The following is a 60,948-nucleotide window of genomic DNA, read 5'->3' on the forward strand; positions in this document are numbered from 1 at the left end:
GGTGAAAGACTTAGAAATAATGATCTGATTTAAGAAATGCTTAGAAAGCATTGATTTTCTTTTTCCAAGTATAATATTAGCAACGTCAGCTACATAGGACAAAGAAAGTTCTAACAAAGCAAAGAATGAAACAGCAAGCTGCATTAACAGCTTATTGCATTACTGCATTATTTGGCTGGTGTGAAAATATGCAGCTACTGCAGCTCTCCATTAACAAAGCTCAACACCACTGCTTTGACCTCATCTAGATTTTGCTCAATCTATTCCATGCTTTTTATTAATACCCGCGTTTCGCAGCGGAGAAGTAGTGTGTTAAAGAAGTTATGAAAATGAAAAAGAAACATTTTAAAAATAACATAACATGATTGTTAATGTAATTGTTTTGTCATCGATATGAGTGTTGTTGTCATCCATCCATATCTATATCTATTATCAATATATATATCTATCTGTCTCTATATCTACATATATACACACGTGTACATATATACACACACACATATACTATGGGGTGCCAAACAGGCAAATACATTGATTTTGTGAATATATAAAGTCGGCGTCAGAATATATAAAGTCAAAACTTGAATATATAAAGTCATTCCCGAATATATAAAGTCAAAACTTGAATATATAAAGTCATTCCCGAATATATAAAGTCAAAACTAGAATATATAAAGTCAGCGTTGGAATTTATAAAGTCATTCCTGATTATATAAAGTCAACATCGGAGTATATAAACTCATTCCTGAATATATAAAGTCAAAATCTATTGATTGAAACGACTCTGAACTGAACTAAGTTAACAAAAACGTATTCAGAAAAATAAATTAAAAAAACACTGTTCAGTTAATGTTTTGAAAATGCTGCATGTACCCTGCCCAAGATTGATTCCTGCCTTGCGCCCAATGTTGGCTGGGATTGGCTCCAGCAGACCCCCGTGACCCTGTGGTCGGATTCAACGGGTTGGGAAATGGATGGATATTCTAGCGCTGACTTTGTATATTCCGACGCTGACTTTATATATTCAAGATTTGACTTTATATATTCCACCGGAGTTTATATATTCAGACGCTGACTTTATATATTCCGAAATATTCCAACGCCGTCTTTATATACTCGGGTTTTGACTTTATATATTGAAGTTTTGACTTTATATATTGAGAAACAAGTTTTGACTTTATATATACACCGACACTGACTTTATATATTGAAGTTTTGACTTTATTTATTCCGACAGTGACTTTATATAACCAGGTTTTGAATTTATATATACAAGTTTTGACTTTATATAGTTAAATGTAGTCATCATTGCATAACTTTTTCTTTACCATAGAAATTTAAAGACTAAATTCAACTTCCATCCCTACCAAAGATATTTCTGGTGACTAAATAGAACCTACTTATATCCAAATTTGAGCTATTGAGCTGTCGCCTGCCTGCCTGAATAAGTCACCCTTGCTTCGCTCTTACTTTTTTACTGTTCATTTAATCATGGCTAGTGGCGGAAAATTTATAAAATGGAAGGAGGATTACACTGAGTATGGCTTTACCAAAACAATTATTGATGGCGAATCGATTATTCATAAAGCTTCAACTGGTGATCTGTTTTTCTGTGTTAACCTCATATTTGTTCATACTTCTTCTCAAACCAAGGGGGTGCGAGGGTAAAATGAATCGGGAAGCGCTGATCAATGTAATCGGTGTACCAGGAAATCATGCATTGACAGAAGTTCCCCTTTGTTTGTAAAGCAAAGTGTGATTAAATGCGTGATTTTTTAACGCGTTATGGAGCACATGCATCGAAGCTTCTCAGCTGTGCTTGTGCTAAGAAGAGAACACATTTTAAAAATAACATAACACGATTGTCACCTTTTGTAAGTAGTGCCTGGAGAATTCAGTGTGGAGAAACTCTAAAGACAGCGTGTGTATTAACTTGTGAATTTTTCTGTGAGTATTTGGTAGCAGCGTCACAAAGTCACTTCCGTAACACTGCGTTAGCTGCAGAGCTCAGCTCAGAGCGAAATGAGGTAAATGGGAGGGCAGTTGATGACGTGACTCCCCCACCCGCCTTATCTGTCAATCCCCCACAAACACAGTCTCTCGGAATTTGCATAAGCACAGCCCTTCACCTGCAATTTTAACTTAGTTACAAAGTGATCAAAATTCTCGTTTATATCCTGCGTCCTCTCATTAAACTTGTATCCCGCATTACCCGTGGGCATGACAAACGCCAGCGGCAGCGTGTCTATGAACTTAATTTAAAGTTTAGGTTTACACCGTGCCTTCTCAATTATATAATGCATGTTTTCTTCAGCGCTTTTTGGAGCTCTTCCTGGTTTTCTACGTACTGCGTTGACAGTCAGTTCACGCGATTACGTAAGAGACGTGATGATGTCACACGAAACTCGGGCCACCACGGCTTTCGAGCTCAACTCCATTACAGTATATGGAGAAAAATAGCTTCCAGTTATGACCATTACGCGTAGAATTTCGAAATGAAACCTGCCCAATTTTTGTAAGGAAGCTGTAAGGAATGAGCCTGCCAAATTTCAGCCTTCTACCTACACGGGAAGTTGGAGAATTAGTGATGAGTGAGTGAGTGAGTGAGTGAGTCAGTCAGGGAGGGCTTTGCCTTTTATTAGTATAGATTTACAATATACACTGGAAAAAAAAAATTTCCTGAATGCAGTTTTATGTCCTTAAGATTTTAATGGGCTGTGTACAATTGCACTTTTGCTCAAATTGCTGTTACCCCTGTAAATCATACAAAGTGACTGTGCCATGTACTTATATGCACACCGTTAATGTGTTGATAGGCAGGATTCTTGAACAGTTTGTCTAAAGGCACTCCAGTTGATGACTGGGGCAATGAACCAACCTGTCCAAATAACTGAATAATCATCATGTTGTACTACCATGTTTAGCTATGAAGTGTTTCAAGAGGCTAGTCATAAATTACATATGCCAAAAGAACTAGATCCATTACAGTTTGTATATCACTCCAGTAGATGCACAGAAGATGCCATCAACTTGACTCTACATACAGTAGGGTCCCAAAGGACAACAGAGAGAATTATGTGTGAATGGTACTTATAGATTACGGTTCAGAATTCAACACAATAAGCCCCTGTATGCTCCTCACCAAGCTCAGGGACTGGTGTCTGGGCACTTCATTGTGCAGCTGGCTTTTTAACTTCTTAAGAGGCGCACTCCAGGTGGTTCAACTGGGTAGCCACAATTCATCATCCTTCACTCTAGACACAGTCACTCTACAGGACTGTATTTGGAGTCCTAGGTTATACTCTCTCTCTCTCTCTATGTATGTGTATATTATATATATCTCTAACTATCTATCTGACTGCATGGCTGCACATGATGAACATCATTGTTAGTCCAGGGTAAAAATATCAATATTCCTATTAATCATTATTTTTCATTTAAACAATTTGGTATCAATTCAAGTTTCAAGATTTTGGGAACTTCTATCTACCGTATCTACTCAAGTTTAAGTTCTCCTGCGAATAAGTCGGGGCTTGATTTTACAATATAAAATTTCCGGTATTTCATAATGTCGGTCATATAAGTCAAATGTGGAAAACTCACGCTATTGGTCCAGGAGATTATGATATGCTAATGCACACCTGAGAGTGCAACCACGGAGCACACTGCTTTTTTTTTCCCCTATGTATTGTGCCCACACAGTAATACCCGAACTATTCAGAAGCGATGTTTGCACTGTTTTGTGCTTTTTGTATCTCACACCCTTATAGACCTTTATTATAAGGGCATTCTTTATCTATGATGGAGCGTTCGATCAGAAGAAAATATGAAGCTGGTTTTAAATTAAAAGTTGTTGAAGTGGTGAAAGAAAATCGGTATCTGCACTGCTGCAACAAAATTCGATGTGTCCGAGAAACTGGTGGGAGATTGGAGGGAGCAAGAAGATGAAAAATAAAAAAAAATAAATAAAAAAAAATGTAAGTGTCGTATTCTTGAATGAGCATGTAAGTCGATACACGAGTATACATGGTAGCTCAATTACTATATGTAGATTTTTTGCTTATCTTCATTTTTTGGTGTCCATTCAAATAGATGTCGCTAATGTGCCCGTTGAGGTTTCTACAGAAAAAGCACTTTGCTATTTAATTGGCACCTTCAACACTTACATCAGATGTGTGGCCTTCCTGCAGATTCCAACAGTGCATTGATAAAGAACAACTGAATAAAAACAAGGAAATATGTAAGCTGTGCAACTCAGAAGTTAAGTATTGTTGCAACATAAATTTGAGAAATCATTTATGCCGACATCACTCATAAAAACGTAACCTCTGTCGACATCCAAATGAGTACAGCCTAAACAATCCATACTGGAGACAGCGGGCAGCTCCAAGCTTCCATTTAATTTGCCTCATGCCCAAAAAAAATAAAAATAAAAACTGCTATAGATTCTGTTATCTGTAAAGTTACGAGACCCTACACCATTGTTTAAAATGAGGGCTTTCCACAAATGATACAGGTTATTGAACTGCAGTATCTTATACCAACCAGAAAGCAAATGAATGTTAGTTATCGTACCTAGGCTTTATGTAGATCTTAAGCAAAGCATCACCACATCTCTCATATCATCAAATCTCTCGCCCTAACATACAACAGCGAACATCCAGGGCAGCAGACAATCCCATGTCACTACTTTAAAACTGACAGTGTTGCAGACAAGTGCGCTGCATACCAGTCACAGTTGGTGCAATCTCACTGCCTATACAGTATGCAGAGCTGCTCAGATGACTAGATGTTGTTCCAAAAACCTTTCTAGCATTTCCAAAGAATGTTTGAAGAGCCACTCAGATGACTAAATGTTGTTCCAAAAACCTTTCTAGCATTTCCAAAGAATGTTTCATCGTATGACCACATCAATCACAAGTTTGTGTGTTGGCAAGTGCAATAAATGTTGCTTGTGTTTAAGCATGTGACTAGATGTACTGCTATGGTGGAAAAAGTTTGCAACATGCCTCACCCAGTCAAACAAGTGAGCTATTATTGGAATTTTCAGAGCAGCCTGCGAAACCAAAGTGAGCTTGTGCACAAAGCAGCCAACGTGAATATCTCCATAAGCTGCACCATAAAAATCATTACTGGTGTTGTCAGCCACAATGGCCAATTCTTCTTCTTTTATGTTCCATTCACCCAATGCTGCTGTCAACAAACATCAGCTCTAGATCATCATTTTAAAATGCTTCCTTTTTGTTTAAGGAGGAAGCTTAAAGACACATTTTCAAAAACTGATTAATGCGACTGTTACATGTGAGCAACTGAAGATATGTATAATTTGTAGAATTATAGAAAGACACAAGTCTTCCCACTGTACCCTTAATTTTGACTATTTCAAGATTATTTTAAATGTCCCATAGGGGAATAAATTTGGCTAACAGTTTAGTTGAAGGGTGTCTACATGAACAGGTTACTGAAAAATATACTTATTTAAAAAACAATTTCATTCTCTTTATATTATTTGCAAGATGATATAGAGGTTTTTTTTTTTTTTTTAAAAAAAAGTAGATGCCATTGCATTGTATTAAAATACATTATGTGTGGACCCTGAAGTCACAATACATATGTTAGTTAAGTTATGGTGAATTTTGAGTGCTGTGAAGTTTTTTTTTCTTTTTTATTAATCATATTATGTTCCACATCTTCCAAATACTGATGTTAACTGTACATTACTGATCAAGTATTTCTTCTTAAATGTCAATCCAAGTTTACGCATATGTTATGAAGTCACTATGTAGACACCCTTCAAATAAAGTGTTACTGAAATTTGTCACATTATATTAATGTTCTCTGGTTAAGTAATCTCTTTAAAAAAAAAAAAAGCCACCATATCAATTATATTAGTGCACGCTAATTAAGTCAAGATAAAATCAATATCAAATTGAATCGAGACATCGTGTTTCGAATTGGAACATTAGTGCCAATACCCAGCCCTAATCATTGTCAAACCTGCTGAAGACACAGCCATGGTAGGCCCAATTTCTAACAAGAATGAGCATTCTTATCTGGATGAAGTGGAGAGTCTGTCACACTGGTGTCAGGAAAACAGCCTACCTCTGAAAATCAGCAATACAAGGGAGCTGATTGTGGAGAAAAACGGCAGAAGCACTACCACAACCTTCATATTAACAACACTCAGGTGGACATTTTCAGTTACTTCGGTGTCCATATCACAGAGGACCTGGCCTAAGCACACTGACACTCTGATGAAGAAAACACATCGGCTTACCACCACAGATGTCTCATGGATTTTAGGCTGCCCTTCCAATTATTAAAGAACTTCAACATATCTACCATCAAAAGTATCTTGACATGATATTTTACTTCTTGATTTGGTAACATCACTCAATAAGACTAAGTCTCTGCAGAGAGTGGGGTGGTTAGCTGAACGCATCACAGGGTGTGTACTCTCTGACAACCAGGACATCTCTGCCAAGACCAGGGCAATAAAAACTAAGAGTGATCCTAGTCATCCCAACAAGGCCTCTTCTCTCTGCTGCAGTCAGGAAAATGTTACTGTTGCTTGAAGACCATTTCAGAAACACTGAAGAGGAGCTCCCAACTCCCCCACCCCTTACAAAGAGACTGTAAGAGTCTCTTATATTTATTAATTAATTATTAATCACATTTTATAACTCTACTACAATGCATTCTATTGCATTAATTTAACATACTTCTTAAATTTGCTGTCTTAAATTTTAACTACTAAGCATTTCACTCTGTATGCATATCTTGTATATGACAAATAAAATTTGACACAAAGTGTCTCATTTTACTCATTTTAGCAATAATGAAGCCACACTTACCTAGATCTCGGACAATTTCCTTGACCATGAACTTAAGCATGCCCCGGCTATGCTCTGGATGCAAAAAAGACAGGAACTCTTCCTCATTTAAAAGCTGATCAGCAGGGGGATTATCAGCCTGAAACCATCGGTCTTTCAGATTCTCGAGCACCTCTTGAGCTAAATTTAACAAACATTGAAGTAGTGAAATATTGTCCTGGCTAAATAAATTGAAAACAACAATCATAAATAAGAGGTCTGTATAAACAATACAGGAATGTGGCATAAGTAATAAAAAGCCTAAAAATGTTTTGAGAGCATACTAAAGTTAAACATACTTTCTTCATCAATCTTTAGATCCTCATTGTTTTTCACCTTTTCTGCAATTTCCTTTTCATTGAATCCTTTGCTTGCCAGAAACTTTATTCGATATTCATCCCAAGTAACATGACCTATAAAGTATAAAAAATATGTGAACACAATTAAGAAAAAAAAATTATTTATGAACGCATTCATTATCATAAATCCTGTGTTCATTGACTAGCTGAAGGTCCTTAAGAACAGATATTAAACAACTATAATCATAAAAAGTACGAACAATAAGCAATATTTTAAATTTCTGTAAGAGACTTAAGATACACAATGCCTACAGCAATTTTGCACAGTTGCAATATTTCTGTGGTTTGTTGGGTATCTCAGATTTTTAAATGATAAAACTCCCACCTTACAATATTTTTAATGGATTGTTATTCATGGTGGTAGTTTGAAATGTACAATTAAAAAAAATATATACAACCCAAAGTCCTTTGTAGGTAGGTTGTTAGAATTGAGGAAAAAAGTGAAATGACCTGTAAAGGTCCAAGCAAAGCACTGAGTGGCAGCAGTGTTCAAGTCATCAAACACATTTTCTACTTAATTCTGCTATACTCTTCAGGCCCGTGACCTGGATACTCATGAACATCTATCAACTTGTTCCTTATCTACTCCAGTGCAGCCTGCTGGAGTGCTTCAGGTTACTGTCATGCTGAAGGTGAAATTTCACCCTAGTTTCAACTTTCTCACAGATGAAAGTAGATTTTCCCCTAAGACTTCACAACTCTATACTTTTCCCTTTTATCCTAAAAAAACATTTTTGCCTGGGGTCTGTATTAAAAGTATAAAATAGTCTTTAAATATTTAAAACTTTTTAAAAATAAGACACATAGAAGATTAGTTTGCTGGTCAGAAATGGTTCCTTCGTTTAGATAGTTGGGTGTGTTGTCTTTCTCCTTAGCCTACTGCAGTGTTTCTTAACTTGTGAGTCGCAAAACAAATGTGGGTGCTTGGACACCCGAGATGGGTCATCAGTTTAAGTTAAAAAAAAAAAAAAATAATAAAATTAAATTAAAATCAGCCATTACTTTACGGTTTTATGGGGCTACTGATGGTAGATTTCAATTCTGTATCCGATCACACTGGGAATATGGTGGAAATAATCACTTAAAATTAAAAGGCTAAATATCTAATTTTTTGGTCTCAATGACAACATAATCTCTCTAGCATTATCTGTTTATTACTTCTTGTCATCTGTAGTAACAGCCAAGAAAAATTTGTAATCTCATGTTATTATGGAGATAGGAGAACAGAGACAGTGAAGTTCCGGACACAATAGTTTTCAAGGAGACCAAAGCTGAACAAAAATCAAGCAGTATCAAAATGTTCACTCATTAATGCCAATAAAATACCCCAGAAATACAGCATCATAGTTGAACAACCAACAAACAGAGAAAGAGAGTTTCTCAATTCAAAACATAATTTTTTGGTGCGTACTCCCCAACTCTTTACAAGAGAATTTTCTGAAGTGGTTTATTTATCAACATTTTAACCAAAATCCATGCATTTGGGACGTTGTGGGCATATGACTGGATATCTGATATATGGATTATATGACGAGTAAATTGAGATTTTTGTTTTTCGATTTATATTGGAACATTGGTTCCTGTTTGTTAGCACTGGCAGCTATTGAGGTCTACTGTGTCAGGAAATTCATTGTGTCTGTTGTCCATAAAAACATGAAATCAAACAATTTTCATCTATCACTACAAATGTAGGGTAGGTAGGTTAAAAAAATCACTTTTAGGTGGAGCATTCTTTAGGACTTACCAATGAACAATAGATGGTGGTCCAGATCTAATTATGCAGATCCAGATCATCTGGATGACTTTGATTTATGCTCGGATGATTCCAGTTCGGTGCAAAGACGAATGTCGTCAGTTTGCACACTTCTCAATGGTCCGGCATTTTTCAGGTGATTTTCTATGTAATGAACTTAAGTTATAGTGTAATGAAAACTGCATAATTAGATCCGGACCACCCTAGAGAGGTTTCCAAAGAGTAGTTACACAGTTATACATACATACAAGGCCTTAGTGGTGCAATATACTTCCAACCACATTGATATTACAGGTGGACTACACAATTTTAATAAAAAAAACCAGTATTTTTCTTTAGTAAATAGACACTATTCATCTTCAAAACAATTCTTTAAAGAATGAACAGAGTAGACAGACAGTTTCATGCTGATCAAAATGTGTTATTCTCATTCACTTTGGTATAGTATTTAAAATGTTTAATCAGAATATAAAAATTATTGGTGTACATACTGTATTTCTTTATGAAATTTATGTTCCTAGGGTTTATTAAATGTTTTTTTTTTTGCCATATCAAATCATTTTCATACATTCTCTACATTTACTGATTAACAACAATGTGCTGTTCCACCAATGTGGAAGGTTTTTATTTGCCGTGTCTCATTATACTGTTTATCACATCATATTAGTAAATAGGGCATTATCTTAAACAGTATACCCAAGCTTTGAAATAAAAAAAAAACCACACATACACATACAAGAAGTTCAGTCTTATTATATGAGGGTAAATCAAAAAGTAATAGCAATTTGAAAATTACAAGGCAACTGCAATGGTTAGAAGCCAACTCAAGGCAAAACATTCTCAATGACTTATGGATAGTTTGAACACACACAGTGCAGTGTTCTGCCATTAGTCTGTTTGAAGCCAAGGTCAAATGAACATGAACGCTCTGCTGTGGGTGTAAGAGCCATTTGTATATGTAAATACCTGCAATAAAATGTATTACTTTATTAATCATGCATTTGTGTATAATGAGTAGGTGCTCCAATAGTCTGTCCTGCTTCTATCTTTTAATTCTGTAAAGGGGTTTGGGTCAGATACTTGCTGTTGAGCAGGACATGAAGCTACAATATTTTGACCGTTTTGGTTGGATAGAATTACATAGGTTTCAAGTAAAGGAAATATCATTTTTAGAAATATGTTTGGACAATTTTAATAAGTTTATTATGTTAATTTGTTTTTTTTTTTCTCCTACCTAACTGGAGTTTTTTTTCCCCCCCCTGTACTTCAGGCCATCTGACCTTGCCTTTTTCTGTTACATACTGTATAATATTGTTGGCTAATCTTGTGTGTTTATATTTTATAGATTAACTTTTTTATTTAATCGTGTAAAGCACTTAGAGCTACACTGTTTGTATGAAAATGTGTTATACAAATAAATGTTGCTGTTGTTGCTTAATTTACCTGTGTTTTCTGAACATATTTATTTCAGTGCAGGTTTGTAGGGAGCTAAGAGCCTATCAAGGCGACATTGTGACTATGGTACTGGCCTACTATGGCTGGGGAACCAGTCCAGTGCTGAGCATATATCATGCACCCAGTCACATAAAGCCAATTCACCTAATACATTAAAATAGTCACATAAAAAGCAAGTTTCCAAAGCATGTACAGTGGAACCTCGGTTTACGAGAGTTTTGCGAGACAAGCTAAATTTTTTAATAAATTTTGACTTGATAAACGAGTGATGTCTTGCAATACGAGTAGTATGGATACACTTTGTCTGCTGAGCATCAAGAAATCAAAACTGAGCTGATGGTCCTTCTCTATCAACTTATCGCTCGTGCGCACGTACGTGTGTGTGTGTGTGTGTCTCTCTCTCGTCTCCTATTCTCCGTCTGTGTGCCTCACTCATATAGTCAACATCCGTACGAGCGTATACTGTTTACTACAGCATTGTGACTGTGTGTGTGTGCTGTGAAGTGGGAGTCCCCGTCTTGCGCCCCAAAACACGAAGCTGAGTGTCAGTACTTTAACACCAGCTTTATTCAACTTGAAACAGCAACAGCGCGGTTATTTATTGTAGCGGGATCTTTAATGTTCCTTGTATCACCCATCGACAGCAGGCGTTTATAGCATGTCCACGATCTTTTTGGATACGCTTATACGGCGAACTGCTACAGCAATGGAAGACTGTGATTGCTTTGGGATGCTCTTCCGCGTGTCGTCCCGTTGGGTGGAATCCCACAAGAGTTTAGAAACTCACTCACACCAGCCATGATTCTTTTTAAAAGGTAAAGCGCAGGTTAATTTGTTTTATGAATTTTTACTTAATATTTTGCATTAATCATTTTTATATGAATAGTTTTGGGTTGTGGAATGAATCATCTGAGTTTCCATTATTTCTTATGGGGAAATTCACTTTGATATACGAGTGCTTTGGACTGCGAGCACGTTTCCGGAACAAATTATGCTCGCAAACCGAGGTTCCACTGTATTTGGTGCAATAAAGGGAATTTTAAAGGACAATTATAAACCTTACCATCACCATCAGGATCAACAGCTCTGAAACTCAGCTTGTTCTCTTTAACTGCTTGCTGGAAATGCTCCTCAGTCTTCTCCATAATCCATCGCTGCATCTCTTTTGCACTCACACTTTTATCTCTATTGATGTCCACTCTGCAGACAATAATTAAAAGTTAAAGCTGAATCAGGAACTTTCCAGCACCATCCACTTTAAAATGATCCTGAAAGGATTAGATGTTAAATCAAAATCAGTTGTTTACCTCTGTGAAGGCAAGCTTTAAAACAAATATGGGTATATATATTTAAGAATCCATCTTTAAACCTCATTTTAGGAAACAAAAAGTGCATGTTACTCTCATTGCTTGAGTTTCAGTGTGCTAAATGCTGTTAAATCTAATCTCACCTATCCTCATCTTTTCATGCATCAGCTGAAAAATATGCAATTCAACTTGTTAGCTCCCTCCTGTGCAGATTATAACATTCTGCAATACATGTAAGCATCGACAAACTGTGGCAACTTTTTTTTTTTTTTATTGGTTTTTGTTAGTGTCATTTCTTCCTCACTTTTCTCTTGAACAATGCAATGTTACCTACTACTATTTACTTTCCCTTCATGGCCGTGTTCATTTAAGGTATCACTATAAAATACGAGTTACACTCGAACGCCCCCTTACCATGAACGGCTCACCTAGCAAATACAGCCAATTTATGTTGTGCATTAGGCTTAGTGCAAGACTAGATTTCCATCATGTCAACAACATAAAAAGACTGATACAAAAGTGCTTTGAAAGACAAATACAAAGAATATAATTTAAGAAACTTTCAAGTACAGTTTTAATACTCTGAAAACAATGGCATATGTTTTTATTACCACATATGGAAGCATATACACCAGTGAACATATTTTCTCATGGATGAGATCTAGTCTCTCCGATGATCATCTACATGCTTTCTACGGACTGCAGTGCCCGAATTAATCCCGGACATTAGCCACTTAGCTGCACACATCTCAACTTGTCTGCTCCCCAAAGGCGAGTTGAGTTTTACTATTGGCCCTTGGGGTAAAAAGTTTGCAGACAAGAGGACACATGTGAATAAGAACTGAACAAAATTAGAGCAGCAAAAGACAAAATGTGTCTACTCATTCTAAACATTTTGCTAACATACAAGCTGTAATCAAGTCTAACCATATTATACTTATTGCAGTCGACAATACTTTAAATGGAAAAACAAAATGGATATTTTTATATAAAAAAAAAATCTATACATGAATGGGCAAAACATAATTGAAGTTTAACATGCAGCATATGAAAACACAGAAATACAACTTCTGATTGTGATCTGTTAAAATCTATGACACATCTTCCAACCCTTTTACTCAGATTTAAGGATTTTTTTTTTCTCCCCAAAAAAGAGGCAGGAGCCAAACCTGGAAGTGACGCCAGACTACTGCAGGAAAGCTCAAGACATACATTCACACAATACCAACACTGAGTTGCCAATTAACCTCAAATGCATGAGTCGGAGATAAGAGAAGTAGCAAAAGTGCCTGGTAAAATGTATGTAGACACAGGAAGAATTAACACTTTTTTGGGCTTTGAAATCAGCCCCTGTATCTGGATGTGATGTAAACCACCATGGTACTGTATTTATAACAAAACACAGTGCCTGATAAAATGTGCTGTTTCTAAACAGAAAATCTGAAATCAAAGAAAAGACAACAAACAAGTAGCTTATGGATTCACTGCTACTGTTAATCATTAAACAGCTGCAACAAAACAAGCACAGTAACCAAGACAATGGGACATATTAGGGAAGCATAGTCAAATAAAACATGTGCAACTGAGTGTTCCACTAGTGCTCCTCATTCACTGCATAAATGATGCATTTCCTCTTTAATACCAACAGTATTAGATCAGCTTGAAGTCGAGATTTATTTTTTAGTTAATGTTCAAACCTGGCGAAGTTCAAGTTGTTTGTCTGGAACATATTTCAAGGTTCAAGGTTTTTATTTAGTCATGTTTACACAAAACACATGAAATTTGTCTTCTTAGTTTCATCCAATAAACCGACAGAAATGAAGTAAAAACAAATAGAGACAAGGAAAGTTAAAACTTAAACACAAAAATGTTGACATCATTTGAAAAACAGATTTTTGTTAAAACTACTTCTAGCAGTTTGATAGTACATTTTACCTAAAACAGATACAAGATACAAAAGAAAAAACTCTATATAATTTATTATCTCTGATATTTCTTATTAAAAAGAAGATGTATGGCACCGAGTCGAAAGGAATTTCTGGAGCCATTTGTATGTGTTTTCTGTATTACACAAACATATACGGTAATTTTTATCTAATTTTAGTTAAACTCTTTCAGTCAGTTCTGAAAAGCAAACAATCCACTTCTATGAGAATTAAAATAAGGTGGCATGGTGGCAGCATTGCTGTCTCCCAGCAAAACGATCAGGGTTCACATCCTGGGTGCTACCCGTTAGGAGTTTGCACATTCTACCCATGTCTAGGGCTGCAACTAATGATTATTTTGGTAGTCGACTAATTGTTCAATTTTTTTTGATTAGTCACGATTATTTGATGCCTGTGACCTGTGGTTGCACATACTGTTCTGGGCTCCAGTGCATGATTTTCCTCATCCGCTCACGTCTGCCCACCTGTGAATGTCACCCTGATATTTCTGCATTAACACTATTAAAATTACTAATAATCAAATTAAAATAACCAGTGAAACATATGAATTTGAAAATAATCAGATGTTTTTATATTAGTGTGACCATCACAATAAAAAAGAAAAATATTATGTGCACTTTAGTTTGTATTGTTTAGTCTTTAAACACAAAAAGTACATTTAACTTAACCAAAAATAGCCACAGGTGTGTCTTAAAGTACAAAAGTTTAAATAAAGCTTCAATTCAAATATAATAAAACAATAATGTACAATTTATAAAAGATTCAGGTTATATACTCCCGATTGCAGTTCAGGAATGTAAGCATTTTGACGTGTTCTGATGTGAAGCTGGCTCTCTTCTTTGAGACGATGTTCCCAGCTGCTGAGAAGAGATGCTCAGAGGGAGCAGAGTTAGCATGAATACATAAGAATGATTTTGCAGACAGAGAAAGATGTTTTATTTATCACACTTTGAAAGAAAAGTGTTGTAGTTTATCATATCATGTACTATATTATGCCAAAATAAAAAAATAACAGATTAAAATATGTAACGAGGTAATTACTTCCAGCATACCTGAGCTGAGTATATTTGGAAAAGTACATTGATTGAACACCGCAACCAGCTACAGTCGGTTTCCAGTGCAATTTGGAAGCACGCTGAAACGGAGTATATGTGGTGACATATATTCGTCGACGTACATTCATTGAACTCTGCAACGGGCTAAAGTTGTTACTCAGTGCAATTTGCCAGCACGCCGGAGCTGATCAGTCAGTGCCATATATCTGTTGAGCAGCCAGCTCACGACCACTCTGTATCAGCGCATGCTCCCAACCTAAACTACATGTATTCATTATACTTTCACTGTAAATGAAACACAGTGAAAATTGTTTATGGTGTGAAGCATCTACCATAAAATCAAGTTGAAGACATGGTGCTGGCACTCTGTAAGACACGTGCCATTCAAATTTTACCATCACTCACTGGCAACATATATGAAGGAGCAACTTTTTCTGCTGCCATTGAAGAACATCATTGGACAGAATGCACATCTTTGTGGTGTGAACATAGCTACTTAGACAGTGGAGTGCTTACTGTGTAAATCACGTTAAGAAAGTAGGTGTTTAAGCATACATATTAATCATATTTCTACTGAAAAGCTGAAAAAGATGATTTCTACCAAATCAAATTTAGTCATGTGTTTAACAGCACATAGTCATTGCCTGTAACAAACACTACCAGCAAAAAGGACAACTGAAAAATATTTAATTAGGTCGATCCTGTAAATTCTCACTAATCAAGCCCTAGAAAGACGGCAACATAATGCAAAGCAATATGATGCAATGTGCAAGTAACAATTTCATTGTACTCAGTCAGTACACATGACAATAATGACCCTAAAACCTATTTTTTTCTAAAGCAATACGAAGTAACTTTTCAGTTCTTGATAGGTTACTCAGCACTACTCTGCTGTAGCTCAAGGTATTTAAAATGTTAAATAAATGACAATAAACAATCATAGTAAGGGCTTAAAACACAAACACACACATACACAACACATGGCAGGACTGTATATTAGCCAAAAGTTGAAATAGAATGCTCACATAAAAAAAATATTGTTTTTTTATGTTTCTGCTGCAGTATGCATCAATATTTTCCCCTTGGGATTAATAAAGGTTATCTAATCTAATATCCAAACACTTTAAAAATTCTGGGTCCTGCATACATGTTTGTACTGTGCTGTTTTACATTTATTTAAAATGTTTTCCCAACAGTGCAGCTCTAAAGAATAAAGTGAGTGCAACTTGTATATTATTGCTTAAAAGACACTTGTGAAAACTGCAACTTCAGACTGAAAACAATCTTTCACTGAAGTGGGATTCTAAGTGCATACAGAGTGGCATAATCCAAGGGAAAGTGGAATGGGTCACCCTTCATATGGTCTCTTTCTACATGTAATGCACAGAAGAAACCCAGACCAGAATTGGGTATGATTGCTCAAACACTTTAAACGTAGTCATAAATTGATTTTACTCTTTTTTCCCTAGGTATGCGTTTTTTTTCTCTCCCAAAAGCAGAACTTGTAATGTCCCTCCCCATTTCTCTAGTTATATATATTTAGGCCCTTATAGTTGCAGCTTGCTTTAGAAATAGAACAACTGAATTTACTCTATGTTGCATTGTAAAGAATTTTAACCATCTCCGCCTTATTGTACTTTTTCAGCAGAAATAATTCATGAACATTACATACAACATATGTTGAAATATTGTTTACAGTTTAGATTAAAAAACAAGCTATAGAATATTTATATTTCAGGCATCTCAGAGTAGGAAAATGATCCTAACTGGCTTAAAAAAAAAAAAATGAAAAAATCTTGCAGTGGAGCCAAATGTGGTCGTACTATGACTAGTAAAACCATTTCATCAATTTTTCTAATTTAGGAAGCTACTCCTAACTTCACCAGGATTTAGGAGAACTCATGAGCTGACCTAACTTGCTAGGAGCTGCCAGAAGATGACATTACTATTTCAGGAAGGGCTGAATTTTTTAGAAATACTAGACAACAAGGAACTTGTAAAAAGGTATTGATTTGACAGAGTTGGAATATTTATAACAAATGTTGTACAATATGTAATCCCTCCATCTACCGTATGTGAAGAAGCCATGCACTGTTTGTCAAAAAATGTTACATGTAAAATGCAGCTTTGCAATAACGATGATCTGCATACAGTATGTCACAACCAACAATTTCTCGAATGTGGCACAAAACTTTGAATGCTCTTGCAAGACATGAGGTAACACGCAGATCTACACATTTCTCCACCACTTCATGTGGGGTAATGTTATAGCAAGCTGTATTCATGCAAATTAGCATGCATCAAAAGATCACTGCCCCAAGTGTCGATAAGCATACTTATGTGAATTGTAAGCAGTATCTTAGTATTAATACACAGGTGGCCATGAATGCAAACTATTGTAATGGAGGATTGGCAGCAAAATGCCACACAGGTTCACCTAGCTTGCCATTCTGTGAGTGAACAACTGAAACATTCCATATTACAATTTACAAGCCCAGAAGGGATCAAGAAGGCAAATGCAGACTGCTGGAGCATTGGATATATACAGCCTCTCTGAAGACAATGAGGGAATCTAGAGATAGATAGATAGATTAGATAGATTAGATAGATTAGATAGATATTAATCCCAAGGGGAAATTCACAAGACTAGAGTACACTGGAAGAGTAAACACGACTTACAGCCATGACTACTTTCAGGATATGAGGCACTTTCCAGGGCCATAAGGATGGGCAGGTAATTCTTCTGGAAGTACAACAGGGGATCATTCATTATTAAATAAGCATGCCCGTTATTGGGCTTTAATTCCATTGGGGGGGGGGGTGCGTGTCTGAAGCATTCCATTTTGGTGTTCATTACAGTATTATTTATGATATTGTTGCTAAGTGGCAACAATTAAATGCAGCACAGTGCAATATTCTACCTTACTATCTTTTTCTTTTAATACTTTTAATACCTACATACTTCTCATGTCCTACTCAAAGGCAGGATAAATTCTTATTCTTGTCTAACTTTAGTGAAATTCCTAGGATAAAAATTCTTATCCTAGTTTGACTTTTACTGCAATTCCCAAGAGTAATTATGAGATGCTTGATAAATATTGGCACCGATGTCATCACTATACCGATTTGTATGAAACGAATGAATGTCAAGATACAACTGAGACTTAAGAGACTGTTCAGATAAGGAACGGATGTATTGTAACTTTGGGGTTTATGGATGCTACTGGTCTTGTGTACTCAAACAATGGCAAAAAAATATACTTTAGAAGCATTCCAACTTTTACCAAAAGGAGATAAAAAAAAGACATACTTGGTGAAGATTTCAATTAGTTTATGTCGATTCTTCCTGGGCTCTGAGTCTTCATCAAATTCCTCCATCTCTTTGCCAAGGAATACCTCTTGATGGAAATCTTTATTTAAGTGACCATCCATCTCCATTTTGACACCATTTAAATGATCTGGTGGAAGGATTTCATTTTCCTCTTTGCTGTCTGGTGACTTTTCTTTTAGGGCGGACATGTTGGCTGGCCTTGCATGAACATCCAGCATTACAAAGATAAGGAAAAGCAGCAAATGGGCTGACCCCAGTCTGTGAAGCAGTACCGAAATCATGGTTACTGCTATGAGGTAACAGAGGAATTCAACTCCTGGGGGGAAATAAATAGAATGATAGAAACAATGTCTTATACAAAGCATTTGGCATCTTTACTTACAGGACATCTGGAAACGAATCTTTCTCACCATTCAATTCATAACTCATACTCCTAAATTTGGCAGTTTGAAGAATACCTTTTATGAAGCGCTAAAAATAAAAGAATCAAAAACATCTAATATGGAATTGTAAAATGCGAGTAGATGTGATCAGTCTGTCGTTGATAAGACACAACATGATGCGAACATTATAAGATGTGTAAGGCGCCTGAACTGATCTCACGTCCTACATCAGGAAAGTTTGACAAACCAAGTGCGACTCAAAAATATCTTCCTACTATATGCTAAAGACCTATACATGTCGAGTGTATTCACTTAATCATATTTAACCCATGGATAAACCGTTGATTATTATTTCCCAATGAAAGTTGCGACAGGCTCGGTGTCTTTCGTAAACCAAACTTCTGTGACAGTTATCTACTGATAAAAAAGTCTTCCAAAGGTGAAATAGACGTAGTGTTACTTCAACGTGATGTAATTGTAAACCGTTGTTACACACGGCCTCGGTTATCATGATATTTCTTCTGCTAAGCCCCTTTTTTTTCTTGCCCTGGCAAACGCTCGGAAAAAAATCAATTAGAAAAGCGTACTAACGAAGCTGCGGAACCGCAAGCGTTAGCGTTACCATTACATGTAAAGCGGGCTTGAGGTATCAGCTCCCAGAATGACTAACAAAATCCAGGATAATAATTCCACACCTCTAAGAGATGAACTCTACAGATATACTAGTGGTAACAACATCAATGAAGTCCATATGTCGTCTATACGTATGTCTACTGTACTTTGACAGTTAATAAGAATCACTTGTAGAAGAAGCCCGCATGTCATTTTCTGAAATGATACAATTGGAGGCTTTTTTTGTACAAAAACAAGGCCAAGAAGAAGCCTTTGCCCATAAAGCAATAAACAGCGACGGGTCACTCGTTTGCAGCTTACCTTCAAGTCCGGGTTGCTAAGCCGACACTTCAGCAGAGGCCATTAAGACATCTGATACGATCTGTACACGTGGCTCGGCTTTGAACTCGTTCAGCCCTTCCCTCCCACTCTAATTAAAAACACAACCAGCTTCCTGACAGTTGGATACAATAACACTCAAAGTGGGGAAGTTCAATGAAGAGGAACAAGGGATGAACTGGGGACGTGTAAAAAGCGCGCGACCTCTGCAGGCGTGGCGGTCCGCTGTCAATGACTAATATTGGCCTCAATGGCGACCTGTACAACTAACTTGCTAAACGCATGCGCAAACTCGATAGCTACTGCGGATGGGCATTACAGTATTTGCAAAATACTTCATCCATAAAATGAGAGTAACAAAATTGCAAACTATTATTTGTTTATCGATTACCTTAATTCTTTCACGTACTCTATCACACATATTAAAAATAGTAAGGCAATTAAAGCATTAAATTTGTTATCCAAATATAAATTTAATACTTATACATACAATTTGTCAATGTTATGTATTACAATATTCCCCTGACACTGTCATTCTCTGAATATTTTGTATTATTTATATTTTGTTATATGTATTGTAATGATACAGTGTATACATGGAATATCTGACAATACTGTTTTGAATAATTAGAATGAAAAGTGTCGGCTCTCGAAGCTTCTGAAGTTTCTTTTTTTTAACTGTGCCACAACATTAGATAAAAGAGACCCGAAGCTTCGAAAATAGTGACATCTGGTGGTTTATAGAAATCATTGCAGCTATGAACACAAGGCAGCCTGCGGAGGAAGCAGTTGCTGGTCTCATTGGTTCAATAGGGCAGGTGCACTAAAATCCTAAAACGCTGTGTGTGTTCATTTTGATCTTATGTCATTAAAATACTGCAATAAATGTACATGTTAGTATGGGCGACAATTGTCTGCAATAAAAGAATGTTTAAATATGCTGTCCTAAAGATGTAATTTATTGTCATGTTAAATTAAATTTGATATGCTTTATTAATCCCATGGGGAAATTCACCTTAATAAAAGTATAAGTGTCTGTGTGTCCATCCAGTTGCTATCCCTTTGTCATTCCAGCAGATGGGACACCACAAACATTATAGTAATAAAACGTCATGCACTTGTCATTCCAACAGATGGCGCATCATAAATATTAACACTGGCATAGAATAGACATGTGAAAAGACAATCTCCCCTCTGGGATTAATAAAGTATAAATATAAATATGGATTGCATTTGTAATTCCAACAGATGGTACATCATAAACATTTTAGTAATGCATGTTATTACAAATTCTTGTGATGTGACATTTTGTTGGTTTTTTTTCCTACATGCATTCCAAAATACATTCCAATAGATGGTGCACTGCAAATATTAACGCTGAGGTCTACGCTGATTTCAACCCGTCTTAGACAGGCAGTCCAGCTAGTTTTGAATATTGTTGCACCATGCCGGTGCTCAAATGCACAGAGTGCCAGTGGATTCTCGATGTTCACATCACTCTTTTAGTTAGCTTACTGTCCAATGACAGCTCAGTGTTGCTACAGTAGTTTTAATCAGTATGCGACTTTGGCAGGCATTGACGTTTTTATATGCTCTCCTGCAGCTGACACTAAAGCTGCTTGTGTGTATGATGAGATGCTTATTAGTGCCGGTAACTCTTCCGTAGGCTGATGCGACAATAGTAATGTAAAAAAAAAAGAAAATGCACCGGCAGACAGAGATGGTGTGCATCAACGAGAAACTACCGTACAATATAAGCCACTGGCTGATTCACAACTATGTGACAATTATTTTTTAGGGAGGGAGGTTTGCTGTGAGGCAATGTGAATGATGAGAATTTTTTTCAATTTTGGAGATATACTTGGCACTAAAGGGCAAATAGAATCATAACATGAGTTAAGGAATGAGCTTTTTAAACTGAACACAGATAAGCAGGTTTAAAGACTGCACCAATAATTGGCTAGAGAACTAATGACACATTAGGCCACATTAGGAATCTGACCCGCAATAGGCCCGCAAGTGGTGAAAGCCCAAGTGGACGATTTGTATTCGCTGCAATGTAGCAGGCTTCACATTGGTCTGCAGCATGTCACAGTAACTTGCACTAGCGACTGTAGTACCCCTCGGCATGTAGTGTTCGACAATAACTTGGGTGCATGAGTCGTTGAGAGGACAAGACAAAACCTTTTATTTTGCTGGAATCCTGGCACTTCCAGGCATTGAGAAGAGTGGAGACTACACTGAGAAATGACATGATCAGTTTTGTTAAGGTTCCTTCCATTTTCTAAATTTATCTTGAGTCCCCCTTGCAGTTCCTAGTTTGTGGAATGGGCTGCCCACCTCCATCCATATTGCTGACTCCCTCAATGTGTTTAAGAAGCAATGGAAGACCCTTCTATTCTGTGAATATCTGTTGAATTGATCTTCTTCTTCTTTTGGCTGCTCCCATTAGTGGTTGCCACAGCAGATCATCTTCTTCCATATCTTCCTGTCCTCTGCATCTTACACTGCCACACCCACCACCTGCATGTCCTATCTCACCACATCCATAAACCTTCTCTTAGGTCTTCCTCTTTTCCTCTTGCCTGGCTGTTCTATCCTTAACATCCTTATCCAAATATACCAAGCATCTCTCCTCTGCACACATCTAAACCAACGCAATCTCGCCTCTCTGACTTTGTCTCACAACCGTTCCACTTCAGCTGACCCTCTAATGTCCTCATTTCTAATCCTGTCCATCCTCGTCACACCCAGTGCAAATCTTAGCATCTTTAACTCTGCCACCTCCAGCTCTGTCTCCTGCTTTCTGGTCAGTGCCACCGTCTCCAACCCTTACAATATAACATAGCTTGTCTTACTACCATCCTGTAGACCCTCCCTTTCACTCTTGCTGATACCTGTCTGTCACAAATCACTCCTGACACTCTTCTCCACCCATTCCACCCTGCCTGCACTCTCTTTTTCACCTCTCTTCCACAATCCCCATTACTCTGTATTGTTGATCCCAAATATTTAAACTCATCCACCTTCGCCAGCTATTCTCCCTGCATCCTCACCATTCCACTGACCTCCCTCTCATTTACACACATGTATTCTGTCTTGTCCCTACTGACCTTCATTCCTCTCCTCTCTAAAGCATAAATCTCCACCTCTCCAGGGTCTCCTCCACCTGCTCCCTACTATCGCTACAGTCCACAATGTCATCAGAAAACATCATAGTCCACGGGGACTCCTGTCTAATCTCATCTGTCAACCGGTCCATCACCATTGCAAATGAGAAAGGGCTCAGAGCCGATCCCTGATGTAATTCCACCTCTGTCACTCCTACCGCAGACCTCACCACGGACACACTTCCCTCGTAAATATCCTATACAACTCTTACTTACTTCTCTGCCACTCCCGACTTCCTCATACAATACCACAGCTCCTCTCGAGTCCCCCTGTCATATGCTTTCTCCAGGTCCACAAAGACACAATGCAACTCCTTCTGGCCTTCTCTAAACTTCTCTATCAACATCCTCAGAGCAAACATCACATCTGTGGTGCTCTTTCTTGGCATGAAACCATACTGCTGCTCACTAACCATCACCTCACTTCTTAACTGAGCTTCCACTACTCTTTCCCATAACTCCATGCTGTGGCTCATCAATTTTATGCCCCCTATTCTTAAATATCGGCACCAGTACACATCTTCTCCACTCCTCAGGCATCCTCTCACTTTCCAAGATCCCATTAAACAATCTGGTTAAAAACTCCACTGCCATCTCTCCTAAACACCTCCATGCTTCCACAGGTATGTCATCTGGACCAACGGCCTTTCCATTGTTCATTCTCTTCATAGCTGTCCTTACTTTCTCCTTGCTAATCCATTGCACTTCCTGATTTACTATCTCCACATCTGCCAACCTTATCTCTCTCCCATTCTCTTCATTCATGAGCCTCTCAAAGTACTCTTTCCATCTTCTCAACACACCCTCCTCACTTGTGAGTATGGTTCCATCTTTATCCTTTATCCCCCTTACCTGCTGCACATCTTTCCCAGCATGGTCCCTCTGTCTAGCCAATCGTTACAGGTCCTTTTCTCCCTCATTAGTGTCTAACTTCTCATACAACTCATCATATGCCTTTTCTTTGGCCTTCACCACCTCTCTCTTCAAAATACCTTATCTCCTTGTACTCCTGTCTACTTTCTGCATCTCCCCAACTATCCCAATTCTTCTTCGCCATCCTCTTCCTCTGTGTACTCTCCTGTACTTCCCCACTCCACCACCAGGTTTTCTTTTCCTCCTTCCTCTGTCCAGATGTCACGCCAAGCACCCTTCTTGCTGTCACCCTTACTACATCTGCTGTAGTTGCCTAGCTGTCTGGTAACTCTTCACTGCCACACTGTACTGTTGAATTGATATGAGGGGAAAAAAAAAAAACTTTGCTCTGTGATATTTTATATTGTTGGTTAATTTGTGGCATTGATTATAAATTATTAAGTTATTACATCTGTTCCCTTGTGACAATCAACATTTGTTACTTATCCTATTACACTTGCTGAACAAACAGGCCCACACCTAATGTTACTCGATTATGTTTACCTCTGTTATAAGTTGCTTTGGATAAATTTGGCTGCCAAGCAAATGTAAATGTAAATGTACTCTTTAAATCTACTAAGTAATAAATGGTTTCTCAGTACAAATGCAAATAGAACCTCCCTCTGGGCAATGCATACAAAATAGCATTGTTTTCATTTCAATTGTTTCCATTACAGGTTAAGAGAAGCAAGATCTCATAAGCAGGCACCCACGCTGGCCTACTTAGGGCAGCACAGCATTGCTGGGCACAGTAGCACCCACATGCACACACTCACATATACAGCGCGTCCAGAAAGTATTCACAGCGCATCACTTTTTCCACATTTTGTTATGTTACAGCCTTATTCCAAAATTGATTAAATTAATTTTTTTCCTCAGAATTCTACACACAACACCCCATAATGACATGAAAAAAGTTTACTTGAGGTTTTTGCAAATTTATTAAAAATAAAAAAACTGAGAAATCCCATGTACATAAGTATTCACAGCCTTTGCCATGAAGCTCAAAATTGAGCTCATGTGCATCCTGCTTCCCCTGATCATCCTTGAGATGTTTCTGCTGCTTAATTGGAGTCCACCTGTGGTAAATTCAGTTGATTGGACATGATTTGGAAAGGCACACACCTGTCTATAGAAGGTCCCACAGTTGACAGTTCATGTCAGAGCACAAACCAAGCATGAAGTCAAAGGAATTGTCTGTGGACCTCCGAGACAGGATTGTCTCAAGGCACAAATCTGGGGAAGGTTACAGAAAATTTCTGCTGCTCTGAAGGTCCCAATGAGCACAGTGGCCTCCATCATCTGTAAGTGGAAGAAGTTCGAAACCACCAGGACTCTTCCTAGAGCTGGCCGGCCATCTAAACTGAGCGATCGGGGGAGAAGGGCCTTAGTCAGGGAGGTGACCAAGAACTCGATGGTCACTCTGTCAGATCTCCAGAGGCCCTCTGTGGAGAGAGGAGAACCTTCCACAAGGACAACCATCTCTGCAGCAATCCACCAATCAGGCCTGTATGGTAGAGTGGCCAGACAGAAGCCATTCCTTAGTAAAAGGTACATGACAGCCCACCTGGAGTTTGCCAAAAGGCACTTGAAGGACTCTCAGACCATGAGAAACAAAATTCTCTGGTCTGATGAGACAAAGATTGAACTCTTTGGTGTGAATGCCAGGCGTCACGTTTAGAGGAAACCAGGCACCGCTCATCACCAGGCTAATACCATCCCAACAGTGAAGCATGGTGGTGGCAGCATCATGCTGTGGGGATGTTTTTCAGCGGCAGAAACTGGGAGACTAGTCAGGATAAAGGGAAAGATGACTGTAGCAATGTACAGAGACATCCTGGATGAAAACCTGCTCCAGAGCACTCTTGACCTCAGACTGGGGAGGTGGTTCATCTTTCAGCAGGACAACGACCCTAAGCACACAGCCAAGATATCAAAGGAGTGGCTTCAGGACAACTCAGTGAATGTCCTTGAGTGGCCCAGCCAGAGCCCAGACTTGAGCTTGGGAGGTGCTGCAAAGAGGAATGGGTGAAACTGGCCAAAGATAGGTGTGCCAAGCTTGTGGCATCATATTCAAAAAGACTTGAGGCTGTAATTGCTGCCAAAGGTGCATCAACAAAGTATTGAGCAAAGGCTGTGAATACTTATGTACATGGGATTTCTCAGTTTTTTTATTTTTAATAAATTTGCAAAAACCTCAAGTAAACTTTTTTCACATTGTCATTATGGGGTATTGTGTGTAGAATTCTGAGGAAAAAAAATAAATTTAATCAATTTTGGAATAAGGCTGTAACATAACAAAATGTGGAAAAGGTGATGGGCTGTGAATACTTTCCAGATGCACTGTATCAATTCATTTAACATTTTGGAAAACCAATCAACCAAAACACCCACACCCACATTTATCATTTCATTTAGCATTTACTGAACCAACCAGCCTAACAAGAACACTTGAGGGGTGTGTGAAGAATCCAGAGTATCTGTCATATTCCATCATGGACCAGTTATTCGTGATCCGTCTTCAAATAAGAGATTGATAGTTGTAAAACTGGCACCCAATAGGGCTTCCCAAGACTATTTTGCGGGTAATAATATCAGAGCTTACTTAAAACTAACAGAGAACTTCCTGAAGGTGTTAAACTTCAAATTTTACTTGATGATGCCATAAACACATGTATTTAACGTTAAATCTAAGTGCTACCTCACTTAATGAGCTGATCCATGCATTAAGCCTTATATTCGTATCTAATAAAACCACCTGTGAAATAATGTAAACCTTCCTTGAATATTCAATATAGAGTGTCTCCAAGCTCAATGCAGTGGCTGCAGGTTTTTACTCCAACCAAACTCCACATTGCAAGCAAACTCCTATTGTTATTTAATTATTTACATTGCTGACCTTTCATCCTTCTTCATTAGACAGTTCTGATATCAGAGGTGCTGCTTCTCTGCTGTCTTTAAGAGAGGAGTCATTAGCCTTGATCCTGGAGAGCTGCAGAGCCTGCTGGTTTTCATTCCTGCCAAATTCTTCTTTCAAAGTCAAATACTGCTGTGAATTCAGAATTGCTTTGGGCTTAGTTTACTTTACAAGATTCACAACCCTTTATTATTTCTAACTTGTAAAACACAGATTGAATTGTTTCCTCTTTGCGCAAAGGAATACTCCACCCAAAAATGATATCTTTATATGTTAATTAAACCCTATAGTTTGTAGTGAGGGCCAAAAGAAAGCATCTTTTCATGCAGAATGGAGAGAGAAAAGTTTGATATAACAGAATCCAATGGTTATCAGTGCTGCACAATGGCAAACAATGTGAAAAATGTCCATTGTAAAAAAGAAGAAGAAAGCCTTCTTGCACAATCCATATCTAGTTGCATGATCAAAGCGTATACTTAATTTTCTAAACTTTTGTGAAACTAGCTGTGCTACGGGCTGAAATCTAAGTAATCAATGCAAACCTCAGCGTTAACATTTGCTGTGCACCATGCAATGCATATGTCTCTGTTATGTGCCAATTGGTATGGGATTTGTAAAAGCAGTGTTAATGTTTGTGATACACCATCTACTGAAATGGCAAACAACTTTATTACTAAAAATGTTTGTAGTGTTTTGGAATAATAGAAGAAACAGCAACTGTAAGGACGTCCAGACAGACACTTGCCTTTTTTTTTTTTTTTTTTTAAAGTCGTGTCACACACATGTGCTTGGTAGGCAGTCTAAGGGCTTAACTGGGAGTAAAAGGCAGAGGCAAGGGTTGATGAATGGTACTAATGCCTTTTCTCCCTCTATCACAGACCACCAGAAGGAAAAACAAGTTAAGACACCGCCCACTTCCGCTTCTTCATCGCGCCCTCCTGCAGACCTCATTTCCGCCTGAGATCCCTCCCCTTCCTGCCCTCCACCTATAAAAACCCAAGCATTCATTCGTTAGTCAGTCCATCTTGACTCAGTCTTTTGTGACTACTCATTTTATTGCATTATACGGTGTGGATACCCTAACACCTCACAAGTGTTCTTTTTGCTTATTTAGCTTATTTTGCTTATTAGCCACACAGTGGATATGCTGTTTACTTCCAAAATAATCACCACACATCAAAAACAGGAAACTAAAGGCTCATGGGAATGATTCTCAGAAATGAACCCACGAACGCAGGGGAGAGGTGGGTCTTCAACTCAAAAGTTGACGACAATTAACTGACTTTTCCATTGTACAGCACTGGGGGGTATTTTTCGTACGTGGATTATTCGTTTAGTAGGATGTAATTGTTGACAATTTGGCATGATCCTGGATCTGTCGGTTTTTCGAAACTCTTGCTGGATGTGTTGTCATAGCAGCACATCCAAATCCTCAAACCTGCTCGGAGCAGGTTTGTTCGATGTAAACAAGGATTAGCTCACACACTTAATCAGTTTCCGTGCATGGATTCAATCAGTCAGGGCTTCACTGTTCATGAATGAGCAACGAACTGATATCGGTGCACAAATTATAAGAAGAGAATTTCATATAGAGAGGGTTTTGCGCGATCGTCAAGATCCTTTATTGCTCCCAGAGGAAATTCTTTTTGAAAGATACCACTTTAGCCAAGGGGGAATATTGTACCTCAAAGATTTATTAGCACCTTATATTCGCAGTCAAACTAGGTGAAGTCGGGCTCTCACAACCACACAGACAGTATGCATTGCTTTGGGGTTTGTTTGCAAGCGACACTTTTTTAATATACTGTAGGCGATGCGTAAAATCTATCTAAAAGTGCAGTTTGCCAGGCAATTCGTAAACTCTGTTTGGCTCTGAAATATTTCCTTCAGGTTTTCATAGTGTTTTCTGGACACCTGCGTGTACAGACAATAAAAGAAGCGTTTCATGCCATTGCAGGTACACGGGCAAAAACACTCACTGTTCCATAAATAATCTTATAATCAGCCTAACATTCTCATTACCCAGGATTTCCAAATGTGATTGGGGCACACGGGACTGATCAGAGTGGAGTTTGATCAAACGCTATTTGGAAGATGTATTCCTCTCCTCCTGATGAATGATCAGACACAGTGTCTTCATCAAATATTTGACCTTCGTCAATATCTCGTTGGTCAGACACAAGTTCTAGGAATATGACATTCCCTGTACTGACCCAACAAAAAAAAAAAAATGCCCTCAGAAACAGGGCGATGAGGCATTTTGCTGGAGACCCAACTCTTCTGCAGGGCTTAGGTCTGGACCAAGTGGACCTCCACCTGTTTTTTGCTTGTCTGCCTTCTTATTAGCTTTAAAATTAATGTTTTTTATATTATACTAGCCGAAGCCCGTGCAAAAATAGGAATGGAAAATGGTGAGAAAGGAATTCAATATAACAAAGGCTTAGGAAACCACCGTCGCAGTATAACGAAAATAGCAAGGAGCGAAACCAATGCCAATGTTCGAGAGAGTACCTTCCTGTAGCAGGCTACGGAAAACATAAGACATATATAGATAAGACGCCGCATTCACTGTGTTGCCCAGTCGACACGATAAGTCAGCGCATCCGCCCTATTGCGAATAGTAAAAGTGCCATTTAAACTAATACAGGTAGATGTAGAAACCGGGTTTTCTGATGAAAAAACAATAATGTTTTAAACAGTATCGTTTATATACAACAGATTTTGGCAAATCGTTTACATGCAGTTATTTATATCCATTTATACACTAAATACGTGCGTATCCCATGGTCTTAGAGTTGGTGGGTGTGGCTCTCTGTCTTACTTGCCCTTAGTTAGAGTTGGTGGGCGGGGCTCTGTGAGTTGGCGATCGTGGCTCTCTGTCTTGCGTGTGGTGTAAAGTCAACGTGGCTCAGAGGTGCATGTGGACCTTTGCACAGACGAAAGAGACTGAGGCTGTGTTTGGCGAGTTGTTGCGTGCCTCAAGAGCGACGCAGGACTCGGGAGGATGGTTAAAGTTGGCGTGCGTGGCTCTGTCGTGCGTATCCCATCACGCGGTAGGAGGGTTAGAGTTGGCGGGCGGGGCTCTGTCTTGCTTGCGCTCACTGTCTTGCGTGCCCTCAGTGTCTTGCTTGCGCTCAGTGAATTATATATATAGATATGATTCTTTATGTCAACAATTCTTTAAATAGTTATATACCAATATTTACCAGTGTGAAGTATATTCTTGTACTTCACTTTAATCTGTTCCCATGTTCTCCTTGTGCTCATGTTTGACCTGGAATTATGACATATTAAATAATAATTAATCTGATACATAGGAAATGAAACGCTGCATTCAGTAAGTACGATGCACACTATTTAGCGTTTGTCAGCTACTTTTTGACAGCCGTCTTTTCTGGTTTGGGTTGCTTTTGCAGTGTTACCCCTTGTGCATATTAAATCTTGAAATTCTTCATATCCTTCAAATAAAAGGTCCTGCTCCGCTTGTGTGGAAAAAATGCGCCTGTTCTTTCGTCATTTTGTTACAGCCTATCAAAGACTTTCTTATCATGTTTTCTAGACTCAATATATATGGGCTTTTCAATCAGCGTGGGCGCACATTCATCTTGGATGATTAGATCCAGCTAGACTAATCTAATACATGCATTTGAAAAACTGACTTATTCTGGATGAGCTTCACCTGCATTGACTCATCCAAGATGAGGCATCTGATCTCGGATGATTTAAGCGACGTACGGAAAATACTCCCCTGGCCACTATTAGCTTCTATTATATCATAAACATTTTTCTCTCCATTCTGCATGAACAGATCGGCTAAATTATAAAGAAGCCAACAGCTCTCTTAGTTGGCTCCATTTGCATCTCTGTGTGTGTTCATCATGAAATTACTTTTTCATTTAAACACTTGGAAAGAAAACAAGAAAGAAAGTGAAGGACCAAGTAGTTAATCTGCACTGGTCCACAACACACCCATCCTCAGAAATTTTTTTTTTACAAATATCAGAAATATCTGATGTGGCAGGAGGAGAGTGCTGACTAGGTATGTAATTAAGTCATGTCCCTAAAGAACAGTGCAACATGACAGCATTAACTGTGAACAAGTGCAACTATGCAGCGTTAGAAACTGAGGATGACTCAATAAATTTTGTGCAACAAGTACTGTGATTTCATCCTATCATTTGTGAAGCATACACTACATTTACATTTTTCCACAGTATGCTTTTTAACTTAAAATATTCTCTAGTCTAAACTTTGAAAAATGTCTTTCAATCTTTCTGTGTAATGGAAATGTCGGGATGAATGCAGAATTATCAAAAGTATGGAACAGAAACACAGAGAGGAAATAAAGATTAAATGATACAAAAGCAACAAAATAAAGCTTACCTTTTCCACTGGGTCTAAAATAAAAAAAAAAAAAAGTCAAATTGAAATTTACGAGGTAACCACAACAGATAGAAGCTGATGTAATAGAACATGTTTGCAATTTTTAATGGATAGTTCAAACACCCATAGCACAGTCTATTTGAAGCCAAAGTCAAATGCATGTGGTTGCTCTGCAGCAGTTCTGAGAAGAAATGCAAGTATGACTACTGTGTTCACATGCCAATAACGTGGACCTGACTTAGACAATTTGGTACAGACAAGGAGGGGCTTCATAAGCAACAGCCAAGTCCTTTGAAGAACCACATTCAATTGTTGTTATTCTCTTCCAGTACATCAGCGCATGCACATAGCATACCACCCACTGGTGGTCTCTGTTTACTTACAATGGCTCATTTGACTAGGCTTTATGCTATGCCATATGTCCTGTGTACAAATCTATGCTAAATAATTTAACACACAAGTGCAGCGTAACTGTACAATCCCCACCTGTTTAAAAAAAAAAAAAAAAAAAGTGCTTTGTTGTGGTGCTGTTCATGGAAAGTGCTACATAAAACTCACTTCAGGTTATTTATTTACTTGTTTTTAAATTAAACCTTATTAAAGAAAAAGATGTTTCTAATTAATTAGTAATACAGGTACTGGTCATAAAATTAGAATATCATGACAAAGTTGATTTATTTCACTAATTCCATTCAAAAAGTGAAACTTGTATATTAGATTCATTCATTACACAAAGACTGATGTATTTCAAATGTTTATTTCTTTTAATTTTGATGATAATAACTGACAACTAATGAAAGTCCCAAATTCAGTAAAATTAGAATATCAATTAAGACCAATGCAGAAAAAGGATTTTTAGAAATGTTGGCCAACTGAAAGGTATGAACGTGAAAAGTATGAGCATGTACAGCACTCAATATTTAGTTGGGGCTCCTTTGGCCTGGATTACTGCAGCAATGCGGTGTGGCATGGAGTCGGTCAGTCTGTGGCACTGCTCAGGTGTTATGAGAGCCCATGTTGCTCTGATAATGGCCTTCAGCTCTTCTGAATTGTTGAGTCTGGTGTATTGCATCTTCCTCTTCACAATACCCCATAGATTTTCTATGGGGTTAAGGTCAGGTGAGTTTGCTGGCCAATCAAGAACAGGGATACCATGGTCCTTAAACCAGGTACTGGTAGCTTTGGCACTTTGTGCAGGTGCCAGGTCCTGTTGGAAAATGAAATCTGCATCTCCATGAAGTTTGTCAGCAGCAGAAAGCATGAAGTGCTCTAAAACTTCCTGGTAGATGGCTGCGTTGACCTTGGACCTCAGAAAACACAATGGACCAACACCAGCAGATGACATGGCACCCCAAACCATCACTGACTGTGGAAAGTTTACCCTGGACCTCAAGCAACGTGGATTCTGTCCCAGACTCTGGGACCTTGATTTCCAAAGGAAATGCAAAATTTACTTTCATCATACATAACTTTGAACATAACTTTGGACCACTCAGCAGCAGTTTTGTCTTTAGCCCAGGCGAGACGTTTCTGACGCTGTCTCTTGTTCAAGAGTGGCTTGACACAAGGAATGTGACAGCTGAAACCCCTGTCTTGCATACGTCTGTGTGTGGTGGTTCTTGAAGCACTGACTCCAGCTGCAGTCCACTCTTTGTGAATCTCCCCCACAGCTTTGAATGGCTTTTGTTTCACAATCCTCTCCAGGGTGCGGTTATCCCTATTACTTGTACACTTTTTTCTACCACATCTTGTCCTTCCCTTCACCTCTCTATTAATGTGCTTGGACACAGAGCTCTGTGAACAGCCAGCCTCTTTAGCAATGACCTTTTGTGTCTTGCCCTCCTTGTGCAAGGTGTCAATGGTTGTCTTTTGGACAACTGTCAAGTCAGCAGTCTTCACCATGATTGTGTAGTCTACAGAACTACACTGAGAGACCATTTAAAGGCTTTTGTAGGTGTTTGAGTTAATTAGCTGATTAGAGTGTGGCACCAGGTGTCTTCAATATTTAACCTTTTCACAATATTCTAATTTTCCGAGATACTGAATTTGGGACTTTCATTAGTTGTCAGTTATAATCATCAAAATTAAAAGAAATAAACATTTGAAATAAATCAGTCTGTGTGTAATGAATGAATCTAATATACAAGTTTCACTTTTTGAATGGAATTACTGAAATAAATCAACTCTGTCATGATATTCTAATTTTATGACTGGCACCTGTATACTGGAGTTACACCAAGGACCAGGAAGCACTTTTGTACAATATTAGTATTCTAAAGATTATTATAAGTAATTATTAAAAGTAACTATATACTTTACCTTAATAAACCATCCATCATCTCACCCTATGCAGGGTCAATATTTGCAAGCCTATTCCAGTAACAATGAGCAATGCTACTTCACAATGGCTGGGACAACAGCAAATCCCAAGGAAACACGGTGACTGCAGCTCAACTTGCCAACCTATCAGCTCAAACATACGCATTTTATTTTAAACATCTGCTGCGGTTGGCTGGTGCCCTGTCTGGGGATTTGTTCCTGCCTTGCATCCTGTGTTGGCTGGGATTGGCTCCAGCAGACCATCCGTGACCCTGTAGTTAGGATATAGCGGGTTGGATAATGGATGGATGAACCAAGACATCGGAAGAAGGTAAGAGTCTTGATCCTGCAGTTGTGAAGGCATACAGTGTAATCAATAGTTTAATTTATGGTTTGTTAAATAATGCTTTTTGTTTCCACACAGTCTTACACAAACTGTATGTTTCACATTGATCTGCACTGTAAAATCTAGCAACATATTTGTATTTTCTTTTGGTAAACTACTGGCAATTTAACAATGGCCTTTGTATTTTGTTTTAAGACCTACTCTGAAGTAAACAAGCAAAGACATTACAGGTAACAAGATACTTTTCTTGAGGAAACAACTGTTTTGCTGAAATAATATATTTTTTGAAACAATAAAAATAATATACAAATCATCTATAACAAAGGCAAAAACAGAAGCTCTATTGCTATTTTGAATGTAACTGAGAATTCAATAAAGTATGGCAACTCATTGTCACCAAAAATGCTTGTATTTAAATCCAAGATCCTTAAGAACCACCCAGGACCAAGACTTTATTATAAAAAGGTTATAATAAAAACGCACACAATTAAAAGACCATTCTAAAAGCACACACACATCATATTTCTGAGATACACTCATTTGGTGGTTCTAGCCAGGGAGTTATTAATTCCTTGTGACCGATCATATTATTCAGTAATGCTTTACTCTTATATTTCTATGCCTTGCATGGAACTTTTTTTTTTTAACATAAACAAATGAAGGACCCCCAAGGACATATCTAAAACCTCATACCTAGAAACCGGACCTGGAGTTCAGCTACTTTAAGTTGGCATAATGTCCCACCACAACATCATGCCAATCTGGTACTTACATGAAATAAAGAAGCATGCTATTAGGATAAATAAGCACATTCACTATTTATTTTTGGCAAACTTTAGAAAAGGTTAAAGCCTCCAGCAAAGTGGGCCATTAACATTTTAGGTGTCACTAATATTTAAAATGTTTGCTTCTTACTACAAATGGGAATGTTGTAGATATGACAAATAGCAAGGTAGAAAGATCAATTTAAGTAGAAACATACCTTTTGAAAAACACAATGCTGTAACAACTACTGCCTTAAACTTCCGAAATGCATAAAGCCTATTACTGACTCACCATTTTCAAAGTCAAACATGTCAGGTGAAGATCATGTTATACATATCATGGCATTTCACGCTTTTCCACAATTGGTAAATCCATTGTCCAATAATCTGAAAAGGTGTACAAGATTATTGAACTATAATTTCAACAAGGTTATAATAAAAAAAAACACACACACACAATTGAAAGACCATTCTTAAAGCACAAACACATAATATTTCTGAGATACATATGCTAGCAAATGAAGAAATCTGAGGAAAGCAATTGCCCGCACAGTGCATTCAAGTCACCTAAGCAGGTTTACAAGGACCTAAGACAAATGTTCCTTGAAGTTCAAAATACAGAAAGATTTTTTTTTTAATATAAAAATTAGATTTTTTTTTTTTTAAACAACATCACTTTGAACCATGAGATATATACATACTGTATATAAATAAATAAAGCACTAAAAGCAAGCCTTAACAGGCATAATTAAATAAGGAACTGGGGTGTATGAACAGAACTATTTTCTAGGAGCTCATAAATACAAGAGAGGTCTATAAACCAGCCCCGGTGAAAAAAGCAGCACATGTACGCTCCCTTTTTAAAAATCTGTAGCGTGATTTGTTTTTTTTTTTTTTTTAAATAAGTCATGACTTGTAAGACCCTTAAAATAAAACTGAGCAGAAAAACTCAGGAGGTTCATTGTGATTTAACATCATCGCATGTTAAAAGAGTAAATTGTATGTATACATTGCTAAACATATGCAATTGAGTTCATATATTCCATTTTTCCAAGTGGAAAAGTCCATTATTAGAGACAGGATTGGCATCAAAACGGATCTCTCTCACTTGTCAGTTTTGATTACACCATTTTCATGTTTCCTGTAGCAATGCAGGGATTTTCACAGAGTGGTAAATGAAAATTCACAATGGTTGGGAACCAAGTGGCTTGGGAATCAAGGGAGATAGCAAAACATAAGAAACAAATACGAGCAGATATCATGCTCAGGATGTCAATCATTATTAAGTCTGTATTGTAGTCTAATAAGACAGATACAAAATAAAGAGTGCAGCTAGCCTGATCGGAAAGAAATAAATATTAAAAACACAAACACAACAGTAATTGCACATTTTGAACAAACCAATACTGTCATAAGGGCTCAGCATCTGTCTGTCCAAGAACACCTGTGTCTGCTAATATACAGTAAATTTCATTACGCTTCTGTTGAGACTTGCTATGAAATTGCAGTGTTTTAAGGTACAGTTTCAAAAGCCAGAGTCTGAAGAGCAGCAAAGTGACTTCAGGGGATGCCATCTTTCCTCTGACAGCACTGGGATGGAGGCACATTCCAATCATACACATAGGAAAGTCGCAATTTGATTTCTTCCTTGCACAATCGACCTTCTTTGATTAGAGTTTGGTGCTTTTCTAACATGTCCTCGATACTCTGTTTGTGAGTCACAACATACTTGTTGTTGCAGCCTCTGGATTTGTATTCAGTATCAAACCTGGTGTCGTGCACACGATGGACATCCACCGGTGCCAACCAGGCTCCTAAAGAGACATCTTCACTTTGCCAAGTCTTGAGGTAATCTTTAGCAATTCGGATATAATGTACAAGGTCAGCAGACAAAATGTAACCACCACCTAGTGCATAGGGCAAATAATAATCACAGAGGAGCCAAGTACTCTCCTTCCACTTGCCAGCAGACTTCACACGACCCCGTCCTGAGAAGAAACCCCAATACAGCTTTTTGGGCTCTTTGGATCGAAGTTCTTCTTTAAGAACATCAACTCGAGCAAAAGTGTCATCATCAGCCTTTAGAACAAAACTGAAATCCACATGCTGATCTAACCAGGAGTACATCTGAATCAGCTTGATGGTCAAATTTTCATAAGAATCCTTCAGGTCTGGGAGAAATAGGAGGTCGTGATGTCTAGCGTTCTCCAAGTTAAGGTTCTGAACATCCTCTGCAGCAAGACCATTCGTTCCCACAACAAATCGGCAAAGAATCTCAGGGTCCCGACTGGACAGCCATGTACTTCGGATGATGCTGCGTCTCTCTGTATATTTAGGCCCTGTGGTGATCAGCACCACTAGAAAGGCAGACAGCTCCTTCAACTGTTCTACCTGCTGCAAGCCATTTTCTTTTTTCTCAGCATGGTGTGGGAACTCTGGACCAGGGAGTTTCAGGGTTTCAGAGGTACATTTAGCTAAATATAAAACAACCACAGCAAAAAGTGAGAGGCTGGCAATCCAAAAAGTAGTTTTGTGTCGACACACAAGTCGTATGAAATTCATTCTGCAGAGTTGGATCATATACTTTCACTGAAAGAGAAAAAGAAAGTGAGAAGTGGCAAACCAAATCACTACAGCCATTCACAGTACGCTATAAACAGATATATCTCCCTCTCTGAAAACATCAAGTTCAACAGCAGCTGCAGCACTAACTATAAAAGGAAAGCTGAAAGCAACATATTATACAGAGATCACTCTTGTTTTGCTGCAGCTCTAAATCTTGTGTCATCTAGCAGGACAAAGAGGAGGCTTTGTGGACATGGCACAATGACAAGTCATGTCAGACTGTTTCCAATAAATGTACAAATGGTTTGTGTTTCATTTACTGCCGAATTTCATGAGCTCACAGAGAGCTTTTGATACATGCCAGGCCACTGTACTGAATTAAAGACTGGGGAATTGTCAACTTACTCATTAACCAAGCCAGGAAACTTAATAAGATCACTGCTTTCTATCATTTGTACTACAAAATGCTGGACCTGAAATCAAGTCTAGTATTGAACACTTGTTCACCATTTACAATGATTGTTCTAAAGAACAATGTTGCAAATGCCCCTTGAAATCAACAGTTAGCACAACTTTTTTCTCTAATGATTTTAGTTATTCAGAGTTTAATCATACGTTCTAAAATTTAAATTTTTGAAAGTTGTATTTTGAATGTTGGAACTACAGTGGCTTGCAAAAGTATTCGGCCCCTTGAACTTTTCCACATTTTGTCACATTACAGCCACAAACATGAATCAATTTCATTGGAATTCCACGAGAAAGACCAATACAAAGTGGTGTACACTTGAGAAGTGGAACAAAAATCATACATGATTCCAAACATTTTTTACAAATAAATAACTGCAAAGTGGGGTGTGCGTAATTATTCAGCCCCCTTTGGTCTGAGTGCAGTCAGTTGCCCATAGACATTGCCTAATGAGTGCTAATGACTAAATAGAGTGCACCTGTGTGTAATCTAATGTCAGTACAAATACAGCTGCTCTGTGACGGCCTCAGAGGTTGTCTAAGAGAATATTGAGAGCAACAACACCATGAAGTCCAAAGAACACACCAGACAGGTCAGGGATAAAGTTATTGAGAAATTTAAAGCAGGCTTAGGCTACAAAAAGATTTCCAAAGCCTTGAACATCCCACGGAGCACTGTTCAAGCGATCATTCAGAAATGGAAGGAGTAGGGCACAACTGTAAACCTACCAAGACAAGGCCGTCCACCTAAACTCACAGGCCGAACAAGGAGAGCGCTGATCAGAAATGCAGCCAAGAGGCCCATGGTGACTCTGGACGAGCTGCAGAGATCTACAGCTCAGGTGGGGGAATCTGTCCATAGGACAACTATTAGTCGTGCGCTGCACAAAGTTGGCCTTTATGGAAGAGTGGCAAGAAGAAAGCCATTGTTAAATGAAAACCATAAGAAGTCCCATTTGCAGTTTGCCACAAGCCATGTGGGGGACACAGCAAACATGTGGAAGAAGGTGCTCTGGTCAGATGAGACCAAAATGGAACTTTTTGGCCAAAATGCAAAACGCTATGTGTGGCGGAAAACTAACACTGCACATCACTCTGAACACACCATCCCCACTGTCAAATATGGTGGTGGCAGCATCCTGCTCTGGAGGTGCTTCTCTTCAGCAGGGACAGGAAAGCTGGTCAGAGTTGATGGGAAGATGGATGGAGCCATATACAGGGCAATCTTGGAAGAAAACCTCTTGGAGTCTGCAAAAGACTTGAGATTTGGGCGGAGGTTCACCTTCCAGCAGGACAACGACCCTAAACATAAAGCAAGGGCAACAATGGAATGGTTTAAAACAAAACATATCCATGTGTTAGAATGGCCCAGTCAAAGTCCAGATCTAAATCCAATCGAGAATCTGTGGCAAGATCTGAAAACTGCTGTTCACAAATGCTGTCCATCTAATCTGACTGAGCTGGAGCTGTTTTGCAAAGAAGAATGGGCAAGGATTTCAGTCTCTAGATGTGCAAAGCTGGTAGAGACATACCCTAAAAGACTGGCAGCTGTAATTGCAGCAAAAAGTGGCTCTACAAAGTATTGACTCAGGGGGCTGAATAATTACGCACACCCCACTTTTCAGTTATTTGTAAAAATTATTTGGAATCATGTATGATTTTCGCTCCACTTCTCACGTGTACACCACTTTGTATTCTTTCACGTGGAATTCCAATAAAATTGATTCATGTTTGTGGCTGTAATGTGACAAAATGTGGAAAAGTTCAAGGGGGCCGAATACTTTTGCAAGCCGCTGTATCAATGCAGAACAGGTTGCACACTAGTGATCAGCTTTTAATTTAATAACTTTAAAATAATGACAAAAACAAAGGATCTGGATTTTTCCTTGTACCCAAAGTAGGACAAACTGGGCACTGCCCATTCTGTCAGGCTTTCAGAGGCACAATAGGCCTGTTAAAGATAGCAGAATTAAAAGGGGTGCAGTTGCAAACCCTCCAACCTGCTTTCCTGAAGGAATGGTGGAGTAGCTCGTACCAAAAATTTATCCTGAACTTCTGATGACAAAGGTGTAAATCAGTGATGTGTTGACATCTTTGCAGAGGCACCTTAAGACAAAAGGTTGCCAAGTATATATTAATCTTAGGCTTTTAACTAAGACCTGAAACAGCATGCATGTGATGGACAAAATTATACAACTATGAGCAGGTACTGGTTGTGTGTCTGGAAGTGACCTTGATCCAATCACCCGAAGTCTTCCTTCAAAATCTAGCTGCATTCTCTGAACCTAAAAAGCTGATGAGTCACTGTCTCTTTGGGGGAACATAAAGCTGCCAATCTCTTCTCTTTGAGGACCTGAAAGCTGAGATACATTTTGGCAAAGCAAGCTCTGTGCCAGTAAACAAGTCCAGTTGGAAATGACTGAGAAGCAGCCATTACTACAAGAAGAGAACTTAAGCATCTAAATCTTGTTACCATGTCTATAATCTTTGCGTTTACCAATATATTGAAATTTTTCTGTGTCTTAAAACAAGTGTCCTTCAGTTACCTTGATAAAAGTCTAATGACAGGAGAGGAGGAGGAGGTTGAGAGCATGCGTGGATTACAGCACATTGTCACACCCACCACACGAATTGGGATCCGAGTGTGTGCAACGGGTAAAGGTAAAGAAAATCAAGCAGAAGCCTTACCAGATTATTCAATTACCAGTAATGTCAATGACAAAATGGGTAATTAATTGAATAATCTAAAGTGGATAAAAATGAAAAATAATAGACTTGGAGCTGGTAGTGGTAACATCTTCATTTAATGCTTCTTATTGTTAAGAACTCTAACATTTGAAGCCAAATTATTTTTAGATTAAGGTGTCAAATTTAATACGGCTAAGTGTTCTCTGCAAAGTAGTTTGGTTCCCTGTACAGCTGATTAATACACTGAGGTATGACCTCTTGACACATTAAGACACTGAAACTGCAGGCTCTAATAAAACAATGACCTCAAACACTTTAACTGTTTGCCGGTTTATAAAAAGCAACAATTTACGTGCTAAGACTAATGCCTTTAAACTAACACAAAATATCCTTTAAAAAAGGTTTTATAAATATTGCAAAAAGATAAAACCAGAATAGAATAATTCCACTAAGATTAATCTAATTTTGATAATAAGTTGTTGCTGCATACTTTTAAAAAAATCTAAAACTTTGTTCATTCATTTGTAGGGTTGAGTGATGGCCAAAAACATTTTCCTGCTCACCAGCTCCCTGCTAGACAACTTCACTGATGATGGCATTTGCAATTTTTAGCACTCAGAAGCCTTTGCGAGGGGTTGAATATCTCCTGAACCAATAAGGTTTTTTGAATAATTCCAAGGGTTTGAAGTAATTAAGTGCATAAAAATTGCCTTTTCTCAGTTGCATCTCTCACAACAAAAATCCAAACTGCCCCCAAAAGCAATATCAACACAAGAACTGCTTCATGAAATGGGTTTCCACGGCTGATGAGCTGCACTCAAGCATAAGACAACAACGTATGTGCAATTCCAAGAGTCAGTTGTAGCGGTGTCACGCATTGGACTCTGTAGTAGTGGAAAAATTTTCTCTGGAATGATGAATCACACTTCATTATCTGGCAGTCCAATGGACGAATCTGGGTTTGGCAGATGCCAGGAGAAAATTACCTTCCAGACTGCATAAACAAGTGTTGCAGTAGGGGGATTACTGAGACATGCAGCAAGACCAAACGATCTCCCTTTCACAAGAATAGAGGCAACTGTGTTTACTAAGTACTCGGCTGTCTTACTGATTGTAGGCAGCAATGAAGTACACTCAACATTATGCCTACTGTAAAGTTTGGTGGTGGAGGAATAATGGCTTGGGGTTGTTTTTCAGGGTTTGGGCAAGGCCTAGTAAATGTCTTATTAAAACAGGCCTTGTGGTTTGGTGCTTCGGGTGTATGATTAAGCAACTGTGGTAAAGCACAAACACAGTGGATGTGGATGTACATCGGAAAAGCTTAGTACTAATGCCCAGTCACTCCAATGTGTACTTTCGATTTCAGGTTTTCAAAAGAGTTGTGTTAAACAGAAACACCTTTGTTTTGAGGTTTGTTCAGGTTGGTCATTCAATTCATTTATCAAGCAAGTGAAATATCATATAGTTGGGGAAAGATGACAAGGCTTCTCTCAGAACACAAACCCAAGTCATTCTGTCACAAGGATTGAGATTAGTTTTGTTAAACAAACAGGGAAAAATCAAGAAAAGGACTCTTATGAGTACACACTACCATAACACATACCAGTGGAGCAGGTGAGACTACGAATGAACTTGCTTAAGGAGGTGGGAGAGGTAACATTATCATTCAATATTTCTTTTTAAACTTGTTAAATGCTTTTACATTTAAAGACAACTTCTTTGTGGATTAAGGTGCCAAATCAAATATGGCTGAGGAGATCCTGCAAAGAACTTAAGTCTCTTCTTTGGCTGATTCATACAGTATATTATGCCCACTGATGCAAAACCAGGCTCTTCTCATGACCCTGGTTTAGAAAAAAAAAAATCGGATCAGAAAATGGCTATAGAGATGATTCATAAAAAAATTCATTTGAATACAAACATGTAATATTGTTTCAAAGAGGAATCACAAAAAAGTGCATTTTCCAAATAAAGCAAAGATGGTGATGGAAAACAGCAAATTAATGTATTTCCTGAAGAAACAAGAAGTTCTAAACCATTTGCTTTTTTTCACTTATCTTTGCAAATAGCAGCATTCATATTATTTCAACAAATATATCTTATTTTCTTTAAAATTTGCTGAAGTGCCTCGTTTCCAGCATTTTATTTTGAATTTTTTAAATTCCAGTGGAAACAAATCACACCTGAATCTTACAACTGCCATTTACAGTAATTGTGACTATTACAATCTTGGCAGGCTACTGGATTGCTAATATAAAAGTTTTCCCAGTACATTTTCTTCACAATCATGCAGAAATGATGACGTGCCAAGAAAAAATGTATCTGACTCAGCTTGACCCTCCAGCAGCACAGTATGGTGTGTTTGCATGTGTGGGTAGTGTAGTGGGTGCCCACTCTCTAAATATCCTATGTATCGCATTAACTCATTACTATGAACCAGGCAAAAAGAAGCAAGTGAAGGACACACACTGAGGATCCTGGGAGAATGATTGCAATCAATCATATGTATATACCAATCAAATTATATGAAGAATCATAATGTGGACATAGGTAACTTTATATTTTTTATATAAAAGCACAGTTAGTGACCTGAATACACCTGTAATGGGCTGATGATGGGGCCCAGCATTCAGGTCCCCCACCCCCACCCCTCAGACTATGAAATCCTATGTCTACAATGTTCTCCTTCCACTTGTGTAAAAAATATTGGACACAAGCAAAATTAGCGCCAAGTAAAGGATGTGCGAGATTTGATTGTATGTGCAGTTTCACCCTCACGTATTAGCCTAGCACCTTACGCTATAGAAATAATGGACCACCGTTCTAACATCTGTACAAGAAGCCTGGCACCTCTAAAATGTTCAGAGGAAATGCTGAATGATGCATCTGTTTAAATGATTGAAACAGAAGGTAGAGACGCATAAGTCAGTTCCCGCATACGAGGCGATTCACACCGGGCGCCCACGCTGCAGGAGGTAACAATGAGCCGCTTACCTTTCACAATGCAGTGCTTAAGAGTGGTGCGTCAGAAAAGCCCCCGCTGTTTTGACAGGCAGGCCCTGGAAGCAGCCCTCTGTCCAAGAACGGCATTACTGCTGAAGATGTTACGGTCTGCTTCCTCGAGTTCATCTGTCCCGAGGAAATATTTAGATGAAGCAGGAGCTCCACCAAGAACAAGAGTACTGTCAGTCTCACACTGCGCATACCCCTCCTGCCCGACCTCACAGTGAAGTGGCAGTGGGTGTTGACGCATGGCTAGCTAGTGCCCGCCCTAAACCGGTAGTGATGTCATTATTGAACGGGAACGCGCCAAGAGACTGCGCCTTTAGGTAATGTGCGCGCGGGCTCGTCGCGGTCCGCCTTTGCAAGGATAGTGGGCAGTAACATCGACAGAGAACGAGGAGGTGGATACAAGTTTATTTTTTTAATACATTTTTTTTATATAAAACAAATCTGAAAAATTATACTCATGAAAATTGTTTAAATTGTGAATAGTTATTTTATTGGCAATTCTGAACACAATAAAAATATCATTTGAATGTTTCTATCATGTCACATTCAAGTACAAAATTCAAAAGAAATATAATTAAAATGGAAAAAATTACACAATTTATTTATGTAAACAATATTTTTCTAAATCAATTTATCATAAAAATATTTAGTCAATTAATATTTAAAAATATATATGTAAAGAAAAAAACATACAACATATCTATCTTCTATAGTTTTTGTCACTTCTTTGGTGGTTTGTACACTTCCCCTGGTGCGTCCCTATGAATTATCCAGCTGTAGACTGCCACAACATATTGACATCCTAACGACCCATGTACCTGATATCCTGATGGCATCTTTCACATTGCTCATCACTCACGGCTTCAAGATTTTCACAGAACAATTCCAAAAGCAAATCCAAAAAGTGAACTATGAGACTCACGTTGCAACCCAATTTTCTTAAAATTAACTAATAACTTTATCACAATTTCTTCATAATTTGGGTTGTTATTGTTAGATAGATAGATAGATAGATAGATAGATAGATAGATAGATAGATAGATAGATAGATAGATAGATAGATAGATAGATAGATAGACATGTATGGGACTATACAATATCTAGATAACTAAATATTCACACACACTGTGGTCTGAACACACACTAGAATGACTCAAATTGAAGAAAATTAAAAACTTCTGCTGAATCATTTGTTGGTTGAAAGTGCTGTGACTGTGTCAGAGAGAGGATGTGCAGCATTGCTCATAATGGCACTCAGTTTTGTTTTAATTCTCTCCTTTAGTTATCTACAGTCTCCAGAGAGTGTTCTATAACTGAGCCAATCCTTTTGATAAGTCAATTGATTCAGTGGCTTCTCTTGAATTAATGTTACCAGCCCAGCACCCTATAGCATAGAAAATTGCAGTGACCATCACAGAGTTGTAGAAAACGTAAATGATGTCACTAAACACATTAAAGGATTGCAGTCTACTAAGAAGAAAAAAAAGAAAAAGCCTGCTCTGCCACCCCACTCTGTAAAAAAGAAGGTGACTAGAGAACCTCTAGTCATTATAGCTTTGGTAATAGATTGGCCCTCCTCGGGAGGATTTATGAAGCCAGGTGGTGAAAGCCAGATGACTAGATGGAATATAAAAACCATGTTGGAAATGTGAAGAACCTGTCAAGTAGCAAAAGAGATGAGAAACTATAAAATTGACATGCTTGGCATCAGTGAAACAAGATGGACACAATCTGGGCAGAGGAGACTCAACACAGGATAAATGCTGTTATATTCTGGACACAAATACGAAAATGCTCCACACAGCTAGGGAGTGGCACTGATATTATTTAGAATGACACAAAAAGCTCTCAAGGAATGGGAAGCATATGGCCCGAGGATTTTTACAGCCTCCTTTCAAACCAAACACAAGAAAATCTGCTTGAACATAGCCCGGTGCTGCACCCCTACTAATGACAGGGAGGAGACTTCTAACGAAGAGTTTTATAATAAACTGCAATCATTGGTGAAAAAATATCCAGAGAGAGACATCAATATTATTATGGGGGATTTCAGCACTGATTGGAAGTGGTAATATAGGACATGAAGACATAATGGGGAGACACGGACTAGGAGACATGAATGAAAATGGTGACAGATTCGCTGCTTGGTGTGCCTCAAATTGCCTGGTTATCAGTGGAACAGAACACACACACAACAAAAAATCAGATAGACCACATCTGCATAAATAAGAAATTTAGAAGATCCTTGCTGGATGAGAAGTGAGAAGTGGAGCAGATGAGGCATTAGACCATCACCTCCTTCTAGGTAAATTTCAACTGAAACTGAAAACGTACTGGATGTCGGCATTAACAACATGGCACAAATACAATGTAGGATGTGTTAAGGACATACTGCAGTCTGTGTGCTTTTGGCATCAGTGGCCTTTAAACCTTGTCATGGAAAAACTCTCTAGAATAGTTGCCCACATCAGAGAAGGCAGTCTTTTCCTACCACAACAGCAAGATATAGCTCATTCTAATGGTCCTATTATCACTGAACCTTCAATAAAAATGTCATCAAGTCTATCTTAGTAAATAAATTCACAGTTTCATTCAAACTTCTATTCTGTCATTTAAGAGTGACTGTTCCAATAAAAATACTGTCACTTTCCAGTTAGAGACCATGTACTGCAACTTACTCGTCTGAATGCATGGTGCTTCTTGCCAGTCCACCATGTGTCTCTCTGGTTTTCAGGAATAGGTTGTTTAGATTCTACAACTCTAATTTGCCCTCTAGCACCCCTAGCATCTCTACTGTTTCCGACTAGGCTACGGCCTTTTGTTCTCTGTCATGTTGCTGACAGTGGATTTAGTTTGTGGGATAGAATGAAAGTCCCTTTCTAACCAAAAGGATCTGGGACAGATAATCATTATGTTTTTGTCCTTTATTGGGTTGTCTTTTTTGGGGGTGCACTGTGCCATCAAAGGAGCACTATTGCCCCTACCAAACCATTTGCCATCTATCTACACAACACTTTACATATATAAACTGCTAATAAATTTATAAGGCATTCCTCCAAGTTCAATGTGCACAGCAGCACCATTATATTAGGGTTTTTTTTTTTTTTTTTGCATTGAAATTTACATGTGTGCCTGACTGTTCAGTAAAAAGTAATCAGCCATAACGTTGAGAAACAAGTTCCAGACCCTGGAAGAACTGGGAGAAGATGAAACAGGGGAGAATCTTGAAACCAGGTGGAAGAAAATACAAGAGACAGTGACATCAGCATGCCAGGAAGTACTGGGTCTCAAGAAACAGCAACACAAGAAACTGATCTCAGTAGACAGCATATGCAAGGTCCAGGGAAGGAAAGAAAAGAAAGCAGTAGTGAACAAGAGCCGAACAAGAACAAAGAAGGAAAAGGTTCAAGCTGAATATGCAGAAGCCAATAGAGCAGTGGAGAAGAGCATCAGGGCAGATAAACGGAATTATGTGGACAGCCTGGCAACAAAAGCAGAGATAACAGCAAAAAAAGGCAAGATGAAAGAACTCTATGACATCCCTAAGAAACTGTCTGGAAGGTACAAGTCCAAAAGACCAGTCAAGGACAAAGAGGGAAAATCAATAACCGGAAATGAGCAGCAAGAAAAGAAGTAGATGGAGCACTTTGAGAAATGTCTGAACAGACCGGCACCACTAAATCCTCCCAAAGTTGGTGTAGCCCATATGGATCTGCCTATAAACTGCAACAAACCAACATGGGTAGAAATTTAGGGAAGCAATCAAACAACTTAGAAATGGGAAAGCAGCTGGACCAGTCAACATCCCCGCAGAGGCACTAAAGACAGATATAATAACCACAGTAGTGACTGCTGTAACTTCCTTCATTTATCTGAGAATTTCTGCAAGTGACATGCCCAGGTGTTGTATTTATATTCTGAAGTGTACAGAGTTAAGAGAAAGGTGACAGGACTGTTTCTTGTGGTACGTCCGTGTTGTTCACATCTGTATTAGAACAGAGAGGACATCATAGGTTCATCTACTGGCATATCTCTGAGCTGACCCTTTAACAGGGATGGATGGATAGTCCTGAAGGAACTGGAGAAATCTCAAAACATAATCCTCACAGTGCTCCATCTTTGTCCAGGTGAGAATAAGCCTTGTGGAGCAGAGAGATAATTGCTTCATCCACTCCAATCTTTGTCTGATAGGCAAACTGCAGTTGATCCATGTGGTCTACCATAAGAGGACTCATGTAGTCCAGCCCCTCAAAGGTCTTAATGATGTAAGAGTTAAGTGACACTCATCTGTAGTCAATAGGTGAGGAGGTGCCTGCTTTGTTTAGAACAGGAACAATGCCGGATGTTTTCCACAGCAGTGGTACTTTCTAAAGCCTTACAGACAGACTGAACTAGTGACAGAGGACACTGCAAAGTTGGTTAGCACAGGTCTTCAGAACTTGAGGACTGACTACATCAGTTGTCTCCTAACTTGGCCTTCATAATATGTGATTTACACCACTTATACATTCTGTTGTTTTATCTGTGTTTTTAATTATGGCTGATTGCTTTTTACTGAACAATGAGGCACACATGTACATTTCAATGCAAAAAAACCCTAATATAATGGGGCTGCTGTGCACATTGAACTTGGAGGAATGCCTTAAGATAAAATGATAATTCAGTTGTTCATAGCATATATACTTTTTTATACAGAGAACATCCATCCTGCTATAAATTTATTAGCAATTTATATATGTAAAGTGTTGTGTAGATAGATGGCAAATGGTTTGGTAGGGGCAATGATGCTCCTTTGGTGGCACAGTGCACCCCCAAAGAAGACAACCCAATAAAGGACAAAAACATAATGATTATCTGTCCCAGATCCTTTTGGTTAGAAAGGGACTTTCATTCTATCCCACAAACTAAATCCACTGTCAGCAACATGACAGAGAACAAAAGGCCGTAGCCTAGTCGGAAACAGTAGAGATGCTAGGGGTGCTAGAAGGCAAATTAGAGTTGTAGAATCTAAACAACCTATTCCTGAAAACCAGAGAGACACATGGTGGACTGGCAAGAGGCACCATGCATTCAGACCAGTAAGTTGCAGTACATGGTCTCTAACTGGAAAGTGGCAGTATTTGTATTGGAACAGTCACCCTTAAATGACAGAATAGAAGTTTGAATGAAACTGTGAATTTAATTACTAAGATAGACTTGATGACATTTTTATTGAAGGTTCAGTGATAATAGGACCATTAGAATGAGCTATATCTTGCTGTTGTGGTAGAAAAAGACTGCCTTCTCTGATATGGGCAACTATTCTAGAGAGTTTTCCATGACAAGGTTTAAAGGCCACTGATGCCAAAAGAACACAGACTGCAGTAGGCAAGACAGCTGGGGCAAAGACTCTTTGCTAGGAGGAAGATAAGGCTTGAATTTGAGTCAGGCCTGGGATGAGGCCAGAGAATGCTTTGTTGGCACTTGGAGGTGGGAAACCCTTATTAGCTGGACAACTCTTTAGGAAGACATACTTCTATTATGTTATGCACTCCTGGTCGCTGTTCCTCCCTTCTGTATTTTAAATAAAATTCTCAGGGAATGTGGATTCCTTGGCATTATTCCAGGTATGGAGAGACACCAGAGGTTTTGCCTTTGTTTCATTTTGCAAGAGGTTTTTCAAAGCTATTGGAAAAGAGTTCAAATAAATATTATACTGTATTTTTCATTTACAGAGGGAGCTGCCAGGCAGTAGGAAAAGAGAAAGGCCTAAGAGGAGGTTTATGGATGTGGTGAGAAAGGGCATGCAGGTGTAGGGTGTAACAGAGCAAGATGCAGAGGACAAGAAGATATGGAAACAGATGATTTGCAGTGGCAACCCCTAATGGGAGCAGCAGAAAGAAGAAGCAGAAGAAGAAGAAAGACTGATTTTTTCATAACTGCTTAATTCAATACAGTACAGGATTATTTCTTTCTTTACCAAAAGAGTTGTGTACAGAGACATATACTGTAGTTGATACAGAAACCTTGACAACCTGGATGATATATTGGAACAGTTTCGCTATTAGCTAAACAAATGAGCCTGATGGACTGAATGGTCTCCTTCTTGTTTGTCAAATTTCTTTTGTTCTTATGGATTTTCCATAAGCACTGGATTCAAAGGCAGAACACAGACCTTGATGTGCCACTCATTTGCACTCTCATATCAACAGTTCACTGACCAGTTTAGAATTGTAATCAGCCCATCCTGCACAAATTGGAATGTGACAGGAATCCTATGTTTTAAAGCAAAATCCATCTTTACACAGACAGAGAATCAGGTCAGGTCAGTTTGGGAAACATGCACTTGAACAGCGTGTTGCTGCACCCACTATATGACGAACAGCTCAGGATCCTGGTTGGCAACCCTCAGGTAGACACGTGGTCCAGTCCTACCCTCCAGAAATGACCATCTATTTGCCACAGCCAGGTGTTACATGGGCGTCCCCTTGGCCTGGTCCAGCCACTTGGATACTCAACAATGAGAACGGATCACGTTCGGGGAATCGCGCCACATGGCCATAGTGCCATAACTGACACTCCCTCACAATGCAGATAATGTGCCTCATTCAGGACTCCATGGGCAACAGCTCACTCAACAAAAAGTCAAACCAGTAGTACCCAAGAATTTTCCGAAGAGAGACAGTACCAAAGGAGTCCAGTCTTCGTCTCAGGTCACTGGATAGCATCTGTGTCTCGTAACCATATAACATGACAGGAAACACCACGATTCTAAAGACTTGGACCTTCGTCCTTTTGCACAGATATCAGGAGCGCCACACTACTTTCTAGTGACCTCATGACTCCTCCATGCTCTCCCAATCCATCTATTGACTTTATAGGAAGAGTCACCACAACAACAACAACAACATTTATTTATATAGCACATTTTCATACAAAAGAATGTAGCTCAAAGTGCTTTACATAATGAAGAATAGAAAAATAAGAGACACAGTAAGAAAATAAAACAAGTCAACATTAATTAACATAGAATAAGAGTAAGGTCCAATGGCCAGGGGACAGAAAAACAAAAAAACTCCAGACGGCCAGAGAAAAAATAAAATCGGCAGGGATTCCAGGCCATGAGACCGCCCAGTCCCCCCTGGGCAATCTACCTAACATAAATGAAACAGTCCTCTTTGTATTTATGGTTTTCACGGAAGGACTTGATGATGATGATGATGATCACGTGGACTTCTGGCTTTTAGTTCATCAATGCTGGGGCATCATGGTGCTTTGAGTAGGTTGGTGATGGTGCAGGCCGCCACCACAGAGAAACCGGAAAAAGAAACAAGAGAGAGTAGGGGTCAGTACGGATTTTAGAGCCACCATGAATAGTTATTATGATGAATTGAACATACAGAGTATCAGGATTAAGATAAAGTGAAGTTATGAGAAGGCCATGTTAAAGTAATGTGTTTTCAGCAGTGTTTTAAAGTGCTCCACTGTATTGTATGTGATAGGAATTCGCCAGGCTATTCCAGATTTTAGGTGCATAGCAGCAGAAGGCCGCCTCACCACTTCTTTTAAGTTTAGCTTTTGGAATTGTAAGGAGATACTCATTTGATGATCTAAGATTACGATTTGGAATATAATGTGTCAGACATTCCGATATATAAGATGGAGCGAGATTATTTAAGGCTTTGTAAACTATAAGCAGAATTTTAAAGTCAATTCTGAAAGACACAGGTAACCAGTGTAGTGACATCAAAACAGGAGAAATGTGTTTGAATTTTCTTTTCCTAGTTAGGATTCTAGCAGCTGCATTCTGCACTCGTTGCAAATGATTTATGTCTTTTTTGGGTAGTCCTGAGAGCAGTGCATTACAGTAATCTAATCGACTAAAAACAAAAGCGTGAATTAATTTCTCAGCATCTTTCAATGATATAAGAGGTCTAACTTTTGCTATATTTCTTAAGTGAAAAATGCTGTACTAGTGGTCTGATGAATATGTGATTTAAAATTCAGGTTACAGTCAACGGTTACCCCTAAGTTTTTTACTTGCTTCTTAACTTCCAATCCTAATGCGTCAAGTTTATTTCTGATAACCTCACTGAATCCGTTTTTGCCAATCAATAAAATTTCAGTTTTCTCTTTATTTAACTTGAGAAAATTACTATTCATCCATTCAGAAATACCAGTAAGACATTGTGTTATTGATTCGAGAGAGTCGGTATCATCAGGTGCTACTGATAAGTACAGCTGTGTGTCATCAGCATAGCTGTGGTAGCTCACGTTGTAACTTGAGATAATCTGACCTAACGGAAGCATGTATATTGAGAAGAGTAGCAGACCCAGGATAGAGCCTTGTGGAACCCCATATAGAATATCATGCGTCTTTGAGTTGTGATTACCACAACTAACAAAGAATTTTCTCCCTGCCAGGTAGGATTCAAACCAATTTAAGACACTGCCAGAGAGGCCCACCCATTGACTAAGGCGATTTCTAAGAATATTGTGATCAATGGTATCAAACGCGGCACTCAGATCGAGGAGGATGAGAACAGATAAATGGCCTCTGTCTGCATTTACCCGCAAGTCATTTACTACTTTAACGAGTGCAGTTTCTGTACTGTGATTTGTTCTAAAACCTGACTGAAATTTATCTAGAATAGCATGTTTACTTAAGTGGTCGTTTAACTGCATAATTACTGCCTTCTCTAGAATTTTACTTAAGAAGGGCAGGTTAGAGATGGGTCTAAAATTTTCAAAAGCAGAGGGGTCAAGATTATTTTTCTTGAGTAGGGTTTAACTACAGCAGTCTTAAGACAGTCTGGGAAAACCCCCGTATCTAATGACGAGTTTACTATGTCAAGGATATTATCAATAAGCGCGTCTGATACTTCCTTGAAAAACCTTGTTGGTATTGGGTCAAGGACGCAGGTGGAGGGTTTCATTTGAGAGATTATTTATGTAAATCAGGTAAATCTATCCTGGTGAAAGAATTGAATTTGTTTATAATGGAGTACTGGGGCTTAGGAGGTTCCACAGTGTTGGGGAGATGTACTATGTTATTTCTAATATCATTAATTTTTTGATTGAAAAATATAGCAATGTTCTCACAGGTTTCGCTGGAAGTATTATGGGGCATTCCTTTGTGTTACCTGGGTTTAGCAGATGATCAATTGTAGAAAATAGGACTCTGGGATTACTAGCATTGTTATTTATAATCTGAGAGAAATAGCAGCGCCTCTCAAGACGGACTGTGTTATTGTATTCTGTTATTTTAACCTTCAATATCTCATAATGGATAGTTAGTTTAGTTTTCCTCCATTTACACCAGAAGCATGAATGTCACTGCCGAGGTATGTAAACCTCTTGACAAGATCAACGCTCTCTCAAGAGACAGAAACACTGCTGATGGTTGTGCCCAAGAGGTCATTAAAAGCCTGGATCTTGGTTTTTATCCATACACTCACAAGCCCATACACTTACACCCCTCACTCAGTCTCTCAAGAGCCCCAATCAGAGCCTCCATTGACTCTGCGAAGATTACAGCATCGTACGCAAGTCAAGATCAGTGAATCTCTCTTCGCCAACAGATGCCCCACAGCTGATGGACCCCACAACCTTGACCAACACTCAGTCCATGGAAGCACTGAAAGGAGTAATAACAAGAACACACCCCGATGAACCCCAGAATCAACTGGGAAAAACGCAGAGGTTCTGCCTCCACTCTGCACAGCACTCACAGTACCAGTGTGCAGGCTGGCCATGATATCCAGCAACCTTGAGGGGATCCCAGGAAGTCTTAGGATGTCCCATAGGACAGCTTGTTCAACTGAGTCGAATGCTTTATGAAAATCGACAATGGCTGCAAAGAAACTCTGCTGGTTAGAACCCTCAGTGCTAGGATGCGGTTGATGGTAGACTTATTAGGCATAAAACCGGACTGCTCCGGTCGCTGGTAGGTGAGCAAGTGATTACGGATCTTATTGAGGATGACCCTAGCAAGGACCTTACCCAGAACAAAGATCAGTGTTATCCCCCTGTAATTTACGCAATCCAGGCGCCCTTCCCTTTGCAGACAGGGATGACACTCATCTCACAAATGGAAGCAAAGATTGCTTGCAATGCCAGGAGGACAGCCTTACCAACAGTCTGCAGAACTTCACCCCAGATACTACAGATCCCTGCAGCCTTCCCTGCCCTCAGCAGGTTCACCACCTGTGCAATCTCAGTGAGATTGTGTGGTTCACCGTTAATTGGAGGATCAGTCTCAGGAACAGTGACTCACAGATATCCAACATCCTAGCCTGTGGATCAGCTTTAAACAACTGTTTTCCAGCAACTTGGAGGACCGCTTGAAGGGCCAGAAGCTGTTTAACATCATACCCAGGACAGAAACTCTAAAAGGACAGTTCCCAGACTGTGGCGGTCAATCACGACACTGTAGCTATGAAACATCAGTGCTAACAATTATGTCACCCAACAAGGGGTAGGAATGTAAGAAATTAATGCTTTTTGTTTTCTTTGCCTGCTTTTCCAACTTGGAAGTATGTAGGCCTCTGCAGTCTTCCCTACAATATGCTAGAGTTCCAACAGCGTACTTCTTTTAGATTTTACTTTTAATAATATGTATAGATTTATTGTTAACACTGAAAACACTGAAATGGTCATAGCAGCTTTTTACATTTGGTTACTTAGCAGACACTTTTTATCCAAAGTGACTTACAAAAGAGGTCAACATAACTGAGTAAACATCTGTCTGGGGGACAGTTTGGGAACAAGTGTTACAGGAGAAGGTTACAAAATTAATAACTGCAAGTGAAGAGATCAGAATAAAATACAAGTGAGTTAACAAATCCCTAACAAGACTAACAGTCAAAATCAATTAGACAGAAATTGACTGAACAAGAGAGTCTTCAAATGTTTTTTAAACACATTGAGGAAGTCAGAATTTCGAATGGAGGTGGACAGCTTATTCTATTAGCTAAGTACTTCACATTAAAAAAAATCTGATTTAAGATTTGATGCCATGCAGAGGTGGCATCACCAGGCGCTGTTCATCAGACCTGAATTTGAACATAATATGTGCTGCTACAGGGTCCAATGTAGTCATCTGTAAAGATGAATGACCTGTGCCTGCCTCACCTGGTTGAACACCAGACATGTCACTGCATTTTGAATCATCTGCAGTGGCTTGATGACACATGCTGGTACCTCTTTCTGCAGAAAGTTGCAGTGGTCCAGACGTGATAAGACCGATGCTTGGACAAGGAATTGTGTTGCATATGCTGTCTGCTACAGTCTGATTTTGCAAATGTTTTATACAGTGAATCTGCAAGATGAAGAGATTATTGTGACATGGTCAAAAAGGGATAGCTGGCCATCAAGCACCACTCCAAGGCTGCATAAATACTTGGCAGGTGTTAGAGATAATGAAGCAAGATGAACAGTGATGGAATGCTAAATAGACAGACAAAGTAGAATATAAAGGAGGTCTATCTTTGTCAGATTGAGCTGGAGATGGTGTTCCTTCATCCAGGTCGCAATATCAGTGAGACATGCAGCGATTCTACCTGATACCATGTTGTCCTTTGTAGGGAACAACTGGTACAGCTGTGTATCATTAGCATATCATTGATAAGACAAAATATGGGACAGAATGGTATGGGATAGTTAGGAGGTGTATATAGAGAAACAAGGAGATGGCTCAGCACGATCCTTTGCGCACTCCTGTACTTGCCTTATGCATCCTTGACTTAGTTCCTCAGCAGGCTATAGGGTAGGATCTGCCCAAGAGGTAAGACTCACACCACCTGAGGGCAGTCCCAGTTATGCCAAGGTCAGAGAGGGTGACAAGGAGGATCTGGTGGTTGACCGTGTCAAAGGCAGAGGAGAGAACTAGTAGGATGAGAACAAATGACATGTTGGTAGCTCTAGCCTGCCATAACATGTTGACAATAGTCAGTAGAGCCCCCTCGGTGGAATGGCCTCTATTGAACCCTGACTGATTAGGATCAAGCAGTCTGTTCTGCGTAAGAAAGGAAGAGACTTGATTAGAGATTGTGTGTTCCAGTGTTTTGGACAGAAAGGAGGGCAAAGAGACTGGTCTATAATTAACCATATGAGACAGGTGGAGTGACAGATTATTGAGAATTGGAGTTATTAGGGCCTGTTTCAACAATGTAGGAAAAGTGCCTGGCTGAGTGAGGTTTTGATGACATGTGTAACTACAGGAATGAGTGAGGGACAAATAGCCTGGAAGAGATGTGAGGGGATTGAGTCAAGTGGACAGGTAGTGGGGTGATTAGGGAGAAGGTTGGAAACATCAGGGATGGAGAGAGGGGAGGAGGAGAAGAATGTTGTTTTGTACTGAGGGGAGAGCTGACTGTCTGGTAGTTGTTATAGAAAACTGACTGATGATGACAGCCATTTTTTCCTTCTTTCTATCTTCCACCTTTATCTGTGTCATCATGTGTAGAAACCGGTGCTTAGTGCTGGCCAAAATACACATTTCATAATTATTTTTTATCTTTACTTTTTCTCTGTGTAATTTATATATTAGTGGTATGATACACCCACGAAATCCTGAGCATCTTTAAGTTAAATAGCACCATAATTCAAGATCCGGCAACCTCTAAGTGGCAACCTTGGACAATCCCAAGCCTAAAAAAACAGACAAATTTTAATTTCAAGTCACATAAAACCCTTTTTAACTATTTAGAAGTAGGCTGTGCTGTGCATTGTCCCATCTTTCATTTAAAACACATCATAGTTATGTTATCAAAGGTGCTCCTCTGAAGTCTGTCTGGACTATCTGCAGGTAACACAAAGTTATCCGCTTATTGAATGGAATTAACACATTTTCCATTAATTATTATTCCATCATCAACCCCATCTACTTAGACACTTCTTCAGAATAAGCATTGAAGAGGACTGGGGATAATATACAAGGTTCAATCCTGCAGTGGGGTGCCACGGTGACGCAGTGGTAGCGTTGCTGCCTCGCAGTAAGGAGACATGGGTTCGCTTTCCGGGTCCTCGCTGCGTGGAGTTTGCTTGTTCTCCCTGTGTTTGCGTGGGTTTCCTCCGGGTGCTCCGGTTTCCTCCCACAGTCCAAAGACAAGCAGGTTAGGTGCATTGGCGATCTTAAATTGTGCTTGGTGTGTGTGTGGCCTGCAGTGGGCGGGCTCCCTACCCAGGGATTTGTTCCTGCCTTTTGCCTTGTGCCCTGTGCTGGCTGGGATTGGCTCCAGCAGACCCCTGTGACCCTGTGTTAGGATATAGCGGGTTGGAAGATGACTGACTGACATCCCTGCAGCACCCCTTTCCTGAAAAGAACTTTTGGCGATATTGAACCCTCCACCTCTAATTAACGCTTTTTAAAATCAGTATAAATTTCTGATGATTATAATAAGGCAGGAGGTTGAAGATTATCTCATCAATTGCTTTCTCATAATCAGCTCAGTATGTGTACATCCAACATTTCAACACGCTTGTATTAGAACTCACAACGAAAACAACAACATTCTTACTTCAGCCCTTTTTCTAAAACCAATCGGATTTTCACACAACCGTTCCTTAAATTTGACTATGCATTAGCCATCTCTCTCTATATATATATTATCCAATGTCTGTCTGCATGTCTGTCCTCTTTTCATGAGAGGACTACTTAACCGATTTAGATTGGGTTTTTTTTCTATAATTTGCTTGAACATTCCAGTTGATTTTGTGACTTCTCTCATTGTGCTATGTATCATAGTTTGCTTCTGAGGAAGATGAATGTTCTCTTCTTTTCCTTGTACTAATTCAAGTCTGAGAAGTAAGCTTTACGAAACCATACATTATGTAAAAGAATGCTTTGCTGAGCAAAACAGAAAAATATTTGTCCAAAGGACTCAAGGTCTAAGCATTCCACACATGAGTCTGCCTTATCACGTTTTCCCTTAGCTTACATCTGAACGCCATAACAAAAGGGGCCAAGAAATCAAGTTGCACAAGGGGCGTTGAAGGGGCTCAAGGATTATCTATAATAAACGTGTTGACAGTTACATTTCATAATGATATTAAATCACGCATTCTAGGGGTATAAAAACTTGCCCCACCCAACAGACGGGGTTCAGAAGAGCCCTGACGCTGTCATGTATATTGATTGTCTGTTTTTCTGAAACTCTTCTGTGACTCTGCAAAATAAAGCTGCTTTATAACCACACCTGCTGTCTTGTCTGAAGTCTTCGTCCACACTTGCGGTAATGATTTATATGTGTGAATCCGACAGATATGCAGTGGGTCGAAGGGAGGGGGACGGGGCCCTCCTCATTCACACGGCAGCCTTGGGGCATACCTTACCTTCTCTTAGCTAGTGAACGAGAGAACTACTTAACAGATTTAGGTCAAGTTTTTTTCTATAATTTGCTTGAACATTCCGGTTGATTTTACAACTACTCTCATCACGCTAAGAATCATAGCTCACTTGCAGGAGTGATATATTTGAGATAAACTGAGAAAGAGGCTGTGGGCCAAGGGGAGCAGGAAGCATGATGTCCTATTACACTACTATGCGGGTGGAGCCATGGGGGATGGCTAGTAATATAAATTTCTAAGTATTGACACATAATGCTGATAATTATATGGTCTTTATATATTTTGTCAGTACTTTTTTTTGGAATAAACTTAATACCAGCACCTTCCCCCAGTAATATCCTGGTTTCATATACAGTGTATCATAAAAGAATTTAAATAGTATTTTTTTAAGATGCTTGTCAGCAAGAAGCTTCTGTTATTCACCCAGTATGCCATTCAGTCTAACTGATTTATTTACAGTATTTCTGCTGGTATACAGCCTTCATTCCTTCCTCTTTAATAACTGCTTGGCCCACCGTTCCTTCATTATTTATGAAATCTTCTCTTACATCATCGTCATACTAATCCACACCTTCCACATCTTTAAACTTTCTTGCCCATCAGTTAAGGTATTGCCACCTTTGTCTGTAATAATTCCCAAACTCCAATGCTTCACTTTTCTTGCCACCTCTTTTATCTGTTTATAGAGTAGAAAGGTATTATACTGACTCCCTTGTTGTGTTCAGGTGCTATTAGAGCTTCTGGAGTTCACCCTTACAAACGTTTCCACTTCACTTCAGTGCATTCACCTGATATTTCTGATTGGATTTTAGGAGAAACACAAAGTCACTCTTGATTTGTTACATATTCTGTACAAACATTGAAGACAAACCATTTTTTTCATGAAAAGACCAAACTAAACATGTTAGAGGTGTATTGTGTCACTTGAAATGCAATTTAAACACAAAAATGCCATTTTAAAAAGTTATTTTATTTTTTAGAACTGACTGAGTGAAAGGTCAGCATTAGGTCACAAAACAGATAATTCTAGCTTTGTTTTCTCCATATTGTCTGACTCTGAGCATTGGCTTTATAGGGCAATCACATCAAATTTCCAACTTGGAAACCCCAATCTTTTTGATTTGGATTTGATACTATTGACTATGAGATCTTGCTGTTGCGGCTTGAATATATGGTGGGGCTTAAAGGGGCTGCTCATAATGGGTTCAGGTCATATATTACTGGTAGACACTTTTCAGTGTCTTTCAATTCCCGTTTCTCGTCTACTGCTCCTGTTAAATGTGGTATTCCTCAGGGATCTATTTTAGATCCTATTTTATTTACTATGTATTTCCATCCTATAGGAGCTATTTTTAGGAAATGTAATATTTCTTTTCACTGTTATTCTGATGATACACAAGTTTATATTCCTATTTGTAACTCTGCAGTTAATCAGCTCCACAACTATCTTTTTGAACTAAGATCCTGGATGGCTGAGAATTTTCTTGATCTCAATCAAAATAAAATGGAAGTGCTGATAGCTGGACCCTCTGCCAAAGATCAAATTGGTTTAGAACTTCTTGGCTCTTTTGAAAATCTCAAGTTCGTAATATTGGTGTCATTTTTAACAGTAACCTCTCTTTAGAAAAACAGATTATCTCTGTAGTAAAGAGTTGCTTTTTCCAGCTTCAACTTTTAGCTAAGGTCAAACCTTATTTATCTCTTAGGGATCTTGAGAAAGCTACTCATGCTTTTATCTTTTCTCTGCTTGATTACAGTAACTCATTGTATTCTGGGATCAGCAAATCTTTGATACACAGGTTGCAGTTGGTTCAGAATACTGCTGCCCATTTTTTGGTTGGAGCAAGAAAGTGTGATTCTGCTTCTCTAATATTAGCTTCTTTACACTTGCTGCCTGTTAGTTTCAGAATCGACTTTAAAATGTTGTTGCTAGTTTTAAATCGTTACACGGGCATGCATCTGCCTATTTATCTGAATTGTGTGTTTTACACCCACCATCCAAACAGCTTAGGTCTACCGGTCAGTTGTCTCTTATGGTCCCTCACAATAAGTGTAAAACCAAGGGGGAACAGGGCTTTTGCAGCAGCTGCACCTCATCTGTGGAACTCTTTACCTCATTACATTAAGAAGTCATCCTCAATTGATCCGTCTAAAACTTCATTGAAGACCCATTTCTATTCTGTAGCTTTCAGTGACCTTCACTGATACTGAGGGTTGCCCTGCTTTCAGTCATCTTCATTCTTTATTTTAATTCACTACTGGCTATATTTAATTTCATGGTACTTTACTTCTATTTATTTTATTTATGTTCATTGTACGTTTTAATTTAAAGAAATTTGGCTACATTATTACTAATCTTGTTTTAAATGACCTCCATAAATAAATTGGTTTTGACATTGCCTGTGAATCCACATTTTAACATTACACTAAGAAGACAAGCATCCCTCTTTTGTTTGCTTATTTTATCATTCTTGTAATTGTTCTGTATTTACACTCTTTTCTGTTTTTGATCTATCCTATCTTCCATTGAATCCAAAATTTCCTCAGTCTTCCTTTAACATTTCTTCATTTTTAACTTTTACATTTAATGTTTAATCAGTACTACCTTGGAATATGCTCAATATGATCTACCATTTCTCTTCTACCTTGGACACATTATCCTGCTTAATGCTCTCAGATTGGACATGTTAAAGCTGCTCTACTGGATGCTGAACTCCAGTTTGTTTCAACTTTCTTGCATAAGGTTTCTCTGCTTTGTTTGTGTGCCTTTTTAGGCTTTCTTATCCACACTCTTATTACAGCCAGAAGTGCTTGGTGATCTGTTTTGATGTCAGCAATAGAGTAAGTATTTACCAACTCAGTAGCATTTTGGACTCTTAATGATGACTATATAATCTTTCTGGTCCTTGCTATATTATCTTCATTATTAGCTTGGGGTTTCCATATACAGCCTTCTTGGTGGTAGCTTGGAATATGCATTCATTAAGGCAAGCTGGTTTTCTTTACAAAACTCCACACACCTTTCTCCTCTTTCATTATGAATACCCATTCTACCTACTATAAATTCATCCAGTCAATTACCAATCCTTGCATTGAAATATTGTTCAAAAACTCCTTCCTTATATTTTTAAGTGCCTATCTAATTTCCGTAAAATACTGTAATTTGTTCATAATCACAACTTGATTTTGTCACATACTATATGCTTGGACTATGTTTAATTTATAATGTCTCTCATCAAATTGAAACATGATAAGTCTGTAAATCCCTTTACCGTTCCTAACTGACTATATCAGCTGTGCCATTACAGTTTACTGTTGTTTTAGGGGGTTGGTGTTTGTTTTAATATTTGTTGAGTTTCTGTAAAATGCTAAATTTACTTCTTTGGAAAAACAAAGTTCATTTGTTCGTCCCTACATCCATTCATTCACAAATTCTTTTCTTTCTTTCTTTCTATCTTTCTTTCTTCAGACAGAATGGCCATCAACTGCACATTATCCCGTGTTTAGTCTGTTCACATCATTACAGTACAATATGTGTTTGTAGTCTCAGCATTTTCTTTACTACACTAACTCTGTGACTTTTCCCTACCCACAGTACCTATGCTTTATTCTTCACTTACATGCTGTAGGATTCTTCACACCATTTCTCCAATGAAGGGGTGCCCAG

General features: G+C 38.7%; 2 protein-coding genes across 3 annotated transcripts in view; both read right to left on the minus strand.

The window, feature by feature from the left end:
* Nucleotides 1-19,594, minus strand: part of sdf4 (stromal cell derived factor 4) — a 23,922-nt gene extending 4,328 nt beyond the window's left edge. Inside the window, exons 1-5 of the mRNA XM_039755785.1 lie at nt 19,395-19,594; nt 18,058-18,394; nt 11,503-11,639; nt 7,172-7,285; nt 6,855-7,013 (exon numbers count right to left, since the gene is read on the minus strand). Coding sequence (XP_039611719.1) covers nt 6,855-7,013; nt 7,172-7,285; nt 11,503-11,639; nt 18,058-18,359 — 712 coding nt within the window. The 5' untranslated portion in view covers nt 18,360-18,394; nt 19,395-19,594. The remainder of the gene's footprint in view (nt 1-6,854; nt 7,014-7,171; nt 7,286-11,502; nt 11,640-18,057; nt 18,395-19,394) is intronic.
* A 14,664-nt stretch (nt 19,595-34,258) lies between these two features.
* Nucleotides 34,259-43,206, minus strand: b3galt6 (UDP-Gal:betaGal beta 1,3-galactosyltransferase polypeptide 6). 2 transcript variants are annotated; one of them, XM_039755787.1, is made up of 2 exons: nt 42,936-43,206; nt 34,259-36,812 (listed from the first exon to the last, which is right to left on the minus strand). In XM_039755787.1, exon 2 carries the CDS (start codon nt 36,801-36,803, stop codon nt 35,784-35,786), a length of 1,020 nt encoding a protein of 339 aa, XP_039611721.1. In that variant the 5' UTR covers nt 36,804-36,812; nt 42,936-43,206; the 3' UTR covers nt 34,259-35,783. The 2 variants fall into 2 exon arrangements, with proteins under 2 accessions (XP_039611721.1, XP_039611722.1); XM_039755788.1 differs by lacking the exon at nt 42,936-43,206 and adding an exon at nt 41,545-41,775.
* Between the last annotated feature and the right edge of the window lie 17,742 nt (nt 43,207-60,948).

Source organism: Polypterus senegalus, chromosome 6 (assembly GCF_016835505.1).
Source record: "Polypterus senegalus isolate Bchr_013 chromosome 6, ASM1683550v1, whole genome shotgun sequence".
NCBI classification, from domain to species: Eukaryota; Metazoa; Chordata; class Cladistia; order Polypteriformes; family Polypteridae; genus Polypterus; species Polypterus senegalus.

Excerpts from the sequence above, each read along its gene's own strand:
- b3galt6 (XM_039755787.1), bottom strand. The coding sequence starts at position 36,803 with ATGATCCAACTCTGCAGAATGAATTTCATACGACTTGTGTGTCGACAC.